Source organism: Taudactylus pleione, unplaced genomic scaffold (genome assembly GCF_031769625.1).
Source record: "Taudactylus pleione unplaced genomic scaffold, aTauple2 ptg000037l, whole genome shotgun sequence".
In the NCBI taxonomy this organism is placed as follows: Eukaryota; Metazoa; Chordata; class Amphibia; order Anura; family Myobatrachidae; genus Taudactylus; species Taudactylus pleione.
In genome coordinates, this window is record NW_028284439.1 from 23126147 (window position 1) to 23198235 (window position 72089).

The window sequence follows — 72089 nt, forward strand, 5'->3', positions numbered from 1 at the left end:
TTCAGGCACCCTGTGCCAGAGCAGATCTGGAAGGACTGTTAGGAGATGCATTTGTACCTGCAATTTAGATCCATTAAGGTCTATTTCTATAAAACAGAAGCCTGTAAAAAATGTTGTGCTCTGCCTGTAGTGAAGAAAAAAAAGCAGAACATTAATACTTGAAAGTTCGTATACAATACTTAAATATACTCTAAACATTACATTATACCAAATATAAGTTAATTGTAGATATCCCAGTTCTTTCAGAACAAGGGCTTGTACAGTATTGTCAAAGTACCCATCTGAGACAAATATGTTTTATTGACCTTCAGCGACAATTCTGAAGAAAAACATTCTCAAAAAGTGTTTCTGCTTCAACTGCACTGTCCGATTTTTTGATCAAGCCGACAAACGGGACAATTTTTCAGCAAATTGAAAGCCACAATATCTGTGCAACACATTATGCAATTTTTTATTATGTTACGAATTTTCGGCCATACAACAGTAAATTTGCATATGATCGTCCACAAGGAGTCATGGGAAAATGTAAGAAATATGAGATTATCAAGAATGTACACACACTGGTCGATATCGGGAAATTCAGATTTTCTGTCTTGGCCAACCAATCGAATAATCGAAGGAATGCGTTTGTGGATGTTTCTTAACCGTTTTATCATTCTTACACACTATGCATTAAGTCAGGCCAATCGCCCGATTATTGGCTAATTGGCCCAATAATTTTAAAGGGTGTACCTAGCTTTAGGGTTTTCCATATTTTGTAATTTGCTCATATCAGGCTTTGGACCCTTTGACTTTCTATCTACAGGCAGTAGCTTTACTGATAGAGCACTGCTTCTGTATGTATGTGCTGTGAAGTTGCACTGACTGGCATCTGCTTGCTCCTTGCACCCCTGGGGAGAATCAAGGAAGTCCAATGTCCTCTGATGAAAAATAGAAGGAACATTATACCAACAGCAACCATTGGTCATTACAAAGGGGGGGTTGCTTCCTTGTGCAGAACCCTACCATTGCTTTGAGTAGATTTATGCAGAGAGCTATCAAGGTTAACAAAAGATCTTTTATTCCTGCTTTAATGACCAATGAAGATTTGTGCAAACAGCATTGACAATACGTTCCCATAAAAAATGACACCTGATGCAGAGAATATACTGTTTTTTTTCTTTTAGAAATAAATTACTTACTGTAAGTGCAGTGAAAATTATTGGTTGCATTATCATTACTACAAAATGTTATTGTTCTGTGTGATAAAAACATACCATAAATTAAATTTTATATGGGTATCTTCTAAATTTAAACTAGATGTTTTAACTTCTATAAAATAGAGGAGATTATTCCATCTCTCTTGATTACACTTTCTTTTCTCCTGTAGATGCTGAGCGGAGTAGAAAGTTGAGACGTTCCCTGTGCATTCACCAGCCAAGAGTATTGTAGATCCATGATCTTGACAAGTCACCAATTTGTTTTGGGAAGCAAATCATCAGTGTTCAATCTCTTTACAAAGAGGTATTACTTTTTATGAGTAAAGGACATGGAAACAACAAGCAAGTCATTAAGAAAGATGAGAAATTAAGACCCAGCATTTGTGTACAAAGTGGAAATAAACATCTTGTAACTTGCCAACCTGTAATACATCCTCGCTACCCGAGACACTGGCAGACTTCAGAGATCCACATCACAGGGCTACAGTTTCTTGTGATGAATGATTTTATCTAGAATAAGTAATGTAATTACATCTAAGGGGTTATGTATCTACATGGTACACATTAAACTGTTGGTATCATCTCTAACATTTTAAGCAGTAATAGGTCTCGCAAATAATTTCTGTGGACATTTTTGGAATGGCAAAGGATTTAAAAAGTAATTTATAACTTAGGACTAACTATGTAATAGTGATGTTACATATGACCGTTATTTTATTAATAGGATACATTAATAACACTGCTTGTGGAATAATGCTATTATGTAATTAGCATTTGTTATCTATATACAGTTTGGTGAAATGCACATGATGGAATACTAAGAGTGTGAATATTTAATAGTGTCAAAGGGCCCGATTCAGACCCGCTCATGAGTGCATAGCGCTCGCAAGCGGATCGATGGCGGGCTATTGCGCTCACGCGGCACCCGGAGCAAGTGAGAGATTACTCGCTCTGGGGCTCACTACAAGACGGGGCGGCTGTCAATGTTAAAGGGTGTTAAAGGCGGCTGTCGATGTTGATCGACAGCTCGCCCCATTTTGTAGGCGGGGATGGGGGGTTGCTGCACAAACAAAGGCGTTCCCGAAGGAACGCCTGCCGTTTGTGGGCGGCCCTACTGACATCACTAGTGATGTCAGCAGTGGACTTCCTGCTGTAAAGGAGCAGGAAGTCCACTCGGGCTTATGAGACCTGAGACCCTACCACAGGGTCTCCTCGCAAGCCTGATGGTTGGGTTAATCGCGACCATCGCCAGGCTGCACGCACACGCTGTGGGTGGTCACCCACAGCTGTGCGAGCGGCATGGAGGCCGGTCAAAAAAAATAGGAAAGCCCTGATTCAGAGCGATCACACGCAAATAGCGTGCGCCTCTGAATCAGACCCAAAATCTTTGCAGGGTGCCAGTAACAGTGTAATATTAACATGAGCAATAATTATGTAAATATATAAAATGATATTATATAGTATTATATCTAATTCTACATTTTCCCATAGACGCCTGTCAAGATCTAGGGGATATTTTTGTCTTCTGCTTTCCAGTGTCACACATCAGCCGCATTACACAAATCTCTGTGGCCATACCCACAAATTCAACTACCAAACAGTGGAAATGACTGCTACAACTGTAATTTTGTCTTGTGGAATTACTACACAATTTGTGAACTTCACAAACTCAAGAAGCTAAATTCTGATTGGCTGGAAGCATTCCAATAGAACGCTGTAAATGTAAGCAAATATATTAATTGCAATCACTTTACAAGGTCGTCCCTGGTTTCACTTCTTCACACAATGTGTGAAAAATAACACATATAAACTTACAGTTGTCTTTGTGTCCATGACATGTTGTGCCTCATAAACATAACAATACAGAAGGGATTTAATCCTTTTCCTGGTATGCAACTGTAATGAAGGGGTAGTTGCATATGAATGAACGGGCATCATCATTTCAACTTTGCTATACTGTGTGAAATTACTTTGAAAGTCAATATACAATGGTGGCACATAGGGGTTAACTAAGGTCATGACCACATCTTAGAGGGAAATTAGTTTGTTACCCACTATTTTGTAATGATAAACAAAACAATTGACACTGATGTCCAAACTACCAAGTGTGCTGACCTCACTCATCCTGTCATAAATACTGCACTCTTTACGCCATGTTAAGATCTCAGCGACAGAACCTAAACCATGGTGTGATGAGTGATCCAGGTACGTATGTTATAGGAAACTGCACAGTCTGTGTTCTTTTAGTTTCCAGCAATGGCAGGTGCAGTATCAGTATAATAAGATTTGACAATTTACACTATGTAGACAAAAGTGATTGGACACCCCCCATGTAAGCAAAATTCATACCATGCATACCATTGCACACGAGTTCCAAATGGCCACTAATGTGGTGGTTTCGACGAAAACACTGTGCAGGGAGCCCGCCGATGCACTTGTACTTCTATGGAAACAACAAATGTTTTTATCAGGACAACAATGCCACCTGTCATGATTCCAGAACAATACTGGACTTTTATACAGAAAATTCAGTAACCTGGATGGACTAGCCAGCTCAGAGTCCAGATCTTAACCCCACTGAGAACCTCTGGGACGAATTAGAGCGATGGGTGCTTTCTAGGCAGACTCAACCTTCTTCAGTATCACAGTTGGTCACTGTACTTAAGGCGGAATGGCAATACATACCGCCTGCTGTTGTCCAGGAACTTGTGGACAGTTTGCCAAGAAGGGTGTGTGCAGTAATCACTGCACGTGGTGGACCTACAAAATACTGACGTCAATAAAATCTTGTTGATTTATTTGCTGTCAGTGTCCAATCACTTTTGTCTACATAGTATATATTTAATCTATACTGTGAGGTGATAACTCCACTGTAAGCCCAGACTTTAGTATAGACATGTCCCATACAATCAATATTATTGTGTTCTGGTATATGAATAGAATATGGAATAGATGCTGCCAAAAACAATTTAATTTTGCAAAGCATCATAAACATAATACTGTATGTCACATATTACATAAAAGCAATATCTTTTAGCTGATATTCTAGCTTTCATACTTTCAGGAACAGCATCGAATATGCAGTGAATTCAAATATTTTTGTATGTATGTAACATTAAACATCAATAGCAAGCAGAAGTAGTGGGGTCTTATTATTGGCAGTCTAGCAGCACTCCAAGGTGGTTGAAACCAAAAACAAGGTTAGATATTTTCAAGATTGGTTTGATCAATCTTTTTCACTGAAACAGACAGATTCATTCATCTTTGTGCTGGCCTGAATAGTCTGAGCATCTGTGATTTGAATGCATTGGTCACAATTATATTCAACATTTGTCAATTCACTGAAAACCAGTTAAGTCTATCTATCAAGATACTGTATGGCGATAGGGCTAGTTTTCTCTGAGGGGTACCCGGCAGGGTTAACGGAAGAAGGGGTTCCTCACCTGCATACTCAACCCGTTCAGTCATATTGGCTGGAAGTGGCAAAAGTTAACTTACCACTGTGCTGGACCACTCTGACCAGGCTCAATGCATGTTCTGTGGAACTGAAAGAGCAAACATGGGCTTTTAGTTGTTCCACATAATAATAATAATAATAATAATAATAATAATAATAATAATAATAATAATAATAATAATAATAAATAGGTGATAACAGGAGATTAATCGCAGAGGCACTTGTACTGCTGGAACCCTTGCTAAATAGGTTTCAGGGAGGGGACCTAGTATAGGGAAGCTTTCACTAGTGAGGGGACTAGTATAGGGAAGCTTTCACTAGTGATACCCAAAGAATGTATTCTCCAGCAGAGACTACCAATGGTGACAGCATTGCTATCACTGCAGTGACCCTCTCATAGATATGGAAAATCCTATCTCCAGTGAAAACAACCATTTTTACCAGAGTTAGGGCTTTTTCAGTTTGATAAATAGTACCCTAAGGGGCCTATTTCTTATATTAATTAAAAGAGGTTGGGTGGTCCCCGATAATCAACATTATAACTTGCCACGAGCGAAGGAGCAGTTCCACATTGCTCTAGAGTGAAAACAGCTGACTAGCAGTGCTACTGTGCGTGTGTGAACTTGGGTGGCAGAGGGATCTCTCTTCGCGACTGAGACTCCTTCCCATAGGGAAGCAGCGGGGATGCGGGAACAAACACCATCTGAAGTTGGCCAATGTTCCCGCTGTCAAGCTCCAAAAATATTGTATTTTCTGAGCTTGATGAATATACTGTAGGTCCCCATACTAGTGTATGGGGACTGCGGGACAGATAGAGAGTGAAAGATAAGCAGGAGAAGTCTGTAATACATTCTGCATTATCTTTATAATGAATGGCCCTGACACGTAATTTTAACAAAAGTAGTTGAAAATTTTAATATTCACCTGGTTTTGTATAAATTAAGTGATGATAAATAAACCCCTGAAAGAGAAGTTACATTTATAGATTAACTACTGCTAATAATTAAAAGTACTGTACATGTCAAACGTACAGAGGTTTCCCAAAACTGAAAATATATTTATGTGTAGTTACATGGAGGCTTTTATTTCTCTTCATATCAGACTTCTGTAAGTAAAGTGCTGTGAAATACCCCAAACAACAATTCTGCACCTGAAATTGCTGATGACAGATAATAATAGCTTGTGATCCACATTGTAGCAGATGCGACTATAATGTCATACCTTTAAAGTTCTGTGGAGGTATTAGAACGTTTACATTAATGCTATGGCAAGATGCCTTTCCACAGTGGCTCACCTTGTAACAGCTATTGTTTAATGGTCTTATGAGATGCTCACCTGTGCACCAATGTAAATGTACCATTTTTGGCTCAGCTGGATCATATATATTTTACTTAAAATTATAAAGTTGCATAAATTAATTTTATTATACTGTTTTATATCTTAATAATACTGGTTGATTTCATATTGGCAAACACAATTATTCACAAAGCTTTAGATATTGTCATTAGGGAAGTCAATCCTAGGATCTCAATCCGCAGGAGCCCTGGATTTACCATAAAATCTGTGATTTTAATTCCTGGATTGGAGCAATTACAAAATTTCAGGATTAGTAAAAGTCGCCAGCCTGCCGACCACCACAGCATGCAATGACAAGGCTGCCGGAGCCTCAAGGGTTAGCGGGGCTCAGCTACACACAAAGGGATGGCAGTCATTAGATAGACAATGAAAGGTCGACAGTGTCTAGGTAGACACCAACTGGTAGACATGTAAAAGGTCGACAGGTACAAAAGGTTGACATAGTAAAAAATGTGCCACACAAAAGGTCGACATGGGTGAAGATCGACAGGTACATAAAGTCGACATGGTCAAAAGGTCGACATTGGAATGGTCGACGCAAAAATATGTTCAACACAATTTTTTTTGTTTCTTAGGGTTTGGGTTAGAGTTAGGGATAGGCACTTACCAAAGGGTTAGGCTCTAGAAGGGACAGTAAGGATTAGGGACTTACCCCGAAGGTTAGCATTAGGCACCAGGAGGGAGAATTAGGGTTAGGCACCAAGGGCAGGGTTAGGGTGAAGATTAGGGTTAGAAAAAATAATAATAATGTGTCGACCATTCCAGTGTCGACCATTCCAACGTTGATTTTTCACCATGTCAACCTTTTGTACCTGTCAACTATTGCCTGTCTACTAGTTGGTGTCGATCTTTTCACTGTCTATCTAAACAGTTTACATCTTTTAATTCACACCTACACAGAGAACCAGGGGCACACTGCACTGCACTACTGGGTAAATCCCATGAGACTATGCAGAGGGGGGTGAGAAAAGCACGTGCAGAGCTGTGATTGGAGGAGCGCATCACATGTTCCTCTGAACCGTGGAGATCAGCAGCAGTCTCATGGGAGTGATTTATCTGAGGCTGTAACTGTTCTGTTGGGTGACTGAGGCTGTGGCTTCTTGTGAGTACAGTGTATACAAATATAATTCTCTATTCATTTGACTACTAATCACAATAACAAGTGTAATCCTAACCTTCTGTCTCCACTTGTCAGAGGGCCTGATTCAGCATGGACCACAATTGCAACAACGTACGCAGATTGGCCGATTGTTGCATACTGTGCATACGTATGCACAGCACTGTGCGTGCATACGTATGCTGTTATTACAGACGCACTGTGGAATCCATCTCAGAGTGAGTGACAGGCCTTGAGCATTTGGGGGTGGTGACGGGGGAGTGGTTGCAGAAAAGCAGGTGTGCCTGTCCGTTTGAACGTCGTTGCATTGGCGTGCATAAATTAGTCACTGTGTTACCGATGTATACGCAGGACTGCAAGGTATTACGGATGTGAGAAGGCAGTAGTGGGCATCTCTATGCTGGCTGAGCGGTGGCAGACTTTAGCATATTTTTGGAGATTCATTGCGTGCGATTAAGCAGCTGCGGTCACAGTTGTGATTTGTGCTGAATCAGGCCCAGAGACATTTATTATCTCCCTTTTAAAGCTGCCCGTATGTAGACATGTTGTTGTAAAAAGTGTGTCATCTAAAACTTTCAAATTAATGTTCCAATGGGGAAAATAAAAATGACTAAAGAAATGGCAATCTGATATGCTGATATGCTTTTGGGACCACAGAATAATAATAGTGTCTTTGTACAATTGATTGAGATTTTTCAATCACGAATCAAAGAATTACAAAAATGGTTCCAGATTGGCCTCTGTAATTGTCATGCCAGGTACTGTATGTCTATCACTTATTACTGACAAAGACAAGCCAGTATTTAAGGTAAAATAAGTGAAATAAACAATACAATGAAAGTTTATACTTTATAGATATTATTATTTTGTAATTGTTTTTAAACTTTTATAGCTCAGCCAAATATTTATATTATTACACTGAATTCTTATGTGACTTCTATGTTATGTGGCTTCTATGTTATGTGGCTTCTATGTTATGTGGCTTCTATGTTATGTGACTTCTATGTTATGTGACTTCTATGCTGATTGTTCACTCATACACTTACAAGTTATAGTTGTTTTTTGTGCTACCTGTAATAATTGCTTGAGCATGACACATTCTTTTTTTGTAGATCATGTTAATTGCATTTGTGTATGCATGTATTTGTTATGTTATATTCATGTATTTATTCATGTATTTCTATGCAGACTGCAAAATCTGTAGTGCCTTATGGATAAAAGATGATGATGGAATCACTATGGGAGGGAATTCAGTGAGCCATGCGACGAACTTAACACTCCTATCACCTGTTAATGTCACTTTCACTTGTATGCGCGCTCTCGTTATACACCCAATTCAATTCGAAAAGTCGTCTTCCGTCATTTGGGTTATAATTTTTGCAGTAGTTACATGTGTTAGGTAAAGGTGAAAATGGGGAAATCAACCTGTACCCCCCAAAATGGGGTAATAGTATAGAAGTCTGCTACGGGCCCAAAGCAAACTATTTGTTTTTCTTAATGTGTTTCAAATGTCTGTTATAAGCCGTTTTCAGCGAAAAAAATCATAGAAAGCGAGTCTTTTCCAGCAATTTAATGTGGCAGTAAAATTAGGGTTGCATAAAAATGCATGCTAATTTATTTGGTGTCATTTTAAGCCACTGTTAAAAATTGTTAAAAAAAAACACCTGTAACTCCCATTTGCAATGTTTAAAACATCAGTCCCATCAATACAGCACCCCCATATACCGGTCCCACATCTTTTATCCCATTATTCTGCACTTTGCACAATTTCGCCCCCAAAATTACATATCATTATTGGCCAAATTAAGCTAATTAAAAACTTGATCATTAAGGAGGGTGTCCCAGTGGTTCTGAACCAAGTCCTAACATTTTTACCTTAAGATAGAGATTTTCCCCAAGGTTTCATCTGCTCAGGGGTATGCAGTTGGGAAGCCGGCGCACGTAAGCCCGACAGCCGACTTCCCGACTGCTTTATCCCAGAGAGGGTTAAATGACAGGCAACTAATTCTAGATGCCTTTCATTTTACCGAGACCGGGACACCTGCGCCTGGCATCCCGATCGAAATGATGCCGGGCCCCGCTGCGGACAGTTGCGGGGGGGGGAGGGTTAGCTTTAGGGCTCCCAGGGGGGACTTAGGGTTAAGCATCCCCCCCGGGAGGTTACGGTTAGGCTAGGGGGAGGGAGAGTTAGGGTTAGGCACCCCTGGGGGGGACTTAGGGTTAGGCACCCCCGAGGGCCTTAGGTTTAGGCGGCAGGGAAGGGGGGGTTAGGTTTAGGCACTTAGAGGGGGGATTAGGGCTAGGCACTGGAGGGAAGGTTAGGGTTAGGCACCCCTAAGGAGGGTTAGGGGGGTTAGGTTAGTTCATACTTACCTGCGAACGATCGGGATTTTCAGCCGTGTCGGCCTGCCGCTGTCGAGATTTGAACCCCAGGATACGATTCGTATGTGTTCCTGTTCTGGGGGTCCCTATAAAAGAGACACATTAACTGCAATACAGAATTAGTGCACGTTAAGTGGGCGGCTAATTGAATAATCACTTTTACATGCGAAAGCGGGTTATCGCGACTAATTGCATTCCCCCCTTAATCATTGTACTAAAGTTTGTTAATCGATAAATTTTCTTTTACCTATTGTCCAGAGAATTGTATCATCAGAATGACAAGTCCAAGTCCTACTTTGTAGCTATATATAGTAAATCTTAACAAATACAGACATTTCATCAATGTAATTGTTTATGAATAGAAAATACCTATAGTGTTTGTATATAAGTGATATGCATTACATGTAAGGTAACTAACTAGTACATGTTAAAAAATACAGATAAGAAAAAAACAAATAGGTATGTACTTCAATATATCATACACCTACTAACCTAAAGAGCTTAAATCATTTATTACCTAGTTAGATATTATTTTTCTTGTTACACACATGAACTGCAGGAACATGTCAAATAACAGACTGAAGTATGTTGCATGTTTTCCGTTGATTTATTGAAGTAACCCTAAATCGTCACCTTTCACTGAACCTTTTAAACGCTCTTTTTTTCGGCTTACTATATTTATATATGGTGGAAAAATAACGTCAGGTGACCCCACAGTCCTAGCTACGGCATTAATGGCATAGCTGTCTCACGCACGCACTAGAGAGGAATGGAGCTAAATCAACAAATTGTGATTTGTTAGTTCAGCCAAGTACGAACTAGCCAGGGGAGAAGAGAGCTAAATGCAGAGTGCAAATATATGTGTGAGGCAAGCTGCAGCTTGTAGGAAAGAAAATGTTTGTAGAAAACTCCTGCATTACAGGTTTATCTAAGGTGTGGTATTGCTTAAGCCCCAGTAATTACCCAGGATACCATGACATAGTGGCTGAAATTGAAGCACTCTACAAACTTGCCACCTTCTGCCTCCTCAATTAACTCCTTGGGGGCTGGTGGCTATTTTACATCTATTTATGTCTTACACAGGCAGTAAACTGAGAGTTGATGAATACAAATATGACCAGCATGGGCAATATCTATAGAAAGCAGAGAGTAAGGTACAAGTACAGCAGTGACTTACGGTGATTGACATTTTGTTATTAATACTTTATTCTATAGCTATAAGTTATTAAGGAATTTCACACTTATGGCAATGACACAAAAGTGGTAGCACTGCAGTTATTTAAGGCATCTGCTACAGTACCCTCTTCTTAAATTGTCCTGAATAAAAGCAATCCTCCGAATACAGACGTTTTCAGAGAATTTTGAGTTTGATAAATAGGCCCTTCAGTGTCTTTATTTTCACTGCACAGTTCCCTTATTTTGTGCTGCCAGCTCATAAGAAGGGGATTCTAGCACCAGCAGGTGTATCTCCATATTGGTATTGGGCTGGGAGTGCGGTGCTGAGCCATGATGTCATAGCATGGTGCCACACTCCCAACAGGAGAACACGCTCCACGTACATATATGGCACAAATTAAAAACTGGGGGGCACTTTAGAGACCAAACAAATAGAAGGAACTGCCTAAGGGGCCCAGAGGGTACATGCCGGGCCTTCCTATGATGTTAGTTTTGATGTTAGAATGGTTCATTTAGACTTAAACTGACACAAGCAATCAAATCCTAGAACAACAGATGATACACAGTATAATGAAAGTAAAGCTTATTTTATAATACATATTTTATTAGTAAAGTAATTGTAGCACCTTAGCCTGGAAACTGAAACTGTAAATCTTGTCCTAAAACTATAAAGAAAGAGAAAACTAAAACTCATCCCATTCTTTTCCTGTATTTCATTCAGTATTGAAGATTGGCCCATTAAATGATGCATTTGCTAAAACTGTGTTGACACATGAAAATGATTTGAATAAGGCTACAGTCAGCGGCAGTGGGTAATGCAGAGCCTACTGCTGAATACAAATATATTTTATGTTGCATCCACATTTTATATTAAAAATACATAACAATGTGCAATATAGACATATTTATTTAAATGTTTTGTAACATTAGAGAAAATAATATTATCTTTTTCCTTATTTTATTTTTGCAAAACAAACTCATGAGGCTCGTCCGTGGATCTTCTGGTAACGTTAATGACCAATCAGGTTAGCTCTGGTCACGTACAGAATCTGGAAATATGTTACCATTAGTGTATTGTGTTAAAAGATAATTCCACAAAACGTAGAACTAAATTGTTGGTGGAATATTACAAATTAAATCAGACTTCCCAAATATTAGTAATCTGGCATGAAGCTGAACAGTGCAAAGTAAGTGCAAGACATCTAAAATCTGCTGGAATGTGAAAGTAATCTTTTGGGATAGATTTTATTTTAATTCAGTTTTGTCCTTTTATACTGTAATAAAAAAAATACTAATGTATATAAAAAGTCCAGTAAATGAATGTGTATGGTGAATTGTAATGTTCATAGGAAATTTCCATATTGTAAGGTATTATGTACCCCATTCTATATATTATTATGGATAATATTTATTTATTAACAATTATTTATATAGCGCACACATTACACACTTTACAAACAATATTTCAGTCATTCACAACTGAGATTTCTGATCTTTATAATACCACTTATTCTACGGCCTTGTGTGTTTACATAATCCTGGAACTCTTTGATGACTTATAATAATATGCTTATAATTTAAATGGTGTGTATTATCCAGTTTATAATAATAACTTCCTGAAATCATATAATTCATTGTAGGGGTGAGCGGGTTCGGTTTTACTCGGATTTACTCGCCTATCATGTGTTTTGGATTGCCAATATAATAAATCCGAATTTGCGGTAAAGTGGCGATAAGAACCGAGTAAATCCGAGCCTGCACATCCCTAATTCATTGTCATAGCGGCAACCCCATAGTATTTTGCTGCCCGCTGTTAGTGCTCCATATTTGTAATGGGCCGGAACTATGGCGTCTGTCTATGATTTCACAGTCTAGAGCTACACTTTCAAGAATAGAAGCCACTTCTCCAGGCTAGGGAGGAAAAAAGAAGTAGGGCTATGCTTTATACCGGTATCTCTCATGAGCAGGGCCCTCTTCCCTCATGTGCTTTTCCTTCCCTCACTTTTACCATCATCTCCTCCCTCTGCACCTAACCCTTGAGTTCTGCTGCCCTACTGCTTATTTGAGTATTATGACCGCTGATACAGCAATGTTTATAAGCCATGTCCATGTCCTGCAATGTTCTGTATTGTAAGTCACTTTTTCCTTGTTTAGTTCATACTGTTTCTGATTTTTTTGGATGTTGTAAGATACTCCGAACCCCTTGTGGCGCCATATACATTAAAGATAATAACAATTATAATAATAATAATAAATAATATTAATGCCAAGAAGGTTTGATAGTCTGGGAGGTACATGCAAGTTGGGCCCCCCAAAAATTACCCATCAGCCTTGATCACGCAACATTGGGACTTCGGTGTGCATTCATTTACAGTATATAAAAGCATCTTCATAATTATCTATATAATAAGCGTAAGTGCATAAAACTGCAATGATCTGAAGGCACAAGTACCAGTGGGGGGCAGGCAGAGCTCCAACAGAATAGCAGTGAGTCGGACGATCAACTGTCACACTGCACCTGCACTGACAGTTACTAATTTCCTCCAAGCACATTTTCATATGCCATGGTCTCCAATGTTGGTCTGCAATGTAAAAAATTAAGCTGCAGATGTGCTGCAAGATCCATTCTTCAATCGGGCAATGCCGGGTATCCCAGCTAGTAGAAAATATTTTTGTTTATGACAGATGCATCAAAACTCTATTTATTGTATGTGAGAACTGCAGTGGGATTGTGTTTTTGCACCAGTGCTTTCTATGTGTTATTGAAGGTGTAAGCAGTCTGTAAACACAATTTCAATAATATGTCTCTTTTATAGCTTGTATCAAGTATATGTTTGTACTCACCTGTAATCAATCACAAGCACCTGACCTGCTGTGTCTGATTAGGAAATTGCTAACATGAATGTTATCATGTTAACATGAAGATATTTATGCTCATACAGTATACCTCACCCTTGTTTTACTCATAAAGACAACCCTGTCTGTAACTTATGTTTTCTGCTCTTCAAAAACACTGTTTTAACTAAATAGCAACTGTGTCTAGTCTTTTCTTGTGATGGAAAATACTTTTCCTTGGGCAGGGCCAAAGCTAGGATATTTGTAACCCGGGACAAGGCCATAATTTGGCACCTCCCAAATAAAAATACAACATAGAGGACGAAAAGGGTGTGTGGTTTTGTGACACAGTAATGCCACACATTAATGACCCTTATAACACATTATGCCACAGTCATGCCCCTTACAACACATTATGCCACACAGTAATGTCCCTTACAACACATTATGCAACACAGTAATGCCCCTTACAATACATTATGCCACAGTAATGCCCCATATACATTATGCCACAGTAAGGCCCCCTTTACATTATGCCACAGTAAGGCCCTTTACACATTATGCCACAGTAAGGCTCCTTACACATTATTCCACAGTAAGGCCTCTTTTACATTAAGCCACAGTAAGACCCCATCTCCCTTCTCTTACCTGCCAGGGCCATGTGATGGGGGGCACGGTGTGGCACTGGATGGGGCAGCCACACACTTGGGAACTGTCAGTACTGCCGTTATTGTAATGTGGCACTGCTCGTGAACCAATTGGAGCCCACGGATTGGCAGCCTCTGCTGATTGGCTGCCGGTCTGCGAGCATTGATTGGCTTGCGACTGGCACCACATAAGACTGACGGTGTCTCTATGCCTCTCAAGGCTGGGATGCGGCTCTAAACCCACAAGAGCAGCAACCTAACCTCCCTGCAGCCTCTCCTCTGCACCCCTTCAAGTCGGCACCTGGGTCACGTGCCCCCTTAGCCAGGGTTGTCTTAACAGCAGTGTGGGCCCTGGGCAAAGCAATGCACTGGGGCCCCTACCCACCCATTCCCAGGAAAAAAAATTAAATTGTCAATAAAATTAAACCACCCTGAATGCCCATCAGAATTCCCACACATGCAGAGAGACTCTGTCTGACTGGTCTGAAGCCGGCGGATGAAGTGAAACTGGGACTGAGGTACGTACTCCTCACGGGGGAGGGTAGGGGGGGTGGAGGTTAGATAAGAATGTAGTGCACCGGCGGCCGGCTTATAAAAATATCACAAATTTATCAACTGGCCGCAGCTGTAGGGGGGGCGGTTGGCGGGCCCCTACAAGCTTCGGGCCCTTGGGCAACTGCCCAACAAGCCCAGTGGAAGAGATGGCCCAGCCCTTAGCCTCCCCCCTAGTTGCGGCCCTGCAGGCTAGGGTGCTTCAACTTACTGAAAATATGAATAGCAGGGAAAATTTTAAATGTCAGTGTTATTACTTTTATCAGGGAAAATAAAGTATTGAGCTCTTATAGAGGTGACCTAAATTTGTTCTATATATCATTTTTAATAGTTTTTCCTAGATTGGGCACATTCATTAATTCCTAAAGCATACTTAAGCAATACAGCAAATGTGTCACATTCCAAATATGTGGCAGAACCTGTCTCGGATTTTGTGATTTCTCACTAATTGAAAATGAATTAAAAGGATGAGTTATGTCAATGGTGAAGTATAATGACTGTGAATTAGTAAAATAGATCATTAGAGTCTCAAGCGAATAAACAATAATTCATATATTAGTTCAACATTTGCTCCACCTATTCAAAATGATGGTTATGTGATTGCCACAATTTATCAAACATTACTATTTCAAATATTTCAATGACGACATTATAAACACATGTTTTACAATGTATCCATGGGGTTCTGGATTGATAAAGTTTTGTTGTCAATAGTAAGTTGTTAATTTCTATTCAAAGAATGAATTTCATAGCAGTGGATCAATGGCTGTTGATTTTCTCAATGGGCGCAGATGTAAAAGATCTTGCAGCTTGAGTTGAAATTAAAAGTTAAAATTAATTTTATTTTCATGACTGTTTTTGTATGTATTTTAAATTCAATATGTTTGTAAAATATTTTTTTTTATGAAAAATAATATATATATATATATATATATATATATATATATATATATATGAGTTATAAATATATATGGAATCTACAAATAGTAAGAAAAAGTTATATATTACATGATAATCTACAACTGAGGTTTGGTTTAAAATAAATAAAAATAAATAGATAATCAAATATTAGAAATCTATTAATAATATTGCAAAGTTTCTATGATAACCTAAATTTGTTTGTAGTTATGTGAATAGTGGGTAATTTGTTGGTGACAGGAATTATGTAAAAATCTGTCAGCTTTTTTGGCTGCAAACTTTAAGATCCTGAAAAAAATCAACCACTTTTCAAGGTATGTGAGGCATTAACGCTCCAGGAGAATGCAAACATGCGATTGGCATTTACTTGTACTATGAACCAATAATGTGATCTTTGACCCCTATTACCTTTCCATGTGCAAACAGTCTCACTTGTTACAACACTAATATACAGCAAGAAGGTAAACTGGCTGAGAGTTTCACTCTTGGCAAATGTTTGTTGCATAGTTTGGCTCTATTGGAGTTTCCCTGTCATGCTTTCAAAACTGTTTGTGGATTTACAGTAAAGAGACATCTTAATCAGTAAAACAAACTTATCAGCCCTACTGCCATTAAATGTGCTGTACGAGCAGTATAGCTTTTGCAATGTGGAAACAAAAATATTGACAACATTTCAATGATGTTACATACATTAAAAATCCTAGGGTTAGCTAAACGTTGAAGCTTTCTGGTCCACCTTTAAAAATCCTAAAATTAAACTTGATTTAGGGGCATATGTATCAAAGCTTAATGTGAGATAAAATTGTGAGATATATAGCACCAACCAATCAGCTTCTAACTTACATTTTGCAGGCTGTGTTTAAGAAATGATAGTTTGGAGCTGATTGGTTGGTGATATATATTTCATCATTTTATCTCACGTCAAGCTTTGATACATATGCCCCTAAGAGTTGCAGAACAGTGGAATATAATTAGTAACAATGGACATATCAATTTGTCCAATTCTGACATTCAGGTCAATTTAAACATTTTGCAAATCACTTCACAGATTTGCCTAAAAGTCCCCAATTTCCCCTACCTGGAGAATCTGACCAATGATAATACAAATACAAAAGTGATAAACAAAGAAGCCAATCAGCAAGGATCAACAAAAGTCTATATATAACCTATATAAAAAGCGATACAGCTCCCCTGGCTCTCATTCTTCTTGGATTGTTTTAGGAAAACATCTAAAATAAAATTTAACATAATTGGAGGATTATTAAAAAAGGTCCATAATATAGTGTACTGCTAGAGTTTAAGTCCCAGTGCCACTTACTGTACTTTAAGTAACAATCAGTCTGCATCTGTAACTGTACTCCAGAAGTTCTATTAAACAGATATGGTGGCTCCAGGGGTGGGGCTGCAGCATAGTCTAAAAATTAAAATAGGGGAGACACTTCAACTACCAGTCGATCCCAGTCATCTATGTTTGGCAGCATTTGAAATGACAGTTGGTGTGGTTCTCCTATTTGAATTTTGGACTGTGCTGCAGCCCCACCTCTGGAGCCGCCACTGGATATCATCACGCATGTAGCTGTCATTCAGGAATAACATAATCAGTGTAAAAAAAATATTGCTGGCCCCACCAGTAACACTGAAAAAGAAAATCTTCACTTCCTCCCATGAAAAACTTTATATAGTGAAGGAAAGTATAATTGATCATAGACTGTCCAATAACACAATGCCAGGCAGTGCCATGGCTGCTATTCAGGGGCGTATCATTAATGGGTGCAGGGTGTGCGGAGAACATAGGCCTCTGGGTCCATGGGGGCCCCGCACCGCACACCCTGCACACATAATATTACTTACCACTCGAGTCCCACATCGACGCGGGCATCCGGCACTGTAAAACGACTGGAAAATGGCTGCGGCGGCCATTTTACCGGTGACCTGTGCAGACACTATAGGTTCTGGGCACACTCTAGTGCCCAGAGTCTATAATTCGGCCACTGGCCGTGCACAGCTCAGTGCGCTGACGGCCGCCGGGCGGAGAGGAGGGGGCCCGTGTCAGAGACTGCACACGGGCCCCCTCATCTCTAGAAACGCCCCTGCTGCTATTTTCCATCACATCTAACTTACAAGGGCCAAGTAAGTTCCCAATTCAATATAGAAAAGCCACATATTATGTAGTAGTGTAGTCATCATGGAAAGCTGCAAATATTGGTTGCTGGGTTTTTTTTGTAGAAAGACGGATAATATGGCAATGAACAAGGGCATATATTTGCATACTTGGCTAGCCAAGGTCATTAAAACAAAGTGGTCACCACAGGAAAATCCCAAACCAGCCAATGTTATGGCCACCAACTATCAACAATGGCAATATTAGGAAAGCAAAATACAGCAGGACACATTGGAGACCATTATTTCCAAAGGTACAACCTTTCCAGTTTGTTGAATCTGCGTCATTTGGGAAACTGAATTGAAGCACAACAGAATATGCTAGCACTATGTAAATAAATGTTAAGAAATACACAAAAACAAACAAATTATAACAAATTGAGGAAAACAAGATGTCAAGTAGATTGTTACTGTTATTTATCAAACAAAGATGTACTTGCTTTATACTCAGACACTAAAACATACCAAAAATCTAAACTGTAATTTACAACAACCAACCATAATTTTTCCCTTTGTGAGTTATGCTGTCTGACCTTACTTGGATATTTTTTGATGGTTAAATAGAAGTGGGCAGAGTGAAAAAACAACATTTTAAAAATACAAATTTGTCCCAAATGAGAAATTTGATTAGAAATTTAGTAAAATCACATTAAAGAGTATTTATAAGGAGGAAACCCTTGTAATGTTTTGAAGTCTCTATGAGATTTATTTTAAGAATTTCATCTAAATTGCTGTAAATGCAGTCTTGTTCATAGATTGGAATGCAGTAGTAAATACAAAAAACATTGTGCTCAGTTTAGTCAAAAGAAAAGTTCAATTCAATTGATTGACACGAATCAATGAGTGTGCTAAAAGTTCTATCCTTTCTTTCTAACTTTTATAGTCCAAAAACCCCCACATAAATATGGGTTGAATTATTTTAATATGAAGCAAATAAACAATCTACCGTGACCCACTCACAATTTTACTCTGTTAAGCTCCCATAAACAGCCCCAATATACATTCACTTTCTATTTTACTAATTCTATATCTCCATGTATATTTTTATTATTTATTATTATTATTATTATTAGTATTATTACTTTTCACTAGGGACTTCTATTTGCAGAAGTTGGTGTTATTTTTAACCTCAACGCTCCTGTAACATTTATAAAACAATCATGTGTCTGAAATAGACATTGGGATTTTCTTCTTACAGTATGTGACTCACTAAGTACCTTGTGGGTAATGTACTGCATAAGAGAATGCATCATATTGTCTGTCATCGCTTATATCTGGTAGTGACCTGACTACATTGCTTACCGACAGTCTTACAGGAGCTATTTCCCATCACTCATCGAGTCCAAGCTCCTCTGGTTTGGCCAATCTCCAAACTTTGAGAGAAGGACTATAATTATCACGTATATTATTTCTACAATCATAGTGTTATACAAGTAGTCCAACCAAAACCTTTACCATTTGACATGTAAAAAATTTCTAATAATTACCTCTTTTTTGACCCAGGTTCAGTCTGCTGACATAGAGTACATTATGATAACTGATCATGCCCCAATAAAGTTATATATATATATATATATATATATATAAGACACATACTTAAAAGACCGCTTTTGGCGTTTCCTAGATTGCCTTGCCCACTCGAAAGACTTCAGATGTTTTTTGACATATTCTTGAGCTAACTTTCTGGATAACAACATATATCATTGGGAAGACCCTGTCCTCTTCTGAGAAGCGTCAAAGGCAGTGATGCGGGGTCATATAATAAGTTATGTGGCAAAACTGAAGAAAGAGAATGCAAAAAAATATAATTTGCTTCAGGATACGGTGTCCCATAGTTTTCAAGCTTACATTTATAGTCATCAGAATCAACTTTAGAGTGTTATTTACAAAACAATTATTACAGTAATTTTTAACCTCTCCAGTGAGTAAATTTTTAGATTGCACAGGATATACCTTTTATAGGTGGGGCAATAAAGCAGACAAATTCATTTCTATGATGTCTACTCTAAACCTTGAAAAAAATGATCATTTATTTCTGCAATTACGGATTCAGCCACGGGTAGGACCCACCTTAAGACTATTGAGATTTTATCTTGGTTTACTCAGTTTTACACTGAATTATATACCACAAATGCCATTGATGATACTCTGCATGCTAGATTATTGGAGGAAGCCAGGCTTCCTAAACTTACTTAGGCTCAGAAAGACCGCTTGTCTGAAGACATATCTGCAGTGGATTGGAAATGGTGTTTACTGGTTTACAACAAGGGACATTTTAAGAGAGGAGGGGGCCCATGTGTAGCCTCTGTTTGGGCCTCCTCCTCTCTGTCGGTGGCTTAGCGGCATTAAGCGATGTAGATTCTGGCTTCATGCCAGAATCTACTGCGCATGCGCGGGTCTCCAGGAAAAGGTTGCCCACACCTGCTTTCCCCGGGACATCTTTTCTGCGCATGCGCAGATCACTGGGAAAATGGCCGCCACCATTTTCCCAATGAGTGCCGATCCGGTGCTGTGGAGCAGCTCTTTGGGAATCGGTGGAGAGGTACGTACACAGTAATTACAAAAAAAAAAAAAATACCACACTGCTAATATCTATCCACCAAGTCTCCTTGCAATCCAGCAAGTAGAGCATCCGACGACAGCTGAGACCCGGGTTCTGCGCAGTCTGGCGACTGCGCGGCAACCCGGAAGTCCCGTTGGGAAGCCGGTCACAACACATCTCCCAGCTAGCGCGACTATCACCGCATGCTAGCACACTAGAGGAGAAGAAACATCGGGCGGACGGAGGACACCGGACACAAGCGGATCGTTAACCAGGAGGTGAGCGCTACAGGAAAGGGTTAGTTGTGCTACTGGGGGTATGGGACGCCGCCCCACCAGGACACAGCCCCAACACCCACTGACATATACTGCAGGACTTCTACAAAGTCCAACCTCTAACTCATCTAATATTTAAACCATTTTTTTCCTTTCTTTTAATAAGTATCACCTGAGTGACATTTATATCAGTATCAGCATATGACACTGATTGTTGCTTTAGGCACGGACATACATCGGGACATGTCCACTCACCTCATATATAAACCACACCAATAGTTCTAAATATTGGTTCTGGCCATTATAGGAACTTTTGTACAACAGGGGTCACAAGTATACCTTGGTATTATTGCAGGGACTGTGATTATATCCATTCGTCACATACTTACTCTCAATAAGCATTAAATTATTTTGACAATTCATGTAGTCATCTACTGTGTAACTTTCACTATCTGCTCACTGAAACTAAATTATCTTTATACAGCAAAGCACTTACAGCTGATATTACTAGCGCAGATTTTTATCATTTTTTGTATGCCATATGGAAGTAATAGGGAAAGGGTACCTTATAAAGGTTGTGCAGCTGAATAACAAGTACCCCATATCCTAGTGAAGCTCAAGTTCCCCACTTACTGTTATAATACTAGGTAAGTATAATTACCTATGGGGGCAAGGTGTACGGTGTGGGTCCCCCTGGATCCAGGGGCTCGTGTGCACCGCACACCTTGCACCCATTATAAAGATGCCTATGTTTACAACCACACAAAGCCCAGGCCCTGATAGCTACAGTATACAGGAACATACTTTGAGTTGCTTTGAACTAAGATGACCCCAACTCTACTTGAGTTATATGGTAAACTTTGTAGGGATAACCCTCCCTATCCATCATTCACAAATGCATACACTACTTTAAGACCAAAGCCAGGAAGGGATCCAACCCTGATGGATGTTTATAGACCCATTTGCTTATTAAATATGGACTTTAAAATATTTTCAAATATAATGGGCAATAGATTACAGTGTATACTCCCCAATTTATTAACTCATCTCCAGGTGGGTTTTATCTGTGGCCAACAACCAGTGAAAGCAATACGTACAGCTATTGTGAATGTAATTGCTACCTCACCGAACTGTAACAATATACTGCTCAGCCTCGATACATATAAGGCTTTTGACACTGTAGCTTGGCCTCATCTGTTCCAGGTTCCTGAATGTCGCAACTTTGACCCATTGTTTATACGACTCATCCGTTATCTCTATTCCTCCCCTACCACATCTATAATTGTTAACAGTCTCCGCGGCACTCCAATAACTTTACAAAGAGGCACTAGACAGGGGTGTCCCCTTTCACCCTCACTATTAAATTTAGTGCTTGATCCTCTCCTTCAGATATTCCAAACTATGCCCCACTTTCTGGCAATTCAAATAGGCAATGCGGAAATTCACCTTACAGCTTTTGCGTATGATGTCTTGTTGTATATAACTTACCCTAAAAATTAATTGTCTTCTGTTTTAAATAATTTTGGGGGACTTTGGTAGTGTATCGGGTTTTGAGATAAATTTTTCCAAATCTATGGGTCTATGCCTAACGCCTGGGGTGGTTCAGCCATCATGGAGTAGACATCTCCCCTTATCCTGGGCTAGGTCACAGATCACATACTTAGGTATACAGCTGCCCAAGATGCCGTCTGCCCTTTATCGGGCAAATATTACTAAAGTCACCTCCTCTATTGTGGTAGAGATGGAGGGGTGGAGTCATCTTCTCTTGTCCTATCTGGGTAGGGCAAGTCTTATAAAGATCATCACTTTTCCACGTTTACTCTATTTGTTACAGACTCTTCCCATCCTGCTCATACCGAGTGACACAATAAAAATGAATGCAATGTTTAGAAAGTTTCTTTGGAAAGGTAAGCGTCCCAGAAAAGCTCTCCTAAAATTATAGCAGACCAGCTTCTCTCATCTAACCCATTATAATAACTTGTCTAGGCTACGTTATCTGCGGGATTGGTTGCACAATACTCGGACACATTGGACAAACAATTTTTGCCAGAGGGTAACAATCTATTTTTTGCATTAGCATGATGCAGAGATTGATCAGGGAGTTAGGCAGAATCCTCTTTTGTGGCCCACGAGGAAGTTGAGGCATATATTATGCCACAATTCTAATTTGAATGCACATCTATTACTGTTTCTGCCATTTATGAACAACCCCGATTTTCAAAATGGACTTGCGTCCTTTCCTTTTAAATTATGGTGGAGGGAGGAGATAAGGGCTGTAGGTAATATAGTAGACACAGCTACTAAACATCTTTTGACATTTGAACAAGTGAGAGAAAACTATCCGGTACTACAACAATTTCCCTTGGCGTTTTTCCAGGCACAACATTATGCAAGTTCAGTCATCAGGGGTCTTTCTGACCAGGATTGGCAGAATCAGGTTGATGTTATCTTCAGGTCTCCTTCCCCTGCTAGAAAAGCTATATCAATACATTACAATACATTGTGTAAACCTATAGCCCATACACAGGTTGCATCAGGGGTTAGTCAATGGTTGTACTCTCTACCCTGCCTGAAATGAGAAATTTTGCTTAAAAATCTCTGCCGCTCATATAGATTATTGTCTGCAGCCCAATACCAAGAAATGTTCTAAATATCTTTCATAGGTCATACTTTATGCCTCATAAACAATATTTGGCAGGAATGACATTAACACATAATTGTATACGTTGCCAGACCCCACAAGCAGATTTCCTCCATTGCTTTTGGACTTGCCCATTATTGCGTAAATTTTGGCTCATAGTTAGAAAATTCTCTTTAGATTATCTGGTAAATTATATCCCATTCTCATCAGAATGGGCTATGTTTGGGATGGTACCAGCTACACAAAAAACTTCTAGAGGATGCATGAAGTTGCTTTTTAGCAATCAGTGCAGCGGCACGAATAGTTATCCTGCAGAATTTTAATTTCAGCTTCTCTACCCTCTTTGCAAATGTTCCAAAATAAATTATTCCATGTGTTCAACATGGATTGGATAGAAACCTCTCTTATCATCATGATTTTTTGAAACATGGGAAAGCTATATTTCTACTCTCCCTGGAGAATTCCAACGTAGAATTCAAGACTCTCTGACAAAAACGTGGTATGAGCAGAGGAGAGTTTTAGGAGACCTCCCATTGTTATTGAATAATCTTTGGAATCAAATCTCATTGGCATGCTTGGGGCAGTTTCCTGGCATGATGCTCGTCGCGGCTCACCCTCACCCACACTCCATCTCTTTCTTTTATAATACAATGCCCCTCATGTGTACAGCAGTGTTGCTTCTGTTATTACTATATGTTTCGTTATCATATACTATTATGATTCACGATGTACTGGTTTGGCAATTGTTCATAATGGATATATGTGGGATCAATCTACACCTTTGTTTATTTTCACCTACAGTCATGTCTTTGTTAAATGATATACTTAATTACTGATGTGCACATTGGGTGTCATTAATCTATGGACTGTATGTCATTAATAACTGTTTTGTGGTGCGTTACACAATAACATTTGTTTAAAAAAAAAAATCTAAATTTGTTTTTGCTTTTAATATACTGTAGTTACATTTTTATTTAAGCCTGACAAAAATAAAAATAAAGCAAACTCACTAGATAAATACAATGCAAATGGGATGCTGCCCAACACAATATGTGATAACAACATGGAAGCATCAGGTATGGTTCAGAGCAGCAAAGTATGTACAGGATCGCTGTCAGTTTTTGTGAATAGTGTGCCCACTAAACCCAAGTAGCATCTGCCCAATCTTGCTAAGCCTTGATAACTGTGAAGAAGTATTACTGAGGGCATGTACTGGCATGTAAGTGTGGTGTGATTAGAACATCTCTTTCTTTCAGCACTGCTTTCAATGCTGCGTCATCTTTGTCACAGCTGAGGCATTATGACTGGAATTAGCTTGCTGAATTAGGCTTTAGGTGACAACAAGCAACTTTGGTCCTCTGACAGAGTCCTTCACTGTTTTACTAGATAGGGAGATGGAGGAATTAATTACTGAAAAAGTAATAATGCAAGGGAAGACCTCCTTTCATCATGACCTTCAGCCCATTCTTGCCTACTTTGTAGTTTGTAGGAGATGCAACTGAGCACTAATAGGCAGCGGGATGACCACACCTCATTAGTCACCAGCCCTGTGCACCACAATGCCACAAATTGCAGGCCTATGAAGAAGGAGTGGAGACCTGTGATTTTCTTCATTATACTTCCCATCTCTCCCAATTCACTAGAAAGTGGATGGCATGTGGGAGTGCCACCCACTGCTCTGGAGGTCCGAGGGACTCCCCTAACATTTGTGAGTCCCCGAAACATCTTGGGAGAGTAGATAACCATGCTTCAGCCACACCATGCTACCAACATCCATTACCCAGTGGACACTAAATGAGATGCATTATCTCTGACTATTGTGAGTAATTCACAGATCAGTGGAAAAGTAAATGTTGCAACAGATGGAAAGGGAATAAACATGTCCCATACTTATTTTCATCACTATACATGGCTGGAATGTTTGTAATTGAAAAAAATACAGCGTATTCTCTAGTCTGATCTGTCCATCAAAGATGACATAGTCCCATTTTTATTTGCCACTACTCGTATGGTCTTGATATCTTTTTATAATTGTTAATATTTGATACACAACCCAAATACAGGCTTAAGAGCTTTTTGTATAAATGACAACTGTGGGAGAGGCAATATCTGTGTAATAGACCCCTTTATGGCTCCTTAATATTGACGGCAAAAAGTTGTAGTTAGTAATGTAATATAATGAGCGTTTTCATCTCAGGATGTTTGCAGGGTCACTAATTACAACAAGCAAGAGGGAATTTCTCTCCTTGGCCATTTGTGTCTTTACAGATGACCTTATATCTTGCCATATGTAAATAGGTAATTTCAACTTTTCATTTTTGCAAATACTTATTTTATTTGCCTTAAGAGATTGCTTTTACTCTTAAATCTACAATGTATAACAAATTATTTTTATTAATGTTACTCTATGGCATCATCTCTAAGGTTGTAACATCCTTCAAGCTCCCTGCATCTCACTCCTCTATGTAAATTGCCAGTCCTTTTGATTAACATGCATTAACTTTTTTCTATTCTTTATACATTGACTGTAATATCCTCAACCTACCACCACAAAGTACATTCACACACATCCTAAAATTATCTTTTTTCCTCTCTTTTCTTCTGCTTCTATCAGCTGGTGATACTGTATATTGTCAAATCCAGGTCTTACCAAATGTCCATACACATACAGCTGATTCACAACAGAATAGAAACCCAACAAACCTCAAACACATCACCTCCCATCACCCTCTAAATCACTTAAATGTGCCCTATGGAATGCATGATCTGCTTGCAACAAATTAACGTCAATCCACTAGCTCTTTATGTTAAACAGCCTCAACCATCTGGCAATAACAGAAACATGGCTCACACAATCCGACATTGCCTCACCTGCAGCACTTTCACATGGTGAAACTTCACCCGCACCTCCATGCCTGGATATGTTGAATGTTACTGTACCAATATTGCACACTCAGTTCTATTACATGTTCCATCACTCACTCTTACATATAGTGTATTACATTCTATCAGGATTTCAAACCATTCTCTCTCTGTGTTGCTGTGATCTATTGTCCTCTTAGACCACACCAACCATTTTTTAAACATCTCTCTGCCTTGCACCCTGATTTCTTATACTCTGACATCCCCACCATCATCATAGGTGACTTCGACATTCCTCTTAATATAACCTCTATTAATTATCAACAACTTTCCACCTTTCTGCAATAATTTATCTAACCAATTTCTACATTCACTGCTGCTGATACTACTGCAACATATCTTAACCAATCCCTAGAAATAACTCTTGATGAAGCAGCTCCAGCTAATCTTCTCACTCCACATAGACTTAGATGTCAGCCATGACACACCAAAGTAACAAGACATCTGCAAAAACTCTGACGTAAAGTTGAATGTCATTGGCATAAATTTTGTATTCCAAATGATTTCCTTACACATGAGTCTAACTACTGCTCCTATAAAAAGGTTTTGGACACTGCCAAACAGACATATTTCCAATCTCTCATCTCTTCTCAAGCTTCTAACCCCAAGTGCCTTTTTATTACATTTAAATCTTTTCTCACACCATCCAACTCATCGGCTAATATCAGGATTAATAATTTCTGACATTAAATGGTATGCTCATCCTCAGCAAGCAACCTAGAATTATTGCACTCTATCTTCCATGCCCATCCCAAACTAAAATCTGTATTCTCTCTCTCTATCTCAAATCATAAAATCAATCTGCCCTATCACTCATCTCCCATGCCCCCCCAAGCAGTTTGCAAGACTTGCCTACACCCGCCTCACACACTTTCTTGACTAGCAAAATTTATTGGACTCATATCAGTTTTTGTTCCCAACACCACGCATAGACAGCACTGACTAAGGTAGTGAATGATTTAATCACTGCTAAGTCTAAAGGACATTACTCTAATGCTCTTGGCTCTCTCTGCTCCATTTGACACTGTTGACCACTCTTTTCTCATATAAAAATGACAATACCTAAATCTTCAGGACTCAGATATATTCTAGTTCTCATAATACTTATCAAATCACTCTTCCAGTATTCACTTCTCTGGATCCACCTCCTCTCCAATTTCTGTATAAGTTGGAGTAGCGCAATGCTCAGTCTTAGGGCCTCTGCTTTTCTCTATCTATACCCGTCTCTTGGCAAACAAATCAGCTCATTTGGATCTGTATGATAACGGACACCATATAGTACCCTACAGTGTACTGATTAATGTCATATCCCAGGAATTATGCTTCATTTTATGTAACACTACAGTACAGTTGACATAGTGGCTAGCATTTAAATTTCTGACCAAGGCACTATTTGTGTGGAGTTTGTTTGTTCCAGGGTCAGTGACACCCGGTGTGTTAAATAGCCCTCAGCACATGTGGCCTCACAAGAAGTGGGTGTGGCCTCATGGGTAGGCCATTACTCATTCAATGCAGGGGTGTGGCCCCATGGGAAGTCCTCATTTACATCACTCCGGGGTGTGCCAGCATTCCCGGAGATGCTGGGCTGCCATTGGAGACTGTGTCTGCACTGCCAGCTCCTCCCCAGTGACAAGGGCCAGGTGCTGCATGATAATGTCACAGTGCAGCAACCGGCTCCTGTCACTGTCATAAGCTGGAATTGGAAGGGTGACACTTGAGTACGGGTCAGCACCCCCAGCACTCCACTTGTGACGCTTCCGGTTTGTTCTCCTAGTACTTGCATGAGTTTCCTTCAGGTGTTCTTTTATCATCTCGCACTCCATAAACATAATGGTAGGTTAATTGGCTTTTGATAAAAAATGTATTCTAGTGTGTATATGTGTACATGGCACAGGGAACATAGGGCCTGATTCAGAGCCGGACGCTATTTGCGCTCGCTCGTCAAGAAAATAGGGGTGGCTATTCAAATGAACCGTTCGCTGTTTGCGGTCTGTTCACGCCTCTAGGTCTGAACGAGCGTACAAAACTTGCGGTCGTTTTTTGGGAAACTACGCCCCCTGGCCGCTCACATCCTACGTCATGTCCGCTATTTATTAGATTAATCGAGTACATCGACCAGGGTATGAACTGCTCGCTATTCTTGGGGTTGGTTTTTGCTACCACAATTTTGCGAGCAGTTCTGGCTATAAAATAACCCAGTGACGTGGTCAATGACGCTGCTGTATTAATTATGCACACCCATAAAACGCCTGTTTTGACCTTTAAGCACGCCTGCGTTCGGATCTCCACTCCCCATTTTCAAGCACCTTCCCCTGTTTCCACCCACAAACGCCTCATTCTGTCACTCAAAATAGCAGGCATTCGCAATTTAGCGAACAAACGATTTTCGGCCGCACTGACTGGTTCGCGCATGCGTATTATAATCCGTACGCATGCGCAGTTGGGCAAACATCGCTCGGAGCGAACGAGCAGCCACTTGCGTCCGGCTCTGAATCAGGCCCATAGACTGTAAGCTCCACTTCAGCAGGGACTGAATTGAATGACTGAACATTCTCTGTAGAGTGCTGAATAATGTGTGCATGCTATATAGATAGCTGATAATAAACAAAAAATAAATTCAGACCTTTAGTTAAAGACATTTACAGATATATTCAAAACTATATTCTACACTTGAAAAGTATCAATCACATCTCACAAAAGCAACAATAAATACATGCAAGATATTGTGAGGAAGGATTAGCTTTATACAAAGAATAGGTTTGATATTACTTCCAGGCCCTAACATAAACTCTTATCTATTGAGCAAAGGCTTTCATAGAATGCCAGAGTTCCTGAGACAAAACTGGATGTGTCATAGATCTGAATGTACTGTAATATAAAATTATCATCTAAAGTTCCATGACATTGAGCCAGTGCCCATAGACAATATATACCATGTACAAATCATAACAGAAAAAGTAAATAACACATTAGATTCTGAAATCCATAAAGTGCTGTTCTCATTAGCAGTATTTTTCCAAAATCGACAAATTCAACATTGCTCATGTGCGGAGACAGCTGATCCAAGAATCAGCCATCTCCCTTCACTGCTACTTCCATAGCAAAGAAACTTAGCACTGCTGAGTCTGACTAGGGCCGTGCTAGTGCGCCTGCATGAACAGGTCTTCACACAGACGCACAAAGCCCCGTTGTCCGGCGGAAGGAGCCAGATAGGGGCAGAGGGATCCAAAAGGATCCCTCTTCGCAACCCCGGACTCCTTCGTCCTTCCCATAGAGAAGGAGCGGGTGTGCGGGAGAAAACACTATCTGATGATGGCATTATGCTTCGCAGTTCCAAAAATATTGTATTTTTCGGAGCTTGGGGAATTTAGGTCCCCATGCTGGTGTATGGGGAAAGCAGGATAGATTGGAGCTGAAAGGAAAGCAGGAGATATCAGTGATATCTCCTACAATACCTTTACCTTTATAATGAATAGCCCGACCCTTAATTTCTACAAAAGTATGTGAAAATGTTAATTTTCACCTGCTTTTGTATAAATGAAGTGATGATGAATAGACCATAGTCATAAGAAGTGCTCAGTGATAATGGCCCTCATTCAGAGCCATACGCTCTGAGCAGAGCGCACGCTCTGAATGAGGGCCGGCCTCCATGAAAATGGAGCGTCCTTCTGGACGCTCGTATAGCTGTGGGTCACCACCCACAGGCTATACGAGCGTGCATTTTGATGGCCGCGATGGTCGAGACCATCGCGACCATCGAAATTGCGAGCCGGAGCCTGCGGTTGAGGTTTTCAACCGCAAGCTCCGGAGTGATTTTGGCTCTATCAGAGCCAAAATCACTCCCACTGACATCATTAGTGATGTCAGTGGGCCGGCTTTTGACGGGAGGCGTTCAACATTGACAGCACGCCCCCTTTGATCGGACACAACGAGCGAAGGATTTTCCTTCGCTCGTCGCGTCTGGCGCATGCGCACGACGGAGCTCCCTCCGTCGTGCGCATGCTCAGTCCAGAACATCGACCCACTTGCGAGCGGACAGCCGCTCGCGAGTGGGTCTGAATCAGGCCCAATGTCTGCATGCACATGACATGTTTACAGGGCAATTATAATCCTTTTACTATTTCTATTTTTTGTAACTTTCTTGATAGCAAGTTTCTGAATAAGTGATCCTATAATTGTAAAAGCAACAAATGAAATCGGTTTTGTAAATTCAAGATTAAGGACTGCAGTTATTTATCCTTGAAGTTAGGATTAGCCGCAGTGCAGAGCCCAGGGCTATACAATTACAGCCCGCGATAAGCCTGCAGACTGCACTTAACCCGAATTTCAGTTCACCTCCTCCTGAGGCTTAAACAAACATCAGCGTTAAGTTGGGCTTTCTATCCTTATCGCAGCCGCCGCAAATGCGTTAACCCAAACCGCCGAGTTTTATCCCGGAATCTAAGGGTTATCACACATTAGCTGCATAGTTACCACACAAGGAAAATGGCTTCTAATTGAATAGCTCCAGGAATTAAAGCTTGAGGTTACAATCCTTTTCCTCACGCGTTAACAAGGATAATTGAATTTGGCTCGAAGGTTCTCATGGCAAATACTAAATAGATTTCCCGTCTTTTGAAATAAAGGTGTTTCCTAAAATTGATTTCTAGCAATATGACACAATTGTATGTATCATCTTTGCCTGAAATCCAAGCACCCGAATGTGTATAAATTAAAAACCTTCTCCGTGTGACAAGATAAACTGAGCGAGATCTGCCAGGTATTTTATCCGCTGACAGCATAGTATTTGTCAGATGGCACATTGTACTTAGCTTTTAACTGAGTAATTCACCACATGCTTTCCAGAAAGTATGTTTTTCTCACCTTTATAGCAATGACACCACTCCAGTACATTTTCCCCCTTGTGTAATAGTGCTGAAAGGAAGTGAAAGTATTTTATATTGCATTTCTTTCCTGCCCGGTGTTTTAACTACCCTAAACTACTTCCTTTCATCAGTACAACAATAGGATAGAATTGTACCACTGAGAACCCTCCAGGCAACAAGCGTTATGCTCAAGCTACTCTACCCCGTCATTATGTCCTCTCTCTTATCAGTAATTGTTTGTGAGTTTGAACATGAAACTCAGAAAAACAGTAATGTCCCATCAATAATATGGTAAAATGAATAGTCTCTTAAATGCACTTGTCAAGTCCTAGTGTATTCCTCGAAAATCATAACGTAGAATAAAATGATGCTGACTGTAGACAGAGCATTCAGGTATGACCCATTATATGTGTATGCTTCATATGTTTGTCACTTATGTACTCTGTGTGTAGGATGCAGAATAAATAATTCATTAGAGATGGCAAATGTGCAGAATGTGCAAATCTCTGACTCTAATTTGGGAAGTATCAAGAGATACATGACAGTATTGCCATTAGCCATAACAGAACACAAGAAATAGTGATATCTTACAAAGACTTCAGCACTCGGCAAGACAACAGCACCGTAATGCTATATACAGCATTATGTGGCAATTCCATGGATGCCTGGGTGTCAGTATACAGGATGGTCTTTTTGGACCATGGATAGAATGGATGCTTAGAAATCTTATGTAAGATAACATGGGAAGTTTGGACTGATTTGGATTAGTAATTTAGTTTCTTTTGACTTTCTTCATTGGTCCACACCTGACCAGTAATTTCTAGGCTTATTTTGTGTTTTCTTAATTTTGTTGCTGATATTTTTCATATTATAAAGGAAAAAAAAACTATATGTTCTACTGCTCTTATGTTTTATATGCAAAAACAATTGTAATTTTAACTACTGTTTTGCTGTAATAACAGATGTTTTGGTCTCATTATTCTTAAACTAACCTATGTGTTAATTTACATTGTGATTCTAATTTCTGCTTCTTAAAGCCCCCCAGGAAAGGCAATACTTTAAGACATGCTTCCTTAGAGAATTCATCCACAGGGGTGCCGGACTGTAGATAGACAGTAATTAGTTAGACAATGTCTAGATCGACCCCAGTTGTTAGACAGTCAATAGATCGACAGGTACAAAAGGTCGACAGGTACAAAAGGTCGACACACTAAAGGTCGACATGTAAGAAGGTCGACAGGTACAAATGGTCGACATGGTCAAAAGGTCGACATGAAAATGATCTACATTTTTTTTTTATTAGGTTTAGGGTTAGGCACTTAAGATGAGCCAGTGTCCAACGTCATTCCCTACCATCCAACGTCATTCCCTACCATCCAAGTGGGCACGGAGGGGGAATAAATCCATGTGGCGAGCAAAGCGAGCCACCGTGCCCGCAGCGTGGCGAGCGAAGTGAGCCCGCAAGGGTCCGAATGGTATTTCCGCAAAAAAACATAAAAAAAATGTGTCGACCATTTTCGTGTTGAACTTTTCCATGTCGACCTTTTGACCATGTCGACCATTTGTACCCGTTGACCTTCTTACATGTCGACCTTTAGTGTGACAACCTTTTGTACCTGTCGACCTTTTGTCCCTGTCGATCTATTGACTGTCTAACAACTGGGGTAGATCTAGACATTGTCTAACTAATTTTTGTCTATCTCTTGTACCACACCCATTAAAGAACCGACAGAACAGTATACGGTCATCCTGGGAGGACCTGTTTGCATGGTAAAGATGCCGCATTTATGTAAAGCAGTATGCAGATAAATAAACATACATGCCTCTTAGATGAGGAGTGCATTGCAGGTTCTCCCCAGCTGAAGCCATGAATGCACAGTGCCAGAAGTAACCCCCTGTGGATGGGTGTGGTATGACCGTATACTGTTCTGTCTGTTCTTTAACACACCCACATTTATTGTAGGTTCATTGTTATTATGACTCATTATTAAGGGGTGAACACAGGATTTGCATGGTAGGGCTTCTGTATGTATTCGTGTGTGTATGTGCATGCATGCATGTGTGTGTGAGCAGTTTAAAAGTGTGTAATGAAAAATAAGATATAGGTGCTAAATTATACAGTCAGGTCCATAAATATTGGGACATTGACAGAATTTTCAAATTTTGGCCTCTATTCACCACCACAATGGCTTTGAAATTAAACAAACAAGATGTGCTTTAACTGCAGACTTTCAGATTTAATTTGAGGGTAATTACATCCAAATCAGGTGAACGGTGTAGGAATTACAACGGTTTCTATATGTGCCTCCCACTTTTTAAGGGGCCAAAAGTAATGGGACTATCAACTCAAAAGCTATTTCATGGACAGGTGTGGGCTATTCCCTCGTTATTTCATTATCAATTAAGCAGGTAAAAGGTCTGGAGTAGATTCTAGGTGTGACATTTGCATTTGGAATCAGTCGCTGTCGACTCTCAATATGAGATCCAAAGAGCTGTCACTATCAGTGAAGCAAGCCATCATTAGGCTGAAAAATCAAAACAAACCCATCAGAGAGATAGCAAAAACATTAGATGTGGCCAAATCAACAGTTTGGAAAATTCTTAAAATGAAAGAACGCACCAGAGAGCTCAGCAAAACCAAAAGACCCAGAAGACCACGGAAAACAACTGTGGTGGATGACAGAAGAATTATTTCCCTGGTGAAGAAAAACCCCTTCACAACAGTTGGCCAAATCAAGAACACTCTCCAGGAGGTAGGTGTATATGTGTCAAAGTCAACAATCAAGAGAAGACTTCACAAGAGTGAATATAGAGGGTTCACCACAAGATGTAAAGCATTGGTGAGCCACAAAAACAGAAAGACCAGATTAGAGTTTGCCAAACAACATCTAAAAAAGCCATTACAGTTCTGGAACAACATCCTATGGACAGATGAGACAAAGATCAACTTGTACCACAGTGATGGGAAGAGAAGAGTATGGAGAAGGAAAGGAACTGCTCATGATCCAAAACATACCACCTCATCAGTGAAGCATGGTGGTGGTAGTGTCATGGCGTGGGCATGTATGGCTGCCAATGGAACTGGTTCCCTTGTATTTATTGATGATGTGACTGCTGACAAAAGCAGCAGAATGAATTCTGAAGTGTTTTGGGCAATATTATATGCTCATATTCAGTCAAATGCTTCAGAACTCATTGGACGGTGCTTCACAGTGCAGATGGACAATGACCCGAAGCATACTGCAAAAGCAACCAAAGAGTTTTTTAAGGCTAAAAAGTGGAATGTTATGCAATGGCCAAGTCAATCCCCTGACCTGAATCCGACTGAGCATGCATTTCACTTGATGAAGACAAAACTGAAGGGAAAATGCCCCAAGAACAAGCAGGAACTGAAGACATTTGCAGTAGAGGCCTGGCAGAGCATCACCAGGGATGAAACCCAGCATCTGGTGATGTCTATGCTTTCCAGACTTCAGGCTGTAAATGCCTGCAAGGGATTTGCAACACAGTATTAAAAAGTGAAAGTTAGATTTAGGATTGTTTAGTTTGTCCCATTACTTTTGGCCCTTTAAAAAGTGGGAGGCACATATAGAAACCGTTGTAATTCCTACACCGTTCACTTGATTTGGATGTAATTACCCTCAAATTAAATCTGAAAGTCTGCAGTTAAAGCACATCTTGTTTGTTTCATTTCAAAGCCATTGTGGTGGTGAATAGAGGCCAAAATATGAAAATTCTGTCAATGTCCCAATATTTATGGACCTGACTGTATATCCTAAGTTTTTAAACAGTGTAATTACACCCATAATTCATATGACAAACCAAAACAATATTGTCCTTTTTAGACCAGGCTGCTTGACTCCAAAAATGCACCACTTGTCAGAAGTGCTTGTAAATCTGTGAAGAGAGATGAGAAGCGCCTTTTGTGCAGAACCTTTTAAAAAATCACCAAAGTGTGCAATTAAGTATGTGGATGGCCTCGTACCAAGAATTAGTAATTATGTAGCTTATCTGCGTATCTTTTAGGAGACACCAACTCACTCCATATCCCTCAGGAACGCTCCCAACACATAGTATAATTCACCAGGCAATAAGGCAGAATACATAGTATAATACTGTTTTTTTAAGGCTTTACTTTATATACTATTTTATCTGACAACCACTTGAAGCAGGTAAAGATGGTAAGATCTGGTTCTTCTTCCTGCCACCAAGGGGAAAATTAACCAGACAGTCCTAAAGCTAGGGACACACTTGTACAATCATACTTTTGATGTTATTTCACTTTGGAGTACACCTACGTTTGGAAGTCCTGTTGGTGATAAATTCGTACATGCCTTTACAATCTAACTTGTGATCCAGGACTATGGGCAGAAGCATCAGACTGTATGGTTGAAAGCAGTGGCATAAATTCATCCCAGATGCCCAGAGGCAAGTTATAATTTGGTGCCCCCCCTGTCACAGCTGCTGACACTGTAATGTAGCAATTTGCATGCAGACAGGCTATAGCTAGATGAAGGCAGCAGCTGATGGTCTGACATGGAGCTCTCCACTAGTGTATGGTGGCTTCTCAGGTGCCGGGAATTGGGTATTGGGAGGCCGTGACAGTACTCACCGGGTAAATAGTTACAGCACTAAGTGGGGTGAATATGTTGTGGACAATGGAGGAGGTGCCCCTTCAGAGCTGGAGCCCGGCAGCAGGCGCCTCCATTGTCTCCCATAGTTCTGCCCCTGGTTGAAAGTGCATACACACTTCACGGTTTGCCTGATATTGTACCATCAAATGAAAATTAAACTGCACATAAAACCTGATCAAAGTTGCGTACACACTCTTAAGATATCGAATGAACAACATGGGAATCAAAAGAATGGCCCGACATATGTGTAGGTGTGTACACCACAACAATTGTAGAAGATCTTGAAACCTTATGCATTTCGTCCAACAGGATGATAAATAGTGTAAAACAGGTTAAAATTCCCCCAGAGTGCCTCACCATTTGATAAAGTCCTGTTGGATGAAATGCATCAGAGTTACATATCTTCTCGCTGTGGTGTTAGGACTGCCTGGTTCGTTTCCCCTTGGTGGTAGGAGGAGGAACCGTGTCTTTACAAGCATCCAGTGTTTGTCAGATAAGCTAATACATAAGTGTTTTTATTGTGACTTTGTTACTTTTATTTGTAAAACCTAAAAAAACAGTACTGTGCTATGCATTCTGTAAGGTCTGGGGAATAATTCCATGTGTTGTGAGTGTTCCTGAGGGATAAGGAGTGAATTGCCAAATCTTAAATGATACACAGAAAAGCTGTATAATTACAAACGTTTGGTATGAGGTCACACTATAGGCACACTATAGTGATCTTTTTAAAGTTTATGCACAAAAGGTGCTTCACATCTCTCTCTCTCTTTCTCTCTCTCTTTCTCTCTCTCTCTCTCTCACACGCACACAGCAAACTTACACTTACTGTATACTTACAACTACACTTACTTTCAGCATCAGGTCTTGATAGTGGTAGGTCTGGGCACTTCATATCAACACTTTTGGCAAAAAAATCCGGTGTATTGAACATTCCACCTCCCCAGACACCTGCAAATAGTGATGGGACATTGACTAAACATTGATTCAGGAGCACAGACGGTTTCCAATGTTTTCAGTAAATTAGATACTTAAAAATACTCCAAGCAAGGGATTTGAACAGCAAAACTTTTATATCATATTTATACACTTAACTTGTGAGCTATCAGTTATAGTGTGATTTACATGCAACTTGTCAATAACTTTCAGTTATATCCCACTATACTTAAAACACACAATGGTCAAATGTCATGCAGGGGATTTAAACACCCAACCTCATGTACCAAAGTCAAACAATTAACACTGGAACTATTTACCTCTATCCAAATATATGTAGCATAGTTTTTATGTAGTGTGCACCCCTCAATGCATGTGCCAAGCTTATATTTAAAGGCCATCATGAATGTTGGGTCCTTAAATCCAAACTCGTTGCATATTTATACCTATTGTTAGGTGAGTAGGGCTATAACTGGAAAGTGTTTATTTGCAGTCACTAAGCACACTGTAATGTTATTGATAACTTGCCGCAGTCAAATATTTATATTTCCAAAAAGGCAAAGAAGGAGCTGGAGCTAGACACAAAAGGGTCAGGATAAAACTGCCAATGTCTCTGGTCGGTGCTGCAATTTTTTGTTAGCTATTATTACCATCTTAAAGAGCATTTTGTTAATAGTGGATGATAATTTTTTCAGTATATAAAAATGACGTTCATAACATATATACATTTTCTTTATACGTTTATTTCTCTCTGGTGATTTCTATATTGACCATAATTTATACTTTGCATTATTGCTTTTCTAATCAAAGTTACCTTCCCCCAACACAGTCACTACAGTCAGGCTATGACACAGCAGTTATGCCGGTAAACGTTTCTGTCATACTGTAGTTTGCGGTAAGAAATTGGTGCTTTTCTATAACCTGACACTTTGGCTCATGAGAACAGTTTCAAATTTAGAAAAACAATTTAACTAATTAAAAAAATCAAAAATATAGATAAGCATGCTAATACAGACGCTTGGTGACAAGTAGTCACAACTTGCACATAAAGAAAAATGTTCAGGATTTTTGTTGTATATAAATGAGCCTTAAAAAGTCATAATTGCCAAAATGTATTCTGTTTATCGATTCACCATTGTAATTAGTGGCCTAGGACGCTTTTAAGCCATTACAGTGTTTTTTAATGTGTGACAAATACCCTCAAATATTAATTATTCAGTGAGACACTATGAGGCTGACGAGTTCCACTACCCAATTCTATTCAGTTTTATAAGTCTGTATGAAATTGAATCTAAATTGTAGTAAACAAAATGCACTTTCAGTTTAGGAAAACATGACAGTTGAAAGTCCATCAATTTCAATGGAAAATAATGTTCATAATCTGCTTTATTCTTAACCTCGATGATCAATCATCAATTGCATGCAATGGTTTTAACCATTATTGTTTTTTTTTTGCTTGGCACTAAATTTTTGTAGATCAACTCTTGAAAAGTTTACTGATCTCTTCTATCACATGGTCCAAAAATGCATCTTCTATGTTTTTGACAGTACAAGTGGATAGCAAAAACACAACACCCCAAAATAAGAAAATAAATAAATACACAGAAAAAAACAGTTCAATAATTCGTTATGCTGCACTTAACCCTTTAAAATGAGGTGTCTACCTGATGCTTCTGAGCTTGATAAACACATTTTTAAAATAAAACACAGTCCCAAAATGAGAAATTGAAAGTTGCATTAAACACCAAGTTATAGTAATTGGGAACTGTGCTTGAATAACAGGCAATGTCTAAGCTTACAATGTGACAAACATACAGTAAAAATATAAATAACAGTAAATACATGCCAGAAAGTAGCTATAATATGTGACGCATGACATCTATGGGAAAGTAGAACAGCTTATGCTAAAACTAAGGGCTAGATTTACTGCACCAATTAGCACATGTAACAAATCTATGTGAATAAATTTACACAAAATTGTGGCAATTAGTGGCCATTCCCATTGAATTCATCATGCTGCAGACATTAATTATATCCAGCTAATCATTGTTGTTCATCCTCTTGTGCAACATGGCAGAATCACTCAACATTAATGACATTTTTAAAGATCCTCAATCAAGGGTGTAATTAGAATGTTATGGGACGGTGCAAAATGTTCAGTTGAAGTCTTTCATAATTCGACAGGTAGCAGATGTCAGCATATAGTGGCACATGATGTTGCGGACAGTCAATACATGAACATTGCAGTATATAATGGCACAAAAAACACAATAGAAATTTGAACAATACATTGCAAAAATCATGATTTAAAGATTGTGAATATAATATTCATAATCTTAGATTTCCTACTTAGAGAATGCCTCTGTAGTAATAATGTGATGTAGCGTGAATTATAATGCTCAACCTCTAACTTCTTTATATCATGTCAAGTCCGTAGACCTATCTTAGATATGCAGAATAAGTTTGCCTGGGGTTGGGGCCAGCAAATGTAATTTGCTATTATTTTTTTTTACCGTTGACAAATAATATAAATAACAATGTACTGTATATATTAGTCTAGTTTCAGTGGCGTCATGAGGGGGGTGCGGGCCGCACCCTGGTGTCACCCTCGGAGGGGGTGACACCGAAATGCCAGCTCCTCTGCAGTGACAGGAGCTGGATGCTGCAGTGTGACATTCTTCTGCAGCACCCAGCTCCTGCCATAGAAGAGGAGCCGACAACCCAGTCTCCGGGGGCAGCCCACCATCTCTGGTGATGCTGGGCTGCCCCCGGAGTGATGATATTGGGATCCCCTGCAAGGCCACGCCCCCTTTATTAGGCCACACTCCCTTATTGGCCGGCCGGGGGTGGTAATGCCATAGTAGGGGGGGCACAGTGTGGGGTCCCCCTGCCATTACATTTACCAGCCCCAAACTGATCTGTGCAGTGCTTCTTAGGCAGGTCTATGATATAGGCGGGCTTGCCAATGGTTTTTGGTCATTTTACAAATCGACATTAGTAAATCTCCAGTTTCTATAGTCATATATGTAAAAATATTGATTGTTGGTTTGATGTTCTAAACTGCTCTAAAGTCAGATTTCGGTTTTGCATAATTTTGACTTTAGTAAATCAATATTTTGCAAAGTAAATGACAATTTGCACAAATATGCAAAATTGACCTTTAGTAAATGTACCCCATGGTGTGCATTGCTGAGAGGGTTATATCCACACTGCAAGTTGTACAGTAGTTCCCATTATTTCCTAGCATGTATTAAATGTTTTATTAAATGCTTTATTAAATGTGTATTACTGCATGCAACATTATGACTCTTTGAAGTACCTACAGTGAATATATTATGATTATAAAATAACATGAAAAATGATGTTCCATGTTACGCAATTTAATTCTAAAAAAATCTACCTTTGGCTTTATTGTTTGCAAAGCAGCATAAAATGGTAAACACTGTAAGGTATTTCTGTGCATTAATCTGCATACCTTTCACATTAGAAATCTTTTTGCTTGCCTTTTGGTTATATTTGCTAATCTATAACTTTAAAGACACACCTAGTAATGTTAATTTAAAATAAAGTAAGTTGTATTCTCACAGTAAATATCTATCTATCTATCTATCTATCTATCTATCTATCTAGCTATCTATCTCTCTCTCTCTCTATCTATCTAACTATTATATTAATACAAATACACACACATACTGAATATTTTAAAAACCTGTTTCCATATATACAATAGAAAGTGACACTGGTTTATATATATATAAAGCACCATGTTTGCCCAAACCAGTGTCACTTTATGTACATACATACACATGTTATATTTATATATATACTTAACATGTTAAAAGTAAGGAATGGGATTATACTACATTGACTTTGACCAAGTAGCAAGTCTAAGCAGCCTGCTCCTTCCAGTATTAAATTGATAAATTAAATTCTTTGTGTGCTTTACTATAATGTCAGGGGTGAAGGGATTAACATAAGGACTCTGGCTATTGCATAAGAACACTGGATTGCAAATTTACACCACAATGCAAGGAGGAAGAAGTCATCAGTACTGCTAATTTGACCATACCCGTAGAATTCCCAGGACAACCTGTGAGAGGACATCTAATTATCAGAAAATGACTAAAACCTATTATACAAAATACCATATCAAAACAAATTAACAACAAAAATATCCCTACTTCAATGCTTAACGCCAAACTAGCTTCTGGCGTTTTACCTAAGTCAGCAAGTGAGGGGCACCAATAACCGCTTGACGTTCATTAGTGCAGTTACATAAAAGCAGATGCTGTTTTGAGATGCTAGTGTGACCATTTATGAACATGTGCTAATGTTCTGTCAACACAGACTGTGTACAAATATTATGCCCATAAGTGCCAGATTTTGAAATAGCATTAGTTAGCATTCACATGAGTATAAATAAAAAAACATTTCTAATAAAAATATTTTTTTTCATTATTATTGTTTATATTAACATATTCTCCAGAATTGTACAAAAATGGGAATAACCCAAACATATTGTACTTTCAGAGCAGCTGAACTATATAACTTGGGACAAGCTTCGGGAAATCATTATCACAAGACTTTGCAATCTAAAAGGAAAACAAGAAAGTGAAATACAGGCCACCGTATAGATCATAATGACAGTAAACCTGGTCAAGCACATGGGTGCGGGCAGGAAATTGCTATTTCAAATAGGATTCATCTAGAAATCTTTCCTGCCCTTCACTATGAAGAATTATTTTCCATACTCATCTCCACTCTGTTCCAACAGAGGTTGCCTCTCCCTCAAATGAAGCTCAAATGAAGCATTACCAAAGTTACCTACAGGGCAATTCTGCTTCTTACCTGCCCATTTATGGTGGAGAATCTTAGAAGAAAACTTCTGCATGGTCCCCATTTGGGCCTGGAAATAATGCTGCTTATTTTGAGTAGGGCACATTTACTGTAACACCTAATAACAGACTCATTTGCTGGTAGACTAACTCCTGGCACAATGATAAGTACTCATTATGATTATTATTAGCACAGATAATTGCAGTGTTAAAAAAAATCTAAAAAATAATTACATGAAAAAGCACCAGTCTGGTCTGGTTAAAAAAAACGAGTGGGGTCATCCTACACAAGCCGTTTCCATCACCAAGCAGACAGACAGAGGGCATTACATTACAATAACAAGGAAACCCACATTATTTGTTACACTTGTGTGACACAGCCCCAGCCTGTTGTGACATAACTGAACGACCTAGAGAGGTGGTTCCCAAAGTGAGTGCTGTGGCACCATAGAGTGCCACGGGGAACTTGCTGGGTGCCATGGGTTGGTGATCCAGGACCAAATCAAATTATTTTTGCCAATGTGATAGGCAAAACCAATGTTGGTGGCTGTCAATCATAAAAAATGTGGACAAACAGAAGCACAACCCTGTCCACCACAACATACTCGACCTGAATAAAATGTAAGCACTCCTATGTGGCTTCTTACTTTACTACTAGGGGAAATGCCAAACACAGTATATATATATATATATATATATATATATATGTTTATGTTTATTATGTTACAAATATTGAATGGATAAGCATGTTTTGTTTTGTTTGTATTTGTCATGTAGTGAATAGTACATTTGAGCATACATTTTCAGTGTAATGTCTAACCATGTAATACTTGTTATAACTGCTCTATTATCTAAACTATACATGTTGTTACATTTGCTAAATTATCCAAGCACAGCAACATTCTGTACCTTAAGGCCCCCACACATGGTGCGATTTTTTTACACGATTTGTCCGTTTTCGATCGATTGGAACAACCAATTGTGTACAAAATTGCGTGTGTGGGGATGATCATGATGGCGATGCGCGCCCCCGCTGTCGTAGATCGCTGATCAATTGAACCTGCAGAAAGATATCAACCTATCTTTCACGATTTGGCATCCATCGTTCTGTGTGTGTGCATGATGGATGATGGACGATATGTTGTCACTTTTCCTCCTATTATTGGATCGTTTGCAAATGATCGTTTGCTAAAAATAAAATGAAAGTCACTGCAGTGGATCAGGCTAGATCAGTGGCGTAACTAAGAGGGGTCGAGTAGGGCGTTGTGGGTGGGCGCCACCGGCCACGGTACCGGCCCGCCCTATTTAGGCAGTGTAGCACCGACCACAGTGTGTGCGGTCAGCGCTACACATTTACACAGGACCGGCGCTAGGCTTCCCTGCGCCCAGCGCCAGTCCTGTGCTACACAGCCGAGCCCCTTCCCTCCCCCTGAGTGCTTACCCAATAGCGCGAGGAGGTGGGTGGGAGGTGGGCTCAGGCTGTGCAGCTTAACACACACATCGCCGCCAGGGCGGCAGCTATGTATGTGTTAACCAGCAGCCAATGAGAGTCAGACAGACTCTCATTGGCTGCTGCTGCTGCACACACATCACCGTCGTGCGGTGGCGATGTGAGTGTTAACCAGCAGCCAATAAGAGTCAGACAGACTCTTAATGACTGCTGCAGCGCCCACTGCAAGGGCCGGGCTGGAGCTCACTCATGACCTCCACCTTCCGGCTCTTGCAGTGGGAAATGGGAGAGACGTCATGACGTCTGTCCCATAATGCAGAGCGCGCCAGCCCCTCCCGGCGTGCGGCGACGGGAGCAGTAGCTGGAGCCGAAGCGTGGATTAAGGTAAGTGTATTTTTTTTTAACTTGTGTGTCTGCACTACGGGGGTCACCATTACTGGGGGGACCTCTATTGGGGGTGGGGCACTACTGGGGACTACAACTGGGGGGGCTACTACTGGAGGCACTGCATCAGGAGGGGGAACCTCTACTGGGGACTACTACTGGGGGGGGAACTACTACTGGGGGAACTATATAAGGGGCTTACTACTAGGGGCACAAGGGGCACTGAACTGGGGGGACCACTACTGGGGACACTAAATAGGGAGTACCACTACAGGGGGCACTGGATAGGGGGATCACTGCTGGGGGCCTGTATAAGGGGGACCACTACTGGGGCCTACATAAGGGGGACCACTACTGGGGACACTGCATGGGTGGGGACTACTGCTGGGGACACTATATAAAGGGCACTGCATAGGAGGTACCACTACTGAGGGCACTGCATAGGGGGGACTACTACTGGGGGCAATATATAAAGGGCACTGCATAAGGGGGTACCACTACTGGGGGGACTGCTACTGGGGGCACTATATAAGTGGGACCACTACTGGGGGTACTTCATAGGGGGGACCACTACTGGGGGCACTGCATAAGGGAGACCATTACTGGGGGCACTAAATAAGGTGAACTAATGAGGGGCTGCATAAGGGGGACCACTACTGGGGGTACTGTATAAGGGGAACTAATGGGGGGTTGCATAAGGGGGAACACTGCTGGGAGTACTGTATAAGGGGCAGTACTATGGGCCCGCAGAAGAGGAACCACAACTGGGGACATTGCATACTGGGGGTACTGTATAAGGGGCACTACTGGGATTAAGGTGCATATGGAAAGGAATGTTCAGAGTGATGATAAAGGGGTGAGTCATGTTGACACGAATCATTTTAAGTGACCACGCCCATAGGGGGGGTAGCTCCATTTTTTTATGTGCCCTGGGCACCAAATACCCTAGTTACTCCACACTGCTAGATAAACACAGTGGCCCTGATTCAGAGCCGGACGCTCTGACAGAGTGCTCGCTCTGAATCAGGGCCGTCCTTCCTGATTTTAGAGCAGCCTCCTGGCCGCTTGCATAGCTGTGGGTGACCACCCACAGCTATAGCGAGCGGCTAAAAAGATGGTCGCGATGGTCAAGACCATCGAGACCATCGGGCTTGCGACGAGACCCTTGTGGTAGGGTCTCGTCTGCCGCAAGCCCTGGAGTGCTTTTGGCTCTATCTGTTGTGCGCATGCGCACTGGCCCAACATCGACCCGCTTGCGAGCGCTCGCGAGCGGGTCTGAATCAGGCCCTGTATGAGGTCATAGCAACAGTGACCGACTATACTGTATGACAACTGGTAAATGTAGCCAATAGCCAAGGATGTTACACTTCTAACATTTATGGTGACATAGCGATGTGTAACAAATGGTGATTGACAATTTTAAAAATTAGTGAAAACTTCTGTAGGCTGGAAATGTTATTAACGTTTATTAACAAAGAACAAAGGAAAGGCAGAACTGTGGAAATAATTTGGACTTCTATACTTTCCTTTATAAGATGATGCGATTAACTAAAAAAATTCTTGAAGAAGTTCTCAGCAGATTTACAGTTTACAACACTACTCACAGTGGATACTGGGCCTGATTCAGAGCTGAACGCTCTGACCAGATCGCTCGCTCTGAATCAGGGCCGTCCCAGCTAAATTTGGAGCGGCCTCCTGGCCGCTCGCATAGCTGTGGGTGACCACCCACAGCTTATGTGAGCGGCCAAAAATATGGTCGCGATGGTCAAAGACCATTGCGACCATCGGGCTTGCGACGAGACCCTGCGGTAGGGTCTCGCTTCCGCAAGCCCAGGAGTGAGTTTGGCGCTATCAGAGCCAAAATCACTCCCACTGACATCATTACTGATGTCAGTGGGGCCGGACTCAGACGGTTCCCATGGGAATGCCTCCGTCTGGCAGTCACACCCCCGGCATGCCCACCAAAGGGGGCGTGCTGTCAATCAACATCGACAGCACACCCCCTTTGGTGCGAGACCCGGAGCGACGGAGAGCCCGTCGCTATACGGGTCTCGCGCATGCGTACGACGGAGCTCCCTCCGTCGCGCGCATGCGCAGTGGGGCAACATCGACCCGTTTGCGAGTGTCCTTTGCTCACGAACGGGTCTGAATGACCCCCCACTGCTCCCTCCACTATCTAATCGCGTACACACTAGACAATAAAAGTGAATGATATGAACGATACTGTTCAACGATATATTGTTCATATCATCTAGTGCAGTGTTGGATAACCTTGACACTCCAGTTGTTGTGGAACTATATATCCCAGCATGCCCTGCCACAGTTTTAGCATGCCCTAATAGCAAAACTGTAGCAGTGCATGCTGGGTTACGTAGTTCCATAACAGCTGGAGTGTCAAGGTTAGCCAACACTGATCTAGTGTGTATGGTCCGAACGACCAACGATGCACGCTCCCGCCGACGATAACGATGTCTGCTGTTGTCCGAACATGCAGGTCAATCTGACGATATTGTCAGGAACTGCCTGTTCAGTAATGTGGTAGGATGACGTCACTGAACGATATTGTTAGCATTATCGTTTAGTGTGTATGCACTATGTCGTTTGGATGGCAGTTCAAGGTCAAACACTGATGATATCGCTCATGGAGCATATCGTCTAGAGTGTATGAGTCTTAACTCGCAAGCCCCGTACACACTGGACGACATATTTGAATGATATGAACGATAACAACATCTTTCAACTATATATCGTTCAAATCGTCCAGTGTATATGCACTTACCGATGAACGATGCTCCCGATGAACGATGCTCCCACAGGTTGTTAATGATATCCCCTGTCGTCTGAACATGCAGTCCAATCTGGGGATATCGGTAATGATGTCATGCTGCCGAATGCAGCATAACCCCGCTCCCCCCCCCACCGTCGTTCATCACTTCTTCATAAATAGACCCTTTAGTGCTTGTCTAATTTTCCATCACCAAATTACAATATGACACTGACCACAGTCTTGCACTCATTAGTGGTCAGGTCTCTGCTTCACAAGAGGTCAGAACACCTATCCTGATAGATTCTAATAATAAAGAAGGTCTTCACCTGCTTCTTCCTTTATTCCAGCAACTACAATCAGGAGCCCTCATTGGTGGCTAACTTACAAAGCATGGCACAGTCTGTGGCAGTTGTAAAAAACAGAGCTCATTCTGCTGGTTAATATAAAAAGCAGAGCCCATTGAGGAAACAATTGTACTTTCCAGTGCCCAATAAAGTAGCTAGTGTGTAGAGCAGACCCCACTCTTGTGACACGCATATAAAGCAGACCCCCCACATCTAGTGGCTAGTTTACAAAACAGGCAATACATCTGGTGGATAGTGTACAAAACAGACACACAATTTGTTGAATAGTATTAAAAACACCAGGTAGTTGCCTACTGTGGAGGTATTTTGGTGCATTCAGATGGTGCTGTTTCTACGGACATCTCTTTTGTGTTACTCTCATTGCAGGCACAATCTGGGGATTGGTTCTTGCCTGATGCTCAATGGTGCCGGATGCTTTAAAATAGCCACTTCAGACAGACCTTGCCCATTATAGCGTTCGCATGATGCTCCTGCCTTGTGCTGTTCTGTCTCCTGCTTGTGACCTCAACTTTCCTGTCTGCTGTCAGGTCTGGACCTTTTCCTGTAACCCTGACTTTACAAATGTATGTCTGTGATCCCACCAACTCCACTCCACCACTGTTTGTTCAATTCATCCAATAGTGCTGTTAAATATACTGCACACTCCTTATATAGACTTACATACCAAATACAGAGATTGCTGTTTCATGTTTATGATTATTACCTTACTTGTTATGCTGCTTTTCCCACTATTTTACTTTCTACTAGTTGCTCAATAATCACAAGTACTTCTCTACATCGCCGCAGCATTGCGGCCCAAACGTTGGTACTACAGTCTGCAAAATATTGACATGTGGTATTTACACTGTTCTCTGCTCGTTACTATCTACTTAAACTTCATTTATACTCAGTGCAGGACCATAATTTTATTTCTATACATTACTATCTACTGCCAAGAGGAATATTGGTTGAGCTTAGGTATTGCACCAAGTTTACAAAGACTGAGGCTGATTAAGAGTTAAGGCCCCCATACACGGTGCGATATGCACCTTGTGATGCGACGGCTGATCCGATGGCCGACATATTGGGGCGATCAGGTGGCCAACCACCCGATATGCCGGCACCCCCCTCCCCCACCCGCATAGCTCTGCATGGGATCATACATTGCTCCTCCAGATCAACTGAACATGCAGAAAGATCTGGAGGAGCAATGTACGATCCCATGGGAGCGCACACTGGCCGATATCATACCCACACACGGAACGATATAGCAGCGATATCGTTCCAATCGTTCCAATCTGGAACTTAGCAAAAAAAAAAAACGTAGCAACTTTGCACCTGAACAAACAATGTAGCAATGAATAGGGTGGAAATACATTTATTTATTTCATGCAGGGTAAATACTGGCATCTTTTGCATGTAGCACATAAATACTGGACACATTTATCTCTACACTGCAATTTAAACTTGAGTTAGTACATTCCCCAAGCTCTAAATCAGTATGCATATTTTAAAGCTGCCTCACATGTAATACAACATAGTTTTGCCAAGGTACAAATCATTTTTTTTTGTTTATTTTTTTTTTACTTTGCCTGATACTCTTAATCATCCTCACTCCCTAACCTAAACCCCCCCCCCTCCCCCGCAGCTAACAGCTCCCGACTTCCGGCTAACCATGCTCGGTATGCCGGGCGTCGGGATTTCGGCGTGGGGCTAATTATATGCATCAGGATTTAGGCTCTCATTCAGACCCACTCGCGAGCGGCTGTCCGCTCACAAGTGGGTCGATGGTCTGCACTGCGCATGCACACGACGGAGGGAGCTCCGTCATGTGCATGCGCGAGATGCGACGAGCGAAGGACTTTCCTTCGCTCGGAGTGTCTCATCAAAGGGGGCGTGCTGTCGATGTTGACTGACAGCACGCCCCCTTTGGTGGGCGTGCCAGGGGCGTGCCTGCCAGACGGAGGTGTTCCCAAGGGAACGCCTACCGTCTGAAGCCAGCCCCACTGACATCACTAGTGATGTCAGTGGGAGTGATTTTGGCTGTGATAGAGCCAAAATCACTCCTGGCCTTGCGGTTGAAAAACTCAACCGCAGGCTTTTGCTCGCAGTTTCGATGGTCGCGATGGTCAAGACCATCGCGACCATCATCCTGCACGCTCGTGTATGCTGTGGGTGGTGACCCACAGCTATTGGAGCGTCCAGGAGGACGCTCCATATTAATGGAGGTGGGCCCTGATTCAGAGCGAGCGCTCTGGTCAGAGCGTCCGGCTCTGAATCAGGGCCTTAGTCCCATGCCGGGCTTTCAGTGTCGGGATTCTGGCGGTCGGCATTCCGGCCACCGGCATCCTGACTACATCATATATGTAACCTGTGGACCTGATGCATCCTACATACCAGCTATATCCGACCGTGACTTATTTGTTTTACATCTGTTCCTGCTCTCATGGTACCTTAAAATGGTACTCTCAGGTCAGTCTGTAGTCCTTAATAAGTATCCAATCGTGTCAACCATAACTTGCTAAATTATCACTACTTAAATGTTAAAGTCCTGTAGCTGACCAAGTATGGGCAAACATATTGAGTTGCATGAGAATGTGGGTTTGCATAGCCACATCATACATGTAAATAAAAGCAGATCTCCCATTTTGTGGCTAGTATACAAAGACATTGTATAATCTCTTAGCTAACGTGCAAACTTTAATAAAGTGGCTGGTAAATACAGTAGACTCAGGGACTGGAGGCCAGTATATTACGCATATGCCAATCTTTTAGTTATTGGTTAAAGCAGTCCTGTAATCTGGTGGCTTGTATATAAAACAGCCATACTATTTGGTGACTAGTCAATAAAATCAGCTCTCTAATATGTTGGCTAATATATATGGTAGACCAACAATTTATTAGTATATAAATCAACCCTCTAGACTCACTATGCATATGAAAAGCAGATCTCCCATATAATGGCTGGTGCTTAAAATAGACCTCCAATCTGGTGGCTAGTATACAGAGAAAATGCATAATATGGTAGCTAATGTGTAAACTCTCATTTAGTGGCAGGAAATTGTTTGTACAGACGATTGGGGACCAAAACGTATTAAGCTTTCACACTGCCAACTGCTCTGGTCACCTACACATCTACCCTGTCTCCTTTAATGGTGGTCCTGCCTGAAATACTTGGTACTGCTGTAAAAAAAAAGGCATTGAAAAGGAGGTGAAAAATGAGCAAGTGTTCTCAGGGCCGGTTCTAGACATTGTGGAGCTCAGGGCGAAAGTTCACAGTTGTGCCCCTCCCCCCCCCAAAAAAAACAAGAACTTTTTGTAGATGACGTTCCTCTGCACGCGCTGAAAGCACAAGCGCTTCCGGAAAGGGGGCGTGTCCTTGTGGAACACCCCCAATTCATCAAACTATGGGGCGTGCCCAGCACTTATGAAGGTGCTGGGCTTCCCCCAAGCTCTCCCCTTGTGGCGAATAATTGCCATGTGCAGTAATGCGCCTTACACAGTAATGCCCTTTATAATTACATTATGCCACATGCAGTAATGCCCTTTATAAACAAATTATGCCACACGCAGTAATGCCCTGTATAACACATTATGCCACACGCACTAATGGCCTTTATAACACATTATGCCACATGCAGTAATGCCCTGTATAACACATTATGCCACACGCAGTAATGCCCTGTATAGCACATTATGCCACACACAGTAATGACCTTTATAACACATTATTCCACACACAGTAATGCCCTGAATAACACATTATGCAACATGCAGTAATGCCCTGTATAACACATTATGCCACACACAGTAATGGCCTTTATAACACATTATACCACACGCAGTAATGCCCTGTATAACACATTATGCCACATGCAGTAATGCCCTGTATAACACATTATGCCACATGCAGCAATGCCCTGTATAGCACATTATGCCACATGCAGTAATTCCCTTTATAATACAGTATCCCCAATTCAAATTACGCCACACATTAGTCCCTTATTCATGTTATGACACACAGTGGTGCCCCTTTTACACAAAGCCCAAATTAGTGCCCCTTATACACAAGGCCCACAGTACTGAGTAGTAGTGCCCCTAATGCAATGCCCACAGTAGTAGTGCCCCCTATAGTAGTGCCCACATTAGTAGTGCCCCAGTAATAATGCCCCCTATAGTAGTGCCCACAGTAGGAATGCCCCCTGTAGTAGTGCCCAAAGTTGGAATGCCCCCATTAGTGCCCCCTATAGTAGTGCCCCCCATAGGAATGCCCCCTTTTAGACATGTCCCCAGTAGTAATGTCCCCTTATAGACATGCCCCAGTAGTAATGTCCCCTTATAGACATGCCCCCAGTAGTAATGCCCCCTTATAGACATGCCCCCAGTAGAAATGCCCCCTTATAGACATGCTCCCAGTAGTAATGCCCCCTTATAGACATGCCCCCAGTAGTAATGCCCCTTATAGACATGCCCCCAGTAGTAATGCCCCCTTATAGACATGCCCCCTTATAGACATGCTCCCAGTAGTAATGTCCCTGTATAGACATGCTCCCAGTAGTAATGCCCCCTATAGACATGGCCCCAATAGTAATGCTCCTTATAGACATGCCCCCAGTAGTAATGCCCCTTATAGACATGCCCCCAGTAGTAATGCCCCCTTATAGACATGCCCCAGTAGTAATGCCCCTTATAGACATGCTCCCAGTAGTAATGCCCCCCTATAGACATGTCCCCAGTAGTAATGCCCCTTATAGACATGTCCCCAGTAGTAATGCCCCCTTATAGACATGGCCCCAGTAGTAATGCCCCCTTATAGACATACCCCTAGTAGTAATGCCCCCGTGCCTCCCTTCTGAAAAATAAAAAATACAAATGCAATACTTACCTTAGGCCCCGCTCCTGCGTCCGCTGCCGTCCGGTCCGACCACGGCTCCACCACGGATCTATGGGAGAGACGTCATGACATCCCTCCCATAGTGCTCTCTGCTGGAGCTGGAGCTCTGGAGTGAGCTCCGGCTCCACAGATCTATGGGAGAGACGTCATGATTTCATGACGTCCCTCCCATAGTGCTCTATGCGGGAGCCGGAGCTCTGGAGTGAGCTTCGGCTACTTTTGCAGGGAGGGAGCCGGGTGCCCGGGGGGGACCGGCGCTGTTTTTTTTTTTATTATGGGATTTTTTTTTTTTACCTTCTGGGGACTCAGTGGCGCCCTCTAGGGGCCACCGCCCCGGGCAACTGCCCTGTTAGCCCACCCCTAGAACCGCCACTGAGTGTTCTGAACATAGCAATGCAAAAATATAACCGTGACCAAAGTTTAAAAGATCAAGAGCGCCAAGGTAATGTCTATGTATGTGAAGATGACAGCCTTCTAGAAGCATATATTCTTATCTGGACTACAGGTGAATATATGCAGTATATGTGTTTAACTAAGTAGATGTATTTTCTGTGCCTAGCATATCACAAACACCACATGGTGGCTTTACAGATTGGATATTTAAATGAGAAAAGCGGTGCTGATGAGGCAAACATAAGAGGGAATTCAATTGTTTTGCCGGCGGCTTTTTTCTAAGACGCCCGACAGGGCAATTCAATTGTTGCTCCATCAGGACGCGATAGCTGCCGGTGCCGGCATTTCTGCTCTCACCCTCAGGACAGTGCGAGCATAAAATGTGTGAGAAACCCCCTGGTTAGGGCTTTACACGGGTTTAGCCGTTTTACACGGCTAAACCAGGGGTGAAGAGGGCGATAATTAAAGAGCGCCCAGAACAATTGAATTGCAACACTGGGCGCTCATTAATTATCACGCCTTAAAAAACAATTGAATCGCCCACATAGAGGGGTGCACTTCATTTGTGGGGAAGAAAAGCTATTACAGAGCATTAGCAGGTTCATATATACTATATGCTACCGCACAATGGTCTGAGCTTTTATTTTCAAAATGTGCAATTGACAAATATTGTGTACTGCAAAGGTTTTATAACTGGAAGACCAGACACATCATGTTAAGTTTGTCTCTTTGTCCATCTTACAAATGATTGAATTGAGCAGTATCATTCGTAATATAACTTTAGAATGTGCTGTGGAAAATGTAAGAAATATGTATAATTCTAATAATATTTATTGTCCTGTTTCATAGCATGTTTTATTTCTTTAAATGAGTGTGTAATATGTATTATCTTGGAGATGTCACTTGTATAGTGGAGATTGTCTATAGAATGTATATTTGGGACATCTGCAAATAAGTTCCTGACTTTTGCATGATGCATCACTAACAGCTACTTGAATAACAAACAATTCATGGGCGTAACATACAAGTAATAAGCATTTTCTTAATGTTACTGAAGTGAGGTGCCATGATACAGAAAAAATTAACAGTAAATAGAGAATACTGCAAATGTATGATCTTTGTGAATAAAGAAATATGTGCTCTTGGTTTGAATGTGCTTTTTAGAAAGTACATCCTAATATAAAGAAATGTGAATGTCTGAATCAGTATTGGCTAGTTATTGATAACATATAACTACATTGATCATTTACCTTTGTCATCTAACAAACAGACAAAAAACCACAGGTGTGAAATTCCTTACCTGCAGTATCCAATCAGATGTTACCACATTGCTAGAATGTCGGGTCAAATCCAATTAGACAATATGGGTACCGCTAACATTTTGCACCAGTTTATAAACGTCTTGTACCGTGTTTTGAAACAATGATGACTGGAAAATGGGAAATTGATTTGTACAGAGTATTGAAAAACTACTCATACAATTTGGACTACTGCAGAACAAAAGGAACTGACATTGAGTGCTATGATACTTTATATTTTGCTACAAGGTAAAAAAGATAGGCACTTTAAAAAGAAACTGGAAAAAAGAGTAAAGCTCAGTTAATATATAAATGTTCAAATTCCATAATATCTGGCTGTTATGGTAACAAGTGTGGTGAAAGAAGGGCCCACCATTTGCCCAGCCACCTAACCCTAAGTCCCCCACGGGAACCCTAAACTTAACCCTCCCCCCCTCCGCGGCTATCCGCGCTCGGCGCCCGGTGTCCCTTTGATCGGGAAGGCCGGGCGCCGGTCTCCCAGCGTCGGTAAAATGACAGGCGTCTATATTTAGATGCCTGTCATTTAACCCTCACCGGGATTAAGCAGTCGGGAAGCCGGTTGTCGGGATTAGGTTTGCCAGTTTCCCGACTGCATACCAACTGTGCAGCTGCAGAAATAAACCGCCTATGCACAAATACAGTATGTGGCAGAACAGCATGGACAGTGCAATAATGATTATAGGAGAAGATTATAGCGCATCATTTAAGGGTTAACATGGTTTTAAGTGCCCTAAAAGTGGTTTAACTTGGGATCACTACTACAGTGTTTCACAAATATTAACCTCTTCAGACCTTTAGCAATCAATAGTTTTGCCCCCAATATGGGAGTCTAGTTTTTAGGGGGATATTATGTCATGGAGCAATCCAGTAAACATTTAATTATTATATATTAGTATATGTATTCGTTATAATACGTGTGTATTCATTTCATACACTATTGTATTGAATTGGTTAAAAAAAATGCTTGTCATTTTGACAGGTTTCATATTATCTAAATATATTTTTGGGATTTAGTACATTGGGGCATATTTATTGAATAGTGCAGAAGTTCCCAAACACGATCCTCAAGGCACTCCAACAGTCCAGGTTTTAAGGATATTCATGCTTGACCACAGGTGGATTACTTAGTACCACAGTTAATTTGATTTAACCACCTGTGCTCAGCCATGGTTGTCTCTAAAACCTGAACTGTTGGGGCGCCTTGAGGACCACGTTTGTTAACCTCTGGAATAGTGGATTTACAAAACCCTCGATTTACAGATTTTGCCTGCCATATTTAAAAGGGCAATAACAGCAAATGCAAAATTAGGCTTGTTTTGCATTAATTATTATTGCCCTTTAAAATCTGATAGGCAAAATCTATAACTCAAGGGTTTTGTTTTCCCCTGCTTACTAAATATGCCTCATAATGAGAAAAAAGCAGAATAACAAAAAAAAATCATACATACTGTAGCTAAAAATAAAAAACCTGTTTATTTAAAATGTGCACCTGGTTTTCCAGTAATTCTATCTGACAGTTATAACTTTCCAACCTCATCGTAAAGCAACAGACACATACAGAAGACTCAGATTGGCCATGTGCCAGCTACATAACGTAATTTAATTTTCTGTTCATTTACCAGCAGTCCGTGTGTGTCTCGTTGAAACAAATCGTTAGCTAGATTAATTTTGAAGTTGGGCATTTATAAGTCTCAAACTGAGCTGTCAGCATGTGTGATGATACAGTGGAAGATGTGTTACAACAACATAAGAAAAAGAAGCCTCTGTCTATTTCAGCAGCCGTGTAGCCTTAGAGAGAGTGTGGCCCAGCAGCGACATTTTCTAGTAATTCTTTTCTAGTTTTGTCAGATTTCCAAGATGCTATTAGAGACATATGTGTCATTCTCACCATCATCCAACATATTATTGCTGTTTCAAACTGTTACAAGAGCTGTTGACACAGAATATTGTCTGTCGACAGCACCAATTAGTTGGCGTGTCTGACTCGTGACAGCACAGTCTGCTTTTGTTTATGAAGATGGTGTGAGCGCTATCTCACTCTCACAACCTTCAGCGGCAGACAGATGGATAGAGCTGTGTAATCATCAACGGAAGACTGTGATATTCTGTCCTCATATATCATCATGTGGAGAAGCTCCAACTCGCTTTTGTCTGCTCACTGAAATGGTGGCAATATTCCCCATCTGTCAAATTATGAGGTTGATTATGTATTAAAAAGAAAGTACAATGCACGCTTATGTCATGGTTTAGACTCAAATGAAGGGAGAGTGAGACACGTGCGATGAACACAAAAATATACAAAGTTACATTCCGTAGGGTGGGCTTCATTTTTTCACTTTTATTATTTTGGATTATTTATCAGTGATAGCAACTGGTTTACATGTTAAAGGTAATACTTCTGATACTGATGTTAAATTCAGAGGAGATGTAAATAGATGTAAATACACAGTATCATTTTAAGCTGGTAGATGGTTATTAACTATGGTAATTTCATGCAAAATGACCAATAACTGTACAGTGTGTGGTTCTAGCTCAGGCAAAGAAAATATGTTTATCAGAAATCCCATCAGACAAATCAGATTGTCCAGTGGCGATATTGCACATGTACAATCAGAGCCATAACTAGACTTTTTGGTGCCCTGTACCAGAAAGAGCATTGGCACCCCCCTCATTTTTCAAAGGGACATAAAAAAGGGGAATGGCTTCATGGGGAAGGGCCAGGGAAGAGATAGGGGAGGTCAGGAGATGCTGGGGATGAAATAAGAGGAAGCTATAAGTGAGAATGATAACAAACATAAATTTGACAGGCCCAAACAGCGCCCCCTGTCCTGTGGTGCCCTGTGCGATGGCACCGGCCGCACTACCCTAGCTACGGCCCTGTGTACAATGTTACTTCCCAAACCAGGGACTGTTTCTGAGTCAGAGCTGTGCCAGTCTGTGGAAAAAAAGAACTACAAAGATATAGTAGGAAAGGGCGCTGTGAAGAGTGATTTCCCTAGCAGCTGCAATAAGGAGGTAGTCAGCCTCCGGATAGATAATAAAAAAAAGGAAAATAATGCAGCGCTAATAAAAAAATGAAAATGTTTAATACTAACCAATATAACAGTAAAAGCAATTATGACATAAATATAAAAAACTTAAAAAAGAAAGGATTCACAAAAGAATAACATATATCCAATGACATAAAGGTTTTAGGCTTTAAAAAAATCATGCATGATAAATGAACCCTGTAGGCACTTGATTGCTGCAGCAATAGTTAGAAAAATGGACATAGATAAAAATATCCTAAAAAGCACTGGAGTGAAGATTGTAGGTCCAATATTAGGAAAATGTGTTACCAGCTTAAGTTGACATACGTAAGGATCCTGTAATTAGCGATGGCATCACGCCGGAGAACTTTCCAACGCAAGGATGTACCTCTGAACTGTAAATGCTGAAGGTGGAGAAAAAGTCCCAAGTCCAAATAGGTGCTCCAATGCAGATTCTTGTAAAAGTCCAAAAGATTAGTGCCATAAACCAGGGATAACCACCAACGCGTTTCGCTACCAACAGGTAGCTTTTTCAAGGTGTCTACATGGTTGTCATATAGCCATATATATACCACCCTTCATTAGACTCAATACTCATCAGGTGAATCCAATCAAATACAAATGAGACCTGTGTGATTGTCAACATACATAGAAATACATAGAAATAGTGATAGGAGGCAGACCTGGGAACAGATTAATCTAAGTATATAAAGAACAAAGATAGAATATAACCTAACTTACTGTTTACAAGTCTGATTATCAATAGAGACCACAGGTGTCCGTTAATTCATTAATACATTACTGGTCGGGAAAAGATCATGTGACCGGATCAGATTAGGTATGGAACGCTGCAGCATCACGTGCTGCGCTCCAAGCCTCCGACTGTAACCGGTACCTTAATTACTTGATCTTTGGTCACACGTAGTATACTATGTTGGGACGCACCGTCTTTTTGCGCCGCGTTCCACATAGGCAATTGGAATTAATGTGGAACGCCGCAGCATCATGTGCTACTTTCCAAACCTCCGACTGCATCCTGTGGTTAATTTGTTTAATCTTTGGTCACGTGAGTTATACTATGCTGGAATGCACCGTCCTTATGTACCGCGTTCTACATAGATAGTCAATACTATTGGTGCGAATAATTTCTTTAACCCTACATAGCGTATACTAGATAACAGACTAAAGGAAAGGATGCTGACCATAAATCCATAGGGACCTATAGTACATTGGATGCAGATATATATATTGAACTATAAATAACCTTTAATAAAAAATTATAAATAATAATAACATAAACAAAATAAACAGTACTTGAATGATCCATAGTTCTGAGTTTTATGATTTTGTAATAGCTGCACCAAAACTGTTTGTAAGATACATTCTAGGGCGAGAGAGAAAATATCAATAAAAGAGGGGGTAAAATAAAGAACCAATACCTATAGTCAATATAGATTATGTACCCTGTTAGCAGATCATAAACAAAGAACTATGAATGCACACATGTACTGTTGGATTAAATAACTAACTCTGATCAAAACAAAAATAGGCTTACTACATAAAGCCTATAATACTCTCACACATGTATCAGAGGGAGTGTGTACATATAAACCATACAACACTCTCAAAAATTCATTGAGATGAGTATACATAGATAAAGGGTAAAAAAATGAATGGATACATAGATGAATAAATAAACAGCGATGTCGACTCTATATCTCCAGTTTATAGTACAGCATTTAGCTCAAGAGCTTCATTTAGTCCACTAGGGAATAGGGAATTAAGTTGAAATGTCCAATATATCTCCTGTTGACAGAGTTTTCTAAATCTATCACCCCCACGTGAAGTTGGGGGGATAAACTCCAAACCAATAATTGTTAGAGAACTAGGATCATTACCATGTTGGTCCATAAAATGTTTAGGAATGCTATGATTATATTTTTTGTTTATAATATTCCTGCGATGTTCCATGTATCTCACCTTAAGGGGTCTAGTTGTTCGACCCACATATTTAAGGTGACAACCACATTGTAGGAGATAGATCACCCAACTAGTATTACAATTTATAAAGCTGGTGATTCTTTTTTCCTCTCCTGTCATGGTAACCACGGATACGGTTTTATTCACAGCATATTTACAAGTTGTACACCTTGAACCTCCACATCTAAAAAAGCCACAGGTTCTCGTGTCTAGCCAAGTAGTACCACATTTAACTGAATTCTTAACATCAGAATCTGTTTTCATAAAGCTTGGGGCAAGAATAGTTTTTAGAGAACGACTCTTTTTAAAGATAAACTCAGGGTAGGTAGGAAGAAATTGATTAAGTATGGGATCAACTTTTAATATGTGATAATTAGATTTAATAATTTGTTTAATTAAATTTGATTGATTATTAAATTTGCTAATAAAAGCCAACTCTCTTGTTTTTTTGTTATTAATATTCTGCACACTCTCCCTTTTTAGATTGTAGTAGAGACTCTCTATCCGTCTCTAATACTTCCTTAAATGCCCTATCCAAAATATGTTTAGGATATCCTCTACTCATAAAGGACTCTAACATCTTGTTAGATTGTTCTCAAAATATTTCTTCTGTCGAGCAGTTTCTCCTAATCCTAAGGAGTTGCCCCTTAGGTATATTGATCTTCCATGGCATATGATGGGCACTACGAAAGTGTAGATAGGCATCTGTCCCAACATCCCTAATGTAGTTAGAGGTGATAATATTATCATCCAGAATCTCCAGGGTCACATCCAGAAAGTTAATCTTGTTCTTATTGAAATTGTGAGTGAAAACCAAATTAAAAGTGTTAGTGTTGAGAGAACGTACGAAATTCAGAGCTGAGTCCCCATCCCAAATAATAAATAGATCGTCTATGTAACGGCCATAGAGAACCAGGTGGCCACCGAGCCCGCCCCCCCATATGAGCTGGTCCTCGACCCTGCCCACATAGAGGTTGGCATAGCTCGGCGCAAACCTGGTTCCCATGGCCGTTCCCATAGTTTGTAGATAAAAAGTGTTAGAAAAAAGAAAATAATTGTGAGTGAGAATAAAGTGGATGGAATCCAATAGAAACTTTCTATGTCTTTCTGTAAGATCACCATCTCTATTTAGAATATCACATATAACCTGAACACCCAATTGGTGTGGGATATTGGTGTACAGACTTTGCACATCCATTGTAAGGAAAGCATAAGAGGATTTCCATTTGACATCTTGGATTAATTATAAAAATTGAGTCATGTCCCGTATATGTGATCTTAACTGACATACACGTGGCTGTAGATAGGAATCCACATAGGCTGAAAGGGAGGAAGTAAGAGAATTTACACCAGAAATAATGGGACGTCCAGGAGGTGAAGTGAGGGACTTGTGAATCTTGGGTAGGTGGTAGTATATAGGGACAGTGGGAAAGGAGGGCAAAAGAAAACGATATTCCTCTCTGGATATGACCCCATCATTCAATGCTTGAGTAAGGATAGTTTCAAGTTCGGCCAAAAAGGAAATAGTAGGGTCTTCATTGAGGACCGTATAAAACTGAGTATCCTCAAGCTGTCTGAGGGCCTCCCTGATGTAATCGGCCCTATCCTGGATAACCAGACCTCCCCCCTTATCCGCTTCTTTAATTATAATGCTGGTATCTCGTGACAGATTCCTGAGGGCTCTCTTCTCACCTCTATTTAGATTTCCATATTTTTTAGTGTTGATGGACTTAGATGAACATAAACTTCGGAAACCTTCTAAAGTGGTTTTATAGAAGGTTTCAACACTACTACTTTTAAAACTAATTGGAAAAAAATCAGATCTTAATTTACAACTGCTCTTATCTATATTAAAGATTTTATGTATTTTAGAAGTATTGTTCTCAGAATCACCTTCATGCTGTAATTCTTCTAATATGTTCAATATTGGGTCATCATCTGCATCCAAAAGTACAGGAAAAGAAGAATCTGCACTACCTGTGAGAGCTTTCTTAGCAAAAAATCTCTTCCTACAAAGAGTACGAATGAAGCGGTTGAGATCAACATAGAGATCAAATATATTGGGTGGAGCTGAAGGAGCAAATATTAAACCCTTTTCTAAAAGGGATAATTCATCTTTAGACAGAATCTTAGAAGATAAGTTAAAAATCGTTTTGTTGGTGTTATGATGTTTATATCTTAGTTTCTTAAGTTTCTCCTTTTTCCCAGCTCTTCTCCCTCTATACTTGAATCTCTGCTTCTTTTGGTTGTGGGAGTGTATCGTTTGGTATTCCAGACCAATTTCCGATGGTATGGGGGTGATCTCCCTAAAAAAACTTCCGGTTTGTCTTCATTAGTTTCATTAAAACGTGTAGATCTGAACTTTGGACGTGCACCAAGTGCCCTAGTCTCCTTAAATGGAGATCATAGAGGATTGGATTGTTTTTTATATACTTAGATTAATCTGTTCCCAGGTCTGCCTCCTATCACTATTTCTATGTATTTCTATGTATGTTGACAATCACACAGGTCTCATTTGTATTTGATTGGATTCACCTGACGAGTATTGAGTCTAATGAAGGGTGGTATATATATGGCTATATGACAACCATGTAGACACCTTGAAAAAGCTACCTGTTGGTAGCGAAACGCGTTGGTGGTTATCCCTGGTTTATGGCACTAATCTTTTGGACTTTTACAAGAATCTGCATTGGAGCACCTATTTGGACTTGGGACTTTTTCTCCAGCTTCAGCATTTACAGTTCAGAGGTACATCCTTGCATTGGAAAGTTCGCCGGCGTGATGCCATCGCTAATTACAGGATCCTTACGTATGTCAACTTAAGCTGGTAACACATTTTCCTAATATTGGACCTACAATCTTCACTCCAGTGCTTTTTAGGATATTTTTATCTATGTCCATTTTTCTAACTATTGCTGCAGCAATCAAGTGCCTACAGGGTTCATTTATCATGCATGATTTTTTTAAAGCCTAAAACCTTTATGTCATTGGATATATGTTATTCTTTTGTGAATCCTTTCTTTTTTAAGTTTTATATATTTATGTCATAATTGCTTTTACTGTTATATTGGTTAGTATTAAATATTTTCATTTTTTTATTAGCGCTGCATTATTTTCCTTTTTTTTATTATCTGTGCCAGTCTGTGTATGGATGTAAATGGGGAGTGTTTGCACACAGCTCACGCGCATATGTGAATTTACACATTTTTGTGTATGTTCGTCCTATGCTGAGTAGGAAGGAACTCGTCCGGATCTGTCTTTCTGGGACATATGGTGTTTTGGGGCTGCAGATGGGCGACAACAGTGCAATTGCACAGAACCAGCCTGACTTTTGGGAGTGTCAGTGCTCTGTAGAGCTCTGGTCCCTGCGTGCGGGGAAGGGAAACCTGTGTCTGGCAGATCTCTTGCATCTATGGGGCTGGTACAAGTGCCGATACTTATGATGAGGGCTGCTATGCTTTACATAAAAATGAAAGAGCAGCGCGGGTTCCCGCTTGCAGATCTGGCTTCTGCGGCTGCCCCCAAGTACAGCTACTTTTCATGTGTCTCAGAATTAGCCCTTCATTGTGTAAAGACAATTTCTATTAATTTCCATCATAGATGATCATTGTATTCTGATTGGATCTGTGCAATCTGATCCTCCAAATTCATACTGCAGTTATCCAATCATATTTACCAGGAACATGAACATTGGCTGATAATGCAATGAATGCACGTAATGGAATTAGTACGATAGCCAGTTGTCTCCTCCTTTCTACAACAAATCTTTACATTAGCCTCCAAACATTCCCAGATATCCCACCTCATCAGTAGCGCTGCATCTGCCGGCTGAGGCGTAAGTTCATCCCAGACGCCCGGAGGCAAGTTATAATTTGGTGCCTCCTCGTCACAGCTGCTGACACTGTAATGTAGCAATTCACATGTAGACAGGCTATAGATAGACGAAGGCAGCAGCTGATGGTCTGACACAGAGCTCTCCACTAGTGTATGGTGGCTTCTCAGGTGCCGGGAAGGGGTGTCATGTATTGGGCAGCTGTGAGGATACACTCCGAGTACATTGTTACAGCCCTACGTGGGGTGAATATGTTGTGGACAATGGAGCAGGTGCCCCCTTCAGTGCTGGAGCCCGGCGGCAGGCGCCTCCATTGTCTCCCATAGTTCTGCCCCTGTCTGCCGGGAAGTGAAAGTAAAGTGATCGCTAATGCAATCACTTTACTTTTACATATCTCAGGGTCGGGCTCCTTTTAGAGCTTCCATCCCTGCGTATCTATATTAGTTCATATTGGCGGAACTTAATTTCTTATTGCCGTGAATAGCGACGAAAAGTAATGATAATTATCGGGTCTAAGACCCGATAATTAGGGCCCCATTTAAGAATGTATCTTAATAACAACGGCATATTTCATTTAGTATCATAGTGATATTAACCAATATGCCACTGGTTTTTATCAATACTTACCTCTCCATCTCCAGTGAGGTCCAGTGATGTCCTCTTTCTCAGTGGCATCCTCCTCTATGTTGCTGGCAGTCTATTGCTGCCAACATCTATAGATGGCGTTAAGCTATACAATTACAAACAGCTTTAATCTTAAATTACCGCTGTTTGTTTTATATTTGAAGGAGCAGAAAACCCCTTTAGCGAGTGCCTCATCGTTAATTGGGGCCGTTAGTATCATAAATAGATGTTACTCTATTTTGCATCATGGAGTGAATACCTTCTTAATGATTTTCCAAGTAAGCTATAAATGCAGAGATAAAAAATAGCTTTATTGATTTGAAAAGATAAAACTTTATTCCTGTGCAACTGTTGAAGAAAATTTTACAAATGTGTACAATGATCACCTATCAATGTATAATAGGACAATGTTAGACATCGTACAATGCCAGATCTGGGACAGTATAGAATATTTTATGCATGTGTAGATTATGTTATAAATGGGGCTGCTATTCCAGTGGATATCTTATGTGAGGGCCTAGAGATTTCTATGCTAGAAGATAAGAAACGTGTTATATCCTGTAATAAGGGGCTATGGAGTCTCACGCTGGCTTTTATGGCTACATGTTAAGAGCTTCCTGATCTGTCACAGTAAAATACTTCTGACAATTCCTCTTCAGTAAAAGGTAAGAAAAAAATCTGCTCCTTCTGATTCATAAAATGCTCCCGTTTTGCATTGCAGGATAACATGCATCTTGACTCTAATCTATTAATTGAATAATTGAATAAACTTGTTTCCCTAACAGTGAGAACATATTGTTTGCACACAGTGTCATCCAAAGCCCTCCAGCTATCAAAAGATTGCCAGATATGTTTATTAAACCCCCTGTGCTTGGAATGAACACAGAAAACTGTCATCCAAAGCAAGGGAAAGTGCCTATCGCAGCTGGAGATCTCTCTGTTATGAATAAAGGAAGAGTTTGTGGTACAGTTTTGAGATGTTAAAAAAAGGCTTCCCTATTGTGCAAATGTGTTGTAAGTAACCCTCAGGCATTCGAAATATTGAATTGTTACAGCTAGTACATTATAATTATTCGGTAAGCTATAAAATATTTGCTATATCTAGACTGAAGACACAGATAATGCACTTTGCCTAACACTACTAGTATGGGGTGTTTTAGCCGTAACTCCATTTTTTAATATTGACCAATAAAACAGCTGAAATTTATAAATGGTAACCTGTCATATAATTCAAATAATTTATATTAAAACAATATTTTTATTATTGTCATTGATATGTAATGTGACACCATATACTACACGATAATACAAGTTTACAACAAGCTGGTGCACTCAACAATGATATGTTGTTATTATTATTATCTTTTAATTATATATTGTTATTATAATTTATGTGTAACACCACCAATTATGCAGACAATATTTGTTATTACATATAAACGTGTGCACAGTGATATTAAATGACAGCACAACTGATTTTCCAAAAATGGGGAGGTGTTTAGAGACACGTGGCTAACAAAAAGGTGAAATAATAAATTAATTTTTTAGTAAAAGTTTTACCTCAGGAATATGGGTGTGGCCGAGTGAAAGACTACCACATGTGAGGAAGGAGCTAACATCCTGGCATTCAGGTAGTGACTCCACCCCTTACTCATACCTATTTGGTTAATGGCCTATTTAAGGCCTTGTAATTTAGTTGCAGGTTGTCTCCGATGGAGGAAGAACCAGTGATTTTCATCCTCCATGTGTCATGTGCCCACTTGTCAGTCTTTTGGCTAACATCAGGTGTAGATGCCTATGTATACTGTGGGGTTTAAAGGCACCCCCCAGTAAGCGATGGGCCATCAGCTGGTCCTCTGGGCAAGAGCCTGAGGTGTGGTGTCCAAAAAGTTGCTGGTGATGGACCTCACTTCTGCACTGAGTATGGCACTTTGCACTGTGCACTTCTTTTTTTTCAGGTAGTACCATTTATCTTTTACCCAAGCCTTACGTCAGTAGTAATGATATTTTTTTATATTCCCGGCTGAAGAGCTGGGGCTTATTTATTTAATTTTGCACTTGTGTGTTTTTTTACATTTGTGGGGTTTTGGGTGTAGACTAGGGGTGTGCACCGGCCACTTTTCGTGTTTTGTGTTTTGGTTTTGGATCTGGATCTTTCTTCGTGTTTTGGATCTGGATTGGTTTTGCCAAAACCACCCTTCCGTGTTTTGGGTTCTGGGTTTTGTGTTTTGGATCTGTATTTTTTTGAAAAAAAGCATAAAAACAGCTAAAATCACAGAATTTGTAGGTTTTTCTGCTCCTATGCTATTATTAACCTCAATAACCTTAATTTCCACTCATTTCCAGTCTATTCTGAACACCTCACACCTCACAATAGTGTTTTTATGTCCAAAAGGTTGCACCGAGGTAGCTGGATGACTATGCTAAGCGACACGAGTGGGCGGCACAAACACGTGACCCATCTAGGAGTGACACTGCAGTGGCAGGCAGGATGGCAGTTAGAAAAACTAGGCCCCAAACTGTACATAATGCAAAGAAAAAAAGAGGTGCAAGATGGAATTGTCCTTGGGCCCTCCCACCCACCCTTATGTTGTATAAACAGGACATGCACACTTTAACAAATCAATCATTTCAGCGCCAGGGTCTGCCACACAACTGTGGCTGAAATGATTGGTTCGTTTGGGCCCCCACAAAACAAGCTGGCAATTAATGTGTCCCTGCACAAACTGGCTCTACGGAGGCAAGATGTCATCCTCATCCTCCTCATCCACCGATTCCTCACCCTCTTCAGTGTGTACATCCTCATCCTCACAAAGTATTAACTCGTCCCCACTTGAATCCACCACCACAGGTCCCTCTGTACCTTCTGGAGGCTGGTCTCCCTGGAAGAGCTGATAATTCATTTTGATGAACATCATCTTCTCCACATTCTGTGGAAGCAACCTCCTACGCCTTTCGCTGACAAGGTTCCCGGCTGCACTAAACACTCTTTCGGAGTACACACTGGAGGGGGGGCAACTCAGGTAAAATAGAGCCAGTTTGTACAGGGGCCTCCAAATTGCCTCTTTTTCCTGCCAGTACAGGTATGGACTGTCTGACATGCCTACTTGGATGCTGTCACCGATGTAATCCTCCACCATTCTGTCAATGGTGACAGTATCATATGCAGTGACAGTAGACATGTCAGAAATTGTTGCCAGGTCCTTCAGTCCGGACCAGATGTCCAAACTTGGTCCTGCCTGCCCTGCATCACCGCCAGCGGGTTGCTTAGGATACCTAAGTTTTTTCCTGGCAGCCCCAGTTGCGGGAGAAAATGAAGAAGGAGCCGTTGACGTGTCACGTTCCGCTTCAGCTGACAGTGTGTTCACCAGCAGGTCTTTGCACCTCTGCAGGCTTGTGTCGGCCGGAAAGAGAGACACCACATAGGCTTTAAACCTAGGATCGAGCACGGTGGCCAAAATGTAGTGGTCTGATTTCAACAGATTGACCACCCTGGAATCCTGGCAAAGCGAATGAAGGGCTTCATCCACAAGTCCCACATGCCGAGCGGAATCGCTCCGTCTTAGCTCCTCCTTCACTTTCTCCAGCTGCTTCTGCAAAAGCCTGATGAGGGGAATGACCTGACTCAAGCTGGCAGTGTCTGAACTGACTTCACGTGTGGCAAGTTCGAAGGGCTGAAGAACCTTGCACAACACGGAAATCATTCTCCACTGCGCTTGAGTCAGGTGCATACCCCCTCCTTTGCCTATGTCATAGGTGGATGTATAGGCTTGTATGGCCTTTTGCTGCTCCTCCATCCTCTGAAGCATATAGAGGGTTGAGTTCCACCGCGTCACAACCTCTTGCTTCAGGTGATGGCGGGGCAGGTTCAAGAGTGTTTGCTGGCGCTCCAGTCTTTGGCACGCAGTCGCTGAATGGCGAAAGTGGCCAGAAATTTTTCGGGCCACCCAAAGCGTCTCCTGCACGCCCCTGTCGCTTTTCAGAAAATTCTGCACCACCAAGTTTATTGTGTGAGCAAAACATGGGACGTGCTGGAATTTGCCCAGATGTAATGCCCGCACAATATTGGTGGCGTTGTCAGATATCACAAATCCCCAGGAGAGTCTAAGTGGGGTAAGCCACTGGGCGATGATTTCCCTCAGTTTCTCTAAGAGGTTGTCGGCGGTGTGCCTCTTACTGAAACCGGTGATACACAGCGTAGCCTGCCTTGTAACGAGCTGGCGTTTCTGAGATGCTGCTACTGGTGACGCTGCTGCTGTTGCTGCGTAAGGTGATACATCTACCCAGTGGGCTGTCACAGTCATATAGTCCTTAGTCTGCCCTGTTCCACTTGTCCACATGTCCGTGGTTAAGTGGACATTGTGTACAACGGCATTTTTCAGGACACTGAGGACACTTTTTCTGACGTTTCTGTACAGTCTCGGTATCGCCTGCCTAGTGAAGTGGAATCTAGACGGGATTTGGAACCGGGGACACACTACCTCCATCAATTGTCTAAATCCCACTGCACTAATGGCGGATACCGGACGCACGTCTAACACCAACATAGCAGTCAAGGCCTCAGTTATACGTTTTGCTTCAGGATGACTGCTGTCGTACTTCATCCTCCTCGCTAAGGACTGTTGGAGGGTCAATTGTTTAGTAAAAGTAGTGGTGTTCCTACTTCCTCTCTGGGATGATGAACGACTCCCAGCAGCAGCAGCAACAGCAGCAGTGGCAGCAGTAGGCGTAGCAATGCAGGATCCTCCGGAGGAATCCCGGATAGGAGAGTCAGTCATGCCAGTGATATGGCCTGCAGGACTACTTCCGATCCTGACTAAGGAGGAAATTGACGAGGAGGGAGTTGACGGTGTGGTTTGCAGGCGCTTGGATACAACAGGACAACGGGATTTAGGTGTCCCTGGACTGCTTACGGTCTGAGCCAAAGTTTCTGAACTTGACAGTAACTTTTTATGAACGCGCTGCAGGTGCCGTATAAGGGAGGATGTTCCTAGGTGGTTGACGTCCCTACCCCTACTTATTTCACCTTTACATATGGTACATATGGCAAGACAGTTGTTGTCCGGATTTGGATAGAAATATTGCCAGACCAAAGAGGTGGAATGTTTGGTCTTCTGCCCAGGCATGACCGTGATGGGCTTTTTCATCCCACGGACAACAACTGTCTCCCCCGGAGCCTGATTTAAACAAACCACATCACCATCAGAATCCTCCTCGCCAACTTCCTCCTCAGCGCCAGCTACACCAGTATCCTCATCCTGTTGTACTTCAACAGTGACATCTTCAATTTGCATATCAGCAAGTGGACTGTGGGTGCTCCTTTCAGCACTTGCAGGGGGCGTGCAAATGGTGGAAAGAGCCACCTCTTCCCGTCCAGTGCTGGGAAGGTCAGGCATCGCAACCACCACCACACTTGGACTCTCTTTGGGGATTTGTGATATCTTCTTAGAAAGCACAGTTCTTCGCTGTGCTTTTGCCAGCTTAACTCTTTTGATTTTTTTAGTGGGAGGAGTGCTTCCATCGTCATGTGAAGCTGAACCACTAGTCATGAACATACTAGGGATCGACCTTAGCCGTTCCTTGCCACTCCGTGTCGTAAATGGCATATTGGCAAGTTTACGTTTCTCTTCAGCTGATTTAAATGTCTTTTTCAAGGTCATTTTCCTGAACTTTGCCATTTGGGATTGTATGTGCCCTCTACTATGACATTGGGCATCGGCCTTGGCAGACGACGTTGATGGCATGTTATCGTCTATGTCATGACTAGTGGCAGCAGCTTCAGCACTAGGAGGAAGTGGTTCTTGATCTTTCTCTATTTTATTTTTATCGGAGAAAGTTTGGTCCTCCATTTATGTTATATCGATTTGATATATACGTGCGGCTAAACACAGAAAATAAATTTTTTTTTGGTTCGGACTGGAGTGTACTTTGTGGGTTACAGCACCCTTTAACGGTCAAGCCAGCCGGCCCTTTACTTATGACACAGGCGCACTCTTGGCACTACTTTGTTGATGCACGTGCGGCTACTGCGCACACAATTCACAAACACAGAAAATAATTTTTTTTTAGGTTTGGACTGGAGTGTACTTTCGGGGGTTACAGCACCCTTAACGGTCAAGCCAGCCGGCCCTTTACTTATGACACAGGCGCACGCTTGGCACTACTTTGTTGATGCACGTGCGGCTACTGCGCACACAATTCACAAACACAGAAAATAATTTTTTTTTTGGTTTGGACTGGAGTGTACTTTCGGGGGTTACAGCACCCTTAACGGTCAAGCCAGCCGGCCCTTTACTTATGACACAGGCGCACGCTTGGCACTACTTTGTTGATGCACGTGCGGCTACTGCGCACACAATTCACAAACACAGAAAATAATTTTTTTTTTGGTTTGGACTGGAGTGTACTTTCGGGGGTTACAGCACCCTTAACGGTCAAGCCAGCCGGCCCTTTACTTATGACACAGGCGAACGCTTGACACTACTTTGTTGATGCACGTGCGGCTACTGCGCACACAATTCACAAACACAGAAAATAATTTTTTTTTGGTTTGGACTGGAGTGTACTTTCAGGGGTTACAGCACCCTTTAACGGTCAAGCCAGCCGGCCCTTTACTTATGACACAGGCGCACGCTTGGCACTACTTTGTTGATGCACGTGCGGCTACTGCGCACACAATTCACAAACACAGAAAATAATTTTTTTTTGGTTTGGACTGGAGTGTACTTTCGGGGGTTACAGCACCCTTTAACGGTCAAGCCAGCCGGCCCTTTACTTATGACACAGGGGCACTCTTGGCACTACTTTGTTGATGCACGTGCGGCTACTGCGCACACAATTCACAAACACAGAAAATAATTTTTTTTAGGTTTGGACTGGAGTGTACTTTCGGGGGTTACAGCACCCTTAACGGTCAAGCCAGCCGGCCCTTTACTTATGACACAGGCGCACGCTTGGCACTACTTTGTTGATGCACGTGCGGCTACTGCGCACACAATTCACAAACACAGAAAATAATTTTTTTTTGGTTTGGACTGGAGTGTACTTTCGGGGGTTACAGCACCCTTTAACGGTCAAGCCAGCCGGCCCTTTACTTATGACACAGGCGCACGCTTGGCACTACTTTGTTGATGCACGTGCGGCTACTGCGCACACAATTCACAAACACAGAAAATAATTTTTTTTTAGGTTTGGACTGGAGTGTACTTTCGGGGGTTACAGCACCCTTAACGGTCAAGCCAGCCGGCCCTTTACTTATGACACAGGCGCACGCTTGGCACTACTTTGTTGATGCACGTGCGGCTACTGCGCACACAATTCACAAACACAGAAAATAATTTTTTTTTTGGTTTGGACTGGAGTGTACTTTCGGGGGTTACAGCACCCTTAACGGTCAAGCCAGCCGGCCCTTTACTTATGACACAGGCGCACGCTTGGCACTACTTTGTTGATGCACGTGCGGCTACTGCGCACACAATTCACAAACACAGAAAATAATTTTTTTTTTGGTTTGGACTGGAGTGTACTTTCGGGGGTTACAGCACCCTTAACGGTCAAGCCAGCCGGCCCTTTACTTATGACACAGGCGCACGCTTGGCACTACTTTGTTGATGCACGTGCGGCTACTGCGCACACAATTCACAAACACAGAAAATATATTATTTTTTTAGCACTTGGGGGGAGCACCCCTGATGGACAGAGCACCCCCTGGACAACACTACAGCACCCCTTTAGGACTGGGACACTGCACAGGACTTTGGAGTGGACACAGCCCCTATGGAGAACTGACTGCACAACACAGTCCAGCCAGCCCCTATGGACTTTGAAGTAGTGGACACAGCCCCTATTAACAACAGCAGCACAGCACAACACAGCCAGCCCCTATGGACTTTGAAGTAGTGGACAACAGCAGCACTACACTACACTACACTACACAGCACTAACTCCCACCCTCCCTCTTCACTGTCCACAGCCGAGTGAGAAAATGGCGCCGACGCGGGTACCTTATATAGGATCCAAAACCCGCGAGACTCGGAAGGCGGGATGATGACGTTTTGCCTCGATGTCAGATCCGAGTCAGGCGGGAAAAGTCGAGCCTGACTCGGATCGGACTCGGATCGGGGGGGCTCGGGGGGGTTCGGATTTCAGAAATCCGAACCCGCTCACCCCTAGTGTAGACCCTTATGGGCCGCTCTCTCCCCAAGTCATTTGAGGCTCTCTGCTTCTGGGGAGAGCTGAAGAATCCATTCCCCTGGGGAGAAAGAGGTGGATATAGGGGTCGGGGACGTCATTGGAACCTCCAAGCTTTGGCAAAGGAGCCCTGAAGAGTCCACTTTTCCCTCAATGGGGCCTTTTGGCTATGAGGGGAAGGAGTCAGTCCGAAGATCCAATCACCACAGTTTTTTCACATTGCACTGGGGTGATTGGAGCACGCACCTTGGACTTCAAATAAAAAAAATGTGTCCTATGTTGCTGTGACAATCTAATAAAGTGTCAGAATGTTTTATCCAAAACTATGTTCAGACTCTACTTGAAACTACTCCCTACAATAGAAAAGTATGTAAATAAGAAAAAAGAGAAGGGAGAGTAAAGCTCTGGAGAAATCGATACAGACCATAATTTGTCCTTACAAGTCCAAAGGATAGTAATAAACATATTGAAACAGATAGCTCAATGTACTAAAATTGAACAGACTTAAGCTCAGAGCTGGTACAGAGGACACAGTGGTTGTTTGAATTGTTGCTTTTTCAGGAGCCTAAGTGGTAAGTAGTATACCCAGAGCTGGAAGGAGACACTTACCTGGAGGAGGGAGCTATTGCAGCTGGAGAAGCCCCCAGAATTAGCTGCCATTGTTGGAGACTCGATGGACGAGTTTTCCCTGATTTCTGGTGTTGGTAAGCTCATCCATTAGGAGGCCAGGGTAAATCAGAGCTCACTGACAACCTTTACAATTGTGTTGCCACTGCAATCCAACACTAGTTCTGCCCTCAGGTTCTCACTCGAGCTTATGTTAGCTGAACTGAGTTTAGTCCAACAATGAAGAGAGAGCGGAGTAGAGCTCCCAAAGAATATGAGCCAGTACCAAAAAGGATAAGAAGGAGCACTGGCAGGAAAGGTGACAGAGGCCCATGGCCGAAGACCCAAGAAGAGAAGTCAGAGCTGAAGTCCTCAGGCCAGCTGACACTTGCTCTCTGCTGCACAGCATATGCCTAAGATATGCGGCTAAATTTACTAAAGTGAGTTTTTAGAAGTGAGTTTTAGAAGAGATACTGCCCATAACAACCAATCAGCTTAACATTTATCTAGTACCTTTTAGAAGATAATAGCTAGAATCTGATTGGTTGCTATGGACAACATCTCTTCTAAAGCTCACTTCTAAAAACTCTCACTTTAGTAAATTTACCCCTAATACTCATTGGTGGCCAGCGGGATTGCAAGATGCCAAGCAGGTGCCCCTCTGGGGTCTTACCTGTAAATGCCTGACTGTCTTACTCAACTTGACCTCACTGGTTATCAATCACCTGTGCAGTACAGAGTAAGTGTCAGCTTTTTTTTTACTAAAAATCTCTCCACTGCACAATAAAAGATCAGCGAGGTCAAGCTGAACAAGAGGCTTAGTCGTTGGGA